Source organism: Neomonachus schauinslandi, chromosome 3, assembly GCF_002201575.2.
Source record: "Neomonachus schauinslandi chromosome 3, ASM220157v2, whole genome shotgun sequence".
In the NCBI taxonomy this organism is placed as follows: Eukaryota; Metazoa; Chordata; class Mammalia; order Carnivora; family Phocidae; genus Neomonachus; species Neomonachus schauinslandi.
The window spans coordinates 104,079,826-104,151,914 of record NC_058405.1 but is presented as its reverse complement, the minus strand read 5'-3'; positions in this window follow the sequence as shown (position 1 = coordinate 104,151,914).

Here is a 72,089-nt window from a genome sequence, read left to right as displayed (position 1 = left end):
ACCATGATCCTGCAAACAAGCTCAAGTTTGGTGAATAAATGCTAAGATACTCTGAGGAGAAAGAGAAAGGCCATATGAAGGAATATGATGAAACAGATGTCTGAGTGAAGACTTTTTAGGCTTTCTAGTCCAGCCAATGCCACCTGGAGTGAACTAACTGATCCCTGCTCAAATTCCTCAAGTATAGAAACATGAGAAAAATAAATAGGTGTTTTAAGCTGCCCTGTTTTGAGATGATTTGCTATGTAAAATATAGACCTATGTGAAAAATGATCATTTTAATATTTACTATTATGACTGTCAAAAGATTCCTTTATATAAATTTTATTCCATTAGATATCAATGAGGCTGAGCATCTTCTCATATCTATAGCTATTTATATTTCCACCTTTGGACTCTGCCAATCTTAGTGCTTTGACTATTTGTACTCTGTCAAATTTTGTTTCATATTCTTCATCTTGTCCTTAAGGATCACAATAAATCCCTGTAACTTTGTAGATTAAGGGTTAAATTTTATGTCACCAGTTTTGAAAAGAGCCCACATTGTTTCATTTTTTATTTTCCCTCAGTCATCGTGGTGTTTTGTGTGTGTGTGTATGTGTGTGTGTGTGTTTGGGGGGTGTATGATGTTTTGCCAACATCTTTATCAGTTGTTTCTTTTATGATTTCACATTTAAAAAGGTTATATATGATAAGAGTTTTAGAATATTCAACCAGTTTTATTCCATCCATGGTTTTGTTTTAAGTTTAAATTACAACGATGTGAAAAGCTAGTCAAATACCTCAATGTCATCAATTAAAAACCTGTGCTTTCTCCATGTTTAGTAGGTATCAATTGTACATGTAAATTGGGCTAATTCCTACCATGACACTTTTTAAAAACTTTAAACATAGAAATATTCTTTTTTTCTAGGCAAAGCAGAAAGTTACTAAATCAGAGAACTAAAAGTGGTAGATTATCTTATAATTGATGATAGATATTGCTACATTTTTTGCTAGAAATATTACAAGATCACAAAGAATTGCTTGAAGCCCCCATCCTTTGAATGCTTCCCAATTTAGTCGAGCTTATGTATAAATAGAAATATTCTAATCAGATTTTTATTTGAATTACATTGGATTCATAGATCAATGTAGGAGGATTCTTCTACATGTATTACTTTCAAATTTTTTTGTTTGATTAATAATGCCCATTTCAATGAGAAACATTTCTTTTTTTTAACCACTTTACTGAGGTATGGTTGACATACAAAAAACCGTACATATTTAATTTATACAAATTGATGAGTTCGGAAATAAGTAGATCATCCACATTTCTTTTAGTGTTTATTCCTAAAGAGTTTATGCTTGGTTTCTAATGTGACCAGAATATATATTTTGCTTTCTAAATAGTTGTTGGTTTCATATAGGGGAAATCAAGCACTAATCTTCAGGAGAATATAGGAAAAGGAAACCTTGGGAAGTCAGGTCATGTTTGGAAGGGCATTTCTCTAGGAGTTATTAATGAATGCTCTCAGAGGAAAAAGGAACAAAGATTTTAGCAAGGAGAAAGGCCAAGTTCAATAGGAAGGAAAGGTGAAGCCTGTGTGGAATTGAAGAACTACAACCAGGGTAAATATCAAGGTCCTGGGCTTTAGTGAACTTAAAGGAGCCACATGAGGGTGAGATGGAGTCAGGCAAATCATGAACCAAGTACATGAATTCTGATCTTGTGCCAGAATGATCTTTGATTCGAAGAGTCCCCATGTATCCTGCTAGACTGGGTGAATCTTGAAATATGGTGAACTGTGTTAGATACCACTTAGCTAACAAGTCATAGTCCTAAATTAAACTGAATAACCAAAAAGGTGACCCAAGTACTAGTCAAGTTGCCACCAACACATCCTTGATCATCGCTATGGATTACAACGGAGTTAACAGTCCACTCTGAAACAAAGACTCTAGATGATGATATAGTCCTTGACACTAACAGTGTGAAAAGAACACTGAATGTCAGCACTTTCATTAGAGTGTAAGCACACACACACAAAATGATCATTTCTTCCAGAGAAACTCAGATTTATAAGTTGTCTTAATATTTAAATTTACAGACGACCAAATTGAGGCTGCACAAGGAAAAGTTACCACATGCTGCTGTTATTTACAGTAACAAGGTATTCACGATATGCATTCCAGTCTTTTTGGAACAGGAAAGGATATAAAAAGGAATACCTTCATAATGAAGTGAAACAGTCAGTAACATCATGAAAACTATAGGTATGTGGATGAATGTGCGTGTTCATATGCATGTCTCCTGTGGAATTGCTGGAGGTTAACATGGAACAATGGTTTGATGGAAAAAAGCTTTCAAGAAGATAGTTCTTAGATTCTAAGTGTGTGTTTCAAAATCCTACCTAAACTAATAACCTCCTGGTAAGAAGACTAAAGGAGTGAGTGGAGAAAAAGGAAATATGATAAAAATCAATACATAGTGTGAGAAAATCAAAATAGTAAGAGAATGAAAGGCTCAAAAGACACGTGAGAGATCATGGGTGTGGTGTGCTCTGCCAGGCCAACCACCTGAGGACTTTTCACAGAGGTTTCTGTTATTTTTGAGACCCGACACGTGAGTTGCCAGAGTGGGATTTTTTTTTTTTTTAAAGATTTTATTTATTTATTTGACAGAGAGAGAGATCGCGAGAGAGGGAACACAAGCAGGGGGAGTGGGAGAGGGAGCAGGCCTCCCGTGGAGCAGGGAGCCCGATGCGGGGCTCGATCCCAGGACGCTGGGATCATGACCTGAGCCGAAGGCAGACACTTAATGACTGAGCCACCCAGGCGCCCCAAGAGTGGGATTTTTTTATCCACATATATTAAAAACATTAAAAAAAAAATAGACTAAAGTATTAGTGTTCCTCAAAAAGTTTGCAGCAGATGGGATGCTTGAGAAGACAAAGCCTCTCCAAATGAGGAAATCGAAATGAGCCTGATCTGAGGGGACTTGCATCCAGGTCATGGACGTGTTAAGGCCTCCAAATTCCATCCGTTTGGGATGACGCTTCAGTATGACTCCCAAACACCTCCAAGAAGAGAAATCTGCAAATTCCTCTAGGTGTCATCAACCCCTCTAAACAGAAAATTGATTTTAGCTATTTAACTGCATTTAGAAATCACAGGACCAGAGCCAGCAATAAGTCGGGGAAAATGACAATATGTTGCTAAGTAGAAACCCTAAATCAGGTGGTGAATGTGAAGTCTCAGAATGAGATGAACACAGAAAGTAATCAGGAAGTGCCAAAACAAATTAACCTTTTGGGGCTCTTGTTACTAATGGAAAGTTGAAGCCTACAGCACTGTGTACACTTGTCAGGTCAGACAGGTGCCCTTTCATAAGTCATACTCAACAACAGCCTGGGAGGAATTCTTTGACTCAGATGCTCTGAGCTGAGCAATATTCTTGGGAAATAAGCAGCGGTGTGCCCTCATTCTCACTTTCTCTCCCTCTCCAAAAAAAAAAAAAAAAAAATAGTAATAATAATTTAAAATACCCACTTTCTACTTTTCATGACTACCCTAGCTCAGAGCAAATAAACCAAGCAGGGTCGATTCCCCAAGTAGAACTTACAAATGTAGGTGAGCACTGATACCCTCTTCTCTCTCTAATGAGCAGGTTTTCCCAGCATTCAGTTGGCAATTATTCAGTGGCCCCCAGGACTATGCAACTACATCTCAGACTCCAATCTTGTTTCATCAGGAGCATAGGAAAAATTCACAGCAACTAGGAAGGGTACTCAATAAAAAGCAATCCTTGATATACACTGCATTGAGGTATCAGAATAGAAAATGTTTCATAATATTCAGTCCCCTGTCTATAAAACCAACACCATACATTTTCTACAATCTGCACTTTTCAACACCTTTATCTTCATAGAAAAAGTCTAACTGGAAGTTATTACAGTTAAAAAAAAAAACAGATTTAGAATCTGAACACCAGCGTTATAAGAAAAAAAAACTGTCACCCACTGATTGATTCATTCATTCATTCATTCAGCCGTCATGAACAAAGCATTGTGCCCAGAAATACAACCGCTTTAATACAACCTGGGTATTTTTTCTAAAGTCTAAATCATATCCATTTATGGGTTGTCTACAGGATGAAGAACACACTCTTAATATAGTTTATATTTTGCTACTAAAAGGGGGTGTATGGGAGTTTGTTATGATTATAGATTTTCAAGCTCGACCCAGGCCCCCTGAATCAGGTTATTGATTTCTACCCAGCTCCCAGGTTACGCTGATTATGCCAGTCTACTCATTATACTTGGAGAAGTTCTGGTTAGCAAGCCCTCTGTGACAAACTGCTCGCTTCTGCCATGTCATCTGCGCCACCCTTCCCGCTTCCCAGGTATGCTCCAAGCCCCAGCCATGCTAATTTATTTGAAGTCCGCCCAAAGCAGGGACCCACAGGACTTAACTTCTTTATATGAAAGGCTGATCCTACTTCCTTCCAGTGGCTCTGCCCTGTATGAGTTACCCTATTCATTCATTCCCTCTTATTTCAACTAGTAGTCTTCTTTCTGCTCCCACGTTAGATGACACTTCTTTCAAGAAGCTTTTCTCGATATCCCCAAATTGGATATGATCCCTCCCTTCCCTTACACTGCCATAACACTCTTTTCTTACCTCCATTGGAAAACTAACCCTATCTTTCTGTGTCTGCTCATTTATTTATTTATTTATTTTAATAACTACTGAAGTCTTTAGGTACTTTTGAACTCTTACTGTTTTTATCTTTATCATGAGGACTTGGTTCTATCGGCACTCGGCCGATAGAACATATTGAAGTGGCTTAATATTCAGTTGTTGAATGAATGCTTAAAAAGATTTCTCATTCATCTTTTCTAGGGTTATTTGCAGGTTAGGGATTTTTAAGTCTTAAAATCAAAATTTAAAAAATTAAAAAGCAGGAGAAGAAAGTGTATAGGGAGGGATGCATTCAGCAGGTCCTGTTCTGAGGAAAATTCTCAGGCATGCCCATGTTCCACTGATACTAATTTTGATGAATCACTACCCCAAGTCTCTGCAGCTGAGAGGTGCTTCATGGGATAAAACCACAACTACTTTAGAATACGCTGTATTTTACTTTTTGTACCAAACGGCAGGTTTTAAACTCACAGAGTTATTTTCCTCTTTCTGCTTTATGGCTGCTTGACCAAGGACTGCTTAAAACTGGCAGTTTGCTTTGGATAGAAAAGTCCCAGCAAGGGGGATATTCCAACAACAACATATTTTTTAGCTAATGATATAAAATGCATTGAGCTCACAATTCTGGAGGTATTTAGATAGATGTGCATGTTTGCCTTATTTCTCATGGAGAAGGTTAATGTAGTGTGTCTTATCTTTCTCAGACCACATGAACTTCTATTATATTCTTGTGTATCTTTATTGAATCATTTATATAGATTTCAGTGGCAACCCGGGTGCCCTCATATAGCTCCACAAAAATATATTTCAAGGTAATAAGAAAGTAGTTTCCTTTATTGTTTAGAAACTCAAAAAAAAAAAAAAAAAGCTGCGCCCAGAGAAGGAAAGCTATCTCTTTTGAGATCTGATACATATTTGTGAGCCTATTTATCTGGTATAAGTTTCCTTCAGAGCGACAGTGGTACGTTAGCAACATGGAACAAAAAGGCTTGGATAAGTTTGAGAGAGCAGAAAAATAAATGTATACATTTCCAAATAAAATAATTTCTCCATGTGAATTATAAGCAATATGCATCTCTTATTTTAACCTTTTTTTCTTTTGCCACAACCTATTGCACCATCAAATTTAAAAAGATCTCCTTCCTATTTATTAACTCCATATGAAAGTATTGACCTGATGTTATCATGGTTTCTGACTTGGTATTCTCATCAAATCTACTTTCTTTCTTATCTTGTCTTTTCTTCTTAAACCTTTATTGTTTGTAATCATCTCTAACGAAGGATTAAAATTAGTTTAGTGTACTTTCTTATTATACTATAGGATTATTCATCTCCACCCAAACCAAGTTTTAAAACTTCCTGTAAAAAAACTATGTAGTTAAGGAGATGGTTTTGAACTTCACTGACAACTTCAACACCACTGCAATTTATGGAGTTTTTACAAAGTCCTAAGCATTGGTCTAGTCGTTTTCGCATGTTTACTCTGACATATAATTCACAGAAATACTGACATTTTTCACCTGAAGAAACTGAAATATTAAGCAAGTTGCCCAATTTAAAAACTAAAACTAGCAAAGCCAAGATTTGAACTCGTGTTGCCTGATATCAAACTTGGTTCCTACCACAGTATTTTGATTAAATATTTCAGCGTATGTAAGGAGATCCTTGTGAACTATGTGTTTCGCTTACCATATCACAGTTATTTCCAATGAAGAAATAATGTGAGCCTATATTTTACATTCAGAGAAAATATTGCTTAAAAGCAAAACTTTGCCTAATTGCAGAAAGAGAAAAATTATCAATGATTTTTCCCTAAGACCCATAAAACAGCAGGTGATACAGAGATTTCCCATTTAGTGTAAATCTCATTAGCTCTGTAATTTGTTCAATAGCATAATAAAAAGAAAATCTCAAGGCATTAAAGCCTTCTCAATCTTCACTGCTACAAGTGCCTGATGAAATAAGTAAACGATTCATCTTGCTTGGAAAGCAATTTTTTTTTATTCAGAATCACAACTAATTTAACACATACAATGTCAGGACCACTAATTGTGTGTCTTTGCTTTGAAGAAAAAAGGAAATGGACCAAACATGAGTCAGTGTCTGAAGCACTAAGCATAAAGATACATCCGACGGGAAAGCACAGAACCTCATTGCCAAGGTGTGTGGCCAACTATTACTATGTAAGTTATAACAGACATGGAGGGAGATATACATTCTATATCCCAAAGGGGAATGACTAAGCATTTCCTTTCATTATGGCAGGTCCCCAGGGAGGCATTCTAAGATAGTGAAGAGAGCATACTCTGCATCTGTCTTCTAATATGACTTAGGGCAAGTGACCATCTTCCTAGAAGCACTTTCCACATCTACCAAATAATCTGTGAGCACACGTTCAGCTTCATGTTATTATGAAACAATGGTAGCATATCCTGAAACCTGCAGCTCATACTGCAATGGGTTTCGGTGGTTAGATAGACTTAGTGGGAATGAAAGAAGACAAAATAAGTCTTTAAGTCATTTAGATATTGTTTGACGGTATAATCTATAACACAGCACATTACTGTGTGATATGATTGTTTTCCACAATAACTGTCTATTTTATTCTTAAATTTATTATGTATGCATGTTGACATAAGCTCAGGGCATCAAACCAGCATACTGAGATGAGGTAATAAATTTTAGTTTATTATTGAATACGCTGTGTATTCTGAAGGTATTTGGTGTAATAACTTTCCTTGATTCTCATGCTGACAGCTCAATACTCCTCATGTCCAGGTCCCACTCACAGGTCCAAATTAGGAAACTCTGCTAGGTTGAGTTTTAGGGACTGAATTGGAGTGAATAAGATATTAACTTAGAGACGTGAAGACAGTTAACAAAGGGACTGAGCCACGGATAGTGTCAGAGAAGGGAACCCGACGTTATTACCAGAGGAAAATAATCAAATGCCATGTGTCTGTGGTGATGGTGAATCCTTCCTTGAACAAACCACTGGCTGCTCAGTTAGATATTCTGTCCCCACTGGCAAGTAAAACAAGTAAAATAAATGTGATTCCTGCCTGCATGAAGCTTAAAAGTCTAGTAGATATGGTCAAGGAAGTAAGCTAAACATCAGTCCCAAAAGATCAATCTACTGCACAAAATCCATAAAAAGGAAAATCGTCTGTGGCTTAGGAGCCTGAGAGGCCAGCAGGGGATCAGGAAGTGTTGCGTTAAATGAGAGTTACTGAAACAAATTGTTCAGCAGGGGCATGGGACTTAATGAAAGGAAAAGGTAAATTCTGACCCGTCAACAGCTATAGGAGAGTAGAGGCATCTGGCCGGGTCGCAGGGCTCCGCACTCCTGCTGCAGCTAATTCCACCCCAGCGTCTGCGGCTAAGAGTAGCAGCTAGCACTCAGTGCTATTTTGTATTGTGCCAGATGCTGCTGAGAACCGAGCATTTATGATTATGTCATTTGATTTTAAAAGCACTCTTTTGAAGTGGGTGCCAATATTATTCCCAGTTTACAGATGAGGAAACAAAAACAAAAAGAATAGGTTTAAAACTACTAACATGTCCAAAGTCACACAGATGATAAATCACAGAGTCCGGATTTGAATCTGACTCTCTGGTACCAGAATTTGCCTCTCAATTGCTATACTATTTTGTGTCCCAATGTCATTTTAATTAGGCTGCATTTTAAGGGTTTTTTTTTTTTTTAAGATTTTATTTATTTGACAGAAGAGACAGACAGCATGAGCAGGGGGGAGCGGCAGAGAGAGGGAGAAGCAGGCTTCCCGCCGAGCAGGGAGCCCGACGCGGGGCTCGATCCCAGGACCCTGGGATCATGACCTGAGCCGAAGGCAGATGCTTAACTGACTGAGCCACCCAGGCGCCCCAATTAGGCTGGATTTTAAAAAGCAAGTTCTACAGGGTGACTAAGCAAGAAGTAGAGGGTTTATGGTTACTATCCCTCTGCTTACATTCTGTTGCATCCAGCTTGATAATTTGGCATGTGCCTCGTGACTGGAACTAAATGCTCACTTTAAACTACAGTTCTGCTACTTGGAGCTCTGCCTCTTCTGCATTTGACCCACTGCCTCAAATCTCCTTGGCATCAAGTTGTCATAAAATCAAGACCTTGTCTCATTCTTACAGCCTTCCAGAATCACGTGTCCTGCCTCTGAATACAGAGTGGCCGGTGGGACTTGCAACAATCATTTGTTTATTTACACACTAAATATTTTGTAATTGTTTACCATTGAGACATTGCCTGCTTGCCTTGTTCTCCGCTCACTTATATTCCCACATTCTCTCTTATCAGGCTTGACCTTATTACTAGGATAGTTTAAACCTCTTTGATATCAACTATTCTGAATACTTAGGAATGGATGTCACCAAAATCTCAATTTACCAAATATGTCTGCTAGTCTGAGCCTCTGACTATTGCCCACAACTGGATCTGTCGCCTAGTGCATGGATGGTATGGGTAGAAATGTCGAGGGTCCAGATTATGTTGCTCTGCATTTTTCTTGCTTCCTGTTCACAATAAACTAATATACAGTTTGTGTCCTACACACAAGCAACTATCATTAAGAACAAGCACGGACAAGTGGGCAGAGCACATTCATTTTTCAAACTATGTGTCTCTGGAGCTGTTGTTTCCTGATGCGGAAGCTTTCTCTTCTTTGGATTACAGCATGAGGGTGTCTTTTTCAATTTCCTGTGAAAGTGCTGAGTAAGAATAAGCTATTTGAAGGCAGCTTGGGTAGCTCTGTGCATATCTCCACCAATATCTGGGACCATTGACCAAGACAAAGATGAAAGTTATTAGCTAGTGATTTAGAATGTAATTTGTAAAGACCAAACCCCCTTGGGAGGGGCCTTATATCAGCTCCATTTATATTGTTTATTGAAAATGTGTAGGTTGAGGATTTGCACCTGATTTATAGGGTTACACAGCTTGGATTGAGCTATGTTTACCAGTGCTTTGGCTCCCCTGGGATGAAAGTACCTTGCATGTTTCTTTCAGGTTCATGATCTGAAAATAAAGTATTTCCTGTGTTACTAAGAAAGGTCCCTGGAGCTGCGCCTGGGCGTCTTGGACCTTTCTGATATTTGCCTGTGCTTTTTTCTCCTGTTATACTGTATTCTTCATTTCTATTACAACCTCATATGGAGTCTCATGGGTCCTTTCAATTGTTTGACCTCATGTAATTGCCATAAGGTGCCATATGTGCAAGCTACCGAGCTGGATAGGACTATTTTGATAATTACAAGTTGTTATTCTAGTTCTGCTTCTTGATATACATTAAGAGTAATAATGTCTCCCATTTATTAACCAAATATTACTTGGTAAGCATTGAAATATTTGCTTTACAATTATTTGATTATTTAATTAATTATTTAAATATGTGCTGAACATATTTTATGTGCCAGATACTGTGGTAGATGTTTGGGAAGCAATAGTTAATAATAAAGTTTCCCTGGCATCTGCAGAGCTTCCAATCTCCCAATAAACATAAATGACATTACTTTCAGCCTCACTTTTTTTACGGTACAGAAATCACTCACAAATATCTTACTTTTAGAAAAAAGAGACTGTAATTAGTTTCACAAATGCTCTGTAGCAAATGTGTTTCCTCCACTACACAGTGTGAACGTCAATAAATTTACTTCAGTATTTTCAATGATGTCACTCTATGCCTCATATGGATGTATTTCTAATTACCCATCTAAAATACTTGTCATTGCGTATTTGAATGAGTTCCTGTTTTTTGTCTGGCTTTTGATTTCAGTGCATGGAGCACTGTTTGTGGTTGGAGGTGGGATGACACTTAGTGATAAGACCATTGATAATACCACCACAGCCTTAGGCAGAGATTATTAGGTCTAAGTCTTAATAAAGCCAGCAGAAAAAATAGACAAACTTGTTTTGGAGGTCACCCAAGAATGGTAGTTATTGCCATTCTATTGTCATCATCTCTTGAAATTTCCTGGTGGTTTGGCTCTGAAAATTACCAGATTTCAGTCATTAGATGATTTGCGGGGAGGAGCAAATAAGTTTCCCAGACATTACTTCTCAATCTGACAAAAAGCCCAAGAGGATTCTATTAACTTATTCCAGGCTTCCTGAGTTAAGTCTTAAATAATCCATGAAAACGGAGGCAACCAAGGCAAAGTATTGCACTCTTCAAAGTAATTAAAGAGAAAAGTATAGAGAGTAAGACTGATTCCCTACCCTAATTCTCTCTTCCCAGAGATCCTTCATCTTGAAGACAAGAAGCAATTCTGAAAAGTCTTCTTTTTGTGATATCCTTTTCTCTTTTCATATTTGTCACATATAAGCTCATGGACATATGAGTCTGTGAGTGTGGTCATACACACACACACACACACACACACAATCACCTTTCCAGTAATAAAATCCCAAACTTAAACATTGGAATGAGCTTTGTGATCCTGACATGACTCCTAACTTTGCCTAGAGGGGAAGAATTTGTTTAGATGATTAAAGAGATGAATAATTCCTATTTATGATGATCTGATCTCGGATCAGATCTAAGTAATTAGTCTAGAATTTGCTAAGTTGCCAAGTACAAATTCTAATGATATATTTAGCAAATGATGTAGTTCAACCGCAGAAGACCAATGAAGCCCAAGCTATAAAACCATCAGGGAATAGACTAGGCTCTGTGCCAGAAATAATATTTCAATTCAATCAGAACATCAGGTCTATGTATATGTCCCTAACAGAGATAGTGTTTTTTCTTCTCCATCAATCATAAATACCTTCAGACTTTTATAAGGTAATAATAAATCTATTTCCAAATAGTCTTGCAGACAAAACAGCCTTTAGATTTTACAGTTACATGACTGGCTTATTTTCCTTTGTGATGTTCACATTTTATCAAGTGCCTTGTAAACCTGATTTATTTCAACTAATATACAATAAAATCCTCATTACCTCAAATTATTGGCAGAATAAACAGTTCTGACTGTGTAACATTTGTAAAATAAGAAAATGCATGTGATTGACATCTTTGTGACATGTAACATCTTAAAAGAAATGAGTTGAAAACAATTCAATGTTTTCTTTTCAATGGATGCTCACCAGGCATAATTATATTTCCCCCATATGCAAATGATGTGGACCATAAGGCAGAATGACAACTTGCTATCATATTAAATTGAACATAGAGACAACTCTGCAAAAGTAACTGACATGTACCATTTGGTCCAACTTCAGTCTGGTACATTGATACCTTTGGAATCTGATGAAGCACAGGTGTCTAGTTAATGAAAAAGAAAGTGTGAGAAAAAATATAGATTAATAAATCCTTATATCTTTAAGGCTTTCAACGATTAAAAACAAAAAAAAACAGTAAAAAGATTGATCTTGAAATGAGCCTTTCTGAATTCATATCATGGCCATTCCACTCACTAGTTTGATAACTACTCACCCTAATAATTCAATTATCTGAATTGTAAATGAAGTAAACACTTTTCTAGCCTGCTCTTGATATTTTTAATTTCACAAATGGAACAGTAATATATCCTTTCTTTGAAAAATATGAACAGAAAAACATGAACATTGTTCATTAGCTTCCTCCTTATTGTTTTTCTATCCCCTCAGAAATTTCTAAAGTTAAGAATTCAATGTCTAGACATTCAGTCTTTTTTTCTAGGTATTTACATGAAAATATTATTTTCCTATAAATGCTATATGCATTTTTCTAGAACTTTATTTTCTTTGACTTAACCATGTATCTTAGCAAAATATTCATGTCAGCACAGGTAGGTTTAACTAATTATGAAGGTACCATAATTGTCTAAAGGAGTCAAATATTTTCCTATCGATGGATGTTTATGATATTTCTAAGTTTTAACTCTTACAAACAATGCTACAGTAGCATCTTCAAACAAACATACAAATATTTCATTGTGATAGAATCATGCGATTGAAACTCCTGTTCAAAAATTGAATGTTTTTAATTTTGGTACGTACTGGTAAATTGCTTCTAAAAGGCTTTACTAATTATGCACTCTATACAATGCTATTCTCTTTCTGTATCCTCAGGAACACTGGGCATTATCACATTTTTAAACATTTGACAATGAATTTAAAGCTTTTTTATTTTTTATTTTTTTAAAAATTTTATTTATTTATTTGACAGAGAGAGAAAGAGCAAAAGAGGAAACACAAGCACGGGGAGTGGGAGAGGGAGAAGCAGGCTTCCCTGCTGAGCAGGGAGCCCGATGCGGGGCTCGATCCCAGGACCCTGGGATCATGACCTGAGCTGAAGGCAGACGCTTAACGACTGAGCCACCCAGGCGCCGAATTTAAAGCTTTTTAAAAAGACATTTCCTTGATGACTGATTCTTCTGTACACCTATTAAAATGCTTACTAGCCATTTCGTCTGTATGTCTTTAGTGGTATATCTGTGTCCATCCTTCCTACATTGGGTTGTCTTTTAGAAATTCTCCCTCTCTGAAGGAAAGTATATGTTGTATCAGACGTTCTGCCCTTCTGTTAGCCATTAGCATAGTGTCTTAATCTTAAAATTTCTGGGAGAGTTGAATTGAAGTCTTCCTCAATGATTGTGATTTATCAAACATATTCATGTCTTACTATGTGTTTTAAATTAAATTTAAAACTATTAATATATCATACTATTTTTATTAGGTACTTCAGTATTTGTGACTAATGTGTTCCTATTGAATGATAACATTTGTTATTATTAAATGCCTCTTTTATCACCCCTTAAAATCCCATTTAAACATTAGTGTATTGAAGAATATTTTGTTGTGTTTTCTTAATTCCAACATTTTTCCTTTAATGGTTTAAAATGTATGTATAGAATTGTAAGGTGATGACTACTTTCTTATTTCTAGCATATTTATTAAACAGGGCCTAATACATGTCTATACTTTCTCTTTCCATCATAAGAAAACTAGAATGAAAACATATTTTCAAGGTTGTTGTTTGAGTATAACTTAGATTTTGGTACAAGATTGCTATCATTATTTTTCAACATAAAGCAAAATAATTGTTTAGAATTAAATTTAAGACTTACTAAATTATTTGCTCACATGTTGTTTTTGTAGCTCATGCTTTTCTTTCATGGATTGATTTTTTTATCTTTCTGTGGTATACAATTTTTTGGAAATATCTCAACTATCCTTCATATTAGAATGCTAGAATGACCAAATATCAAATTCTAGGTTCAATTCATTTGCTCTCACAAATTTGCTCCAATGTCAAGTAATCACCAACTGTAGGACACACTGATGGATGATCCAAGGATTAGTTTCATTGTGCACAAGCAGGCCTGGGTCCTCTGCCAGTTTCCCCAGTGGGGTGCGTACTTCAATCCAAGCCAATGGTATAGGACACCTGAAAAATAATAGTGATTCCTGGCCATCTATTTATCTGTAAGCTGGACTCTGAGTATTGTAAATACTTGTATTTCCTTTCAAAACCACTCATGGAGAGAACTCCAGTTTCATCGGATGTCAAGAACTGTCTCCATTGAGAACTCTCCAGACTACAGCCTTAACACTCCCAAACTTACATTGTCAAGGATTCTGAAAATGCTACTCAACCCACACTGCTGAAGTTATTCCCTCACCAAGAGTGCCAGACTCTGGCTTGCTCTCTCTCTTCTCCAGAGCAGAATATTAATTTAAATGTTATGCTCATTTTTATATTTAAGGAAAATGCAGTCTTTTTAAAGAAAGAATAACTTGTTTTCTCTTTTTTTTCTTTTTTTTTTATTCTTATGTTAATCCCCATACATTACATCATTAGTTTTAGATGAAGTGTTCCATGATTCATTGTTTGTGCATAACACCCAGTGCTCCATGCAGAACGTGCCTCCTCAATACCCATCACCAGGCTAACCCATCCTCCCACCCCCCTCCCCTCTAGAACCCTGTTTGTTTTTCAGAGTCCATCGTCTGAAGAATAACTTGTTTTAAGGCAGCGTCTCTTTATTTTATTTTTTATGTTATGTTAGTCACCATACAGTACTTCATTAGTTTTTAATGTAGTGTTCCATGATTCATTGTTTGCGTATAACACCCAGTGCTCCATGCAATACGTGCCCTCCTTAATACCCATCACAGGGCTCACCCATCCCCCATTTCCCTCCCTTCTAAAACCCTCAGTTTGTTTCCCGGAGTCTGTAGTTTCTCATGGTTCATCTCCCCCTCTGATTCCCCCCCTTCCTTTTTTCCTTCTTTCTCCTAATGTCCTCCATGCTATTCCTTATGCATCTCTTTAAATCAACCATTAGGGCGCCTGGGTGGCTCAGTTGGTTAAGCGACTGCCTTCGGCTCAGGTCATGATCCTAGAGTCCCGGGATCGAGTCCCACGTCGGGCTCCCTGCTCAGCAGGGAGTCTGCTTCTCCCTCTGACCCTCCTCCCTCTCATGCTCTCTGTATCTCATTCTCTCTGTCTCAAATAAATAAATAAAATCTTAAAAAAAAAATAAAAATAAATAAATAAATAAATCAACCATTAATGAACTTTATATTTGAACCAAAAGACATCCATGATCCATTGAAGTCCTATAGTTAGATTAGGATGACTCTGGTCCTTCTTGGTTTGTCTAATATACCTCTTTTTCTCTTTGAAATTCAGCTCAAGTATCACCTTCTCTGAGAATATCTACTTGCCACCCAGAGACACGTAGATAGGTAGGTAGGTAGATAGATAGATAGATGACAGATAGATAGATAGATAAATAGATAGATAGGTAGATAAATTCTATATAGAGGGGTGCCTGGGTGGTGCAGTCAGTTGAGCATTGGACTCTTGATTTCAGCTCAGGTAGTGATCTCAGGGTCATGAGATTGGGCCTTGTGTGGGGCTCAGCACTCAACACGGAATCCGCTTAAGACTCTCTCTATCTCTCCTTCTCTTCTCCTCTCCCCCACTCTCTCTCTCTCTCTCTCTCTAAAATAAGTAAATAAATCTTTAAAAAAAAAGAGTCTGTATAGAAAATGCGTATATGTATACACAAGATGCTCTATTCAGAGTTTTTTAAAAATCATAATTCTATTAAGTCTGAAAAACAAGATGAAAAGCAACAGTCTCCAGCCTGACTCTTTTCCGTTCTTCCTTCTATTCCTGAGAATCAATCTTTATTTATATTTTCAGTGCTTCTGAGTATTTCCTCCATATTTCAAAATAAGCAATAATCTCATTCAACATCCTCTATGTATCCCTTCTCTTTTTCCTAATGTTTGTTAGAGTAGTATGTTTAGTTATGCTCTTGTTTCCTTTGTAACTTAATATACTTTTTTTAAAAAATTTTATTATGTTATGCTAGTCACCATACAATACATCATAGGTTTTGATCCACAATCCATTGTTTTCATATAACACCCAGTGGTCCATGCAGTACGTGCCCTCCTTAATACCCATCACCGGGCTAACCAATCCCCCTTCCCCCCTCCCTTCTAAAACCCTGTTTGTTTCTCAGAGTCCATAGTCTCTCATGGTTCATCTCTCTCTCCAATTCCCACCCCCCCATTTTTCCCTTCCTTCTCCTAATGTCCTCCATGCTATTCCTTATGTTCCACAAATAAGTGAAACCATATGATAATTGACTTTCTCTGCTTGACTTATTTCACTTAGCATAATTTCCTCCAGTCCCATCCATGTTGATGTAAAAGTTCGGTATTCATCCTTTCTGATGGCTGAGTAGTATTCCATTGTATATATGGACCACATCTTCTTTATCCATTCATCTGTTGAAGGGCATCTCGGCTCTTTCCACAGTTTGGCTATGCGGACATTGCTGCTATGAACATTGGGGTGCATAGGGCCCTTCTTTTCACTACATCTGTGTCTTTGGGGTAAATACCCAGTAGTGCAATTGCTGGGTGGTAGGGCAGCTCTATTTTTAACTTTTTGAGGAACCTCCACACTGTTTTCCAAAGTGGCTGTACCAACTTGCATTCCCACCAACAGTGTAAGGGGGTTCCCCTTTCTCCACAACCTCTCCAACATTTGTTGTTTCTTTTCCTGTCCATTTTTGCCATTCTAACTGGTGTAAGGTGGTACCTCAATGTGGTTTTGATTTGGATTTCCCTGATGGCTAATGATGATGAACATTTTTTCATGTGTCTGTTTTACTTATTCCTTTGAGTCTAGTCAACATTTCGGTTCTGCTCTGTACAAAATGAGCCACTCTATTTCTTCCAATACTTTTTTATCCCCTACACTGTATTTCCCCCTTTGAAACAATTAAAATTTTTTAAGGGCTAAATTTTGGTCTGCCATGATGATCAAGTCTTTATTATTTACCCATAGATTGCCAATGAGGTGAGATAAAAAATAATGTTTATGTTATCCTACTTTTATAAATGTGATGCAGCCAAGACACTTTATGTTACAGAATTACACATCCTTTGCAAAGTGTACTGTGTTGTACTTCCTACTTCCCTTGTTGAGAATCCTAGAATTAATGGCATATGGATTCTCTTTTCTGATAGTCTATCAATTGTTAAAATCATGGCACATTTTAATTTCGTATTTGAACCATGATTTTGTTGTGCAAATTTTATTTAACATACCTGCCTTTCTTTTTATTATGCAACTTTGCATCCCCAGCGCATAATACATTTTCAGAATGAGAGAAGATTCTATAGAAGGGAATATAAAATTATCGAATCAATGGGTGGAAACTAAGGAAAGCATTTATATAAATGTTAGGTTTGTCACTGTTTCATAATGGACACAGCATTCTAGTCCTATTATTCCTCAGGAATTACCTGATGTCATTACTTTTCGTTTAAGGAAATCAAGGAATAGAAAAGTTAAAGCTCTGGGCCAAGATCAAACAGATGTTAGTGGCAGGTCTGGGACCTAAACCCAACTTACTTACTCCCAAATACCCTTTCTCAGTGTGCTTACATATGATCCTCACTTATTCCACAGACCTACATGCAGCCCTCAGAGTGGGAGGTCCCTGATGATGACAATGGAATGTTGGTCTTAAGAAAATAAATGGTATTCTAAAACTGAAGAAAAATTACCAGTCAAGATATGTTTTGCAAGAAACCAGTGTTAATTGAGCATCTCACGTTTGTTTTGATTATGGAGAGTTAATAGAGTACTATTTTTTATCTCAAATATTGATATACGGAGGTTTCCATAGATGTTGTCTTACTAGTCAATTAAGTCTAATTAAGAGTTTTTTCAAAATCTATTTAAATTACATCTCTGTTTAATAAAGTTTTGGGTGAATAGCCAATCAATTCTTGTTTTCTCTCATTTTTCTTTTAGCAAATCAATAAATACTTTGTGATGTCTTAATGGATATTAAATGAGTTGAAATTAGGTTGTTCTGCTTCATTATCCAGTTAAGATATTTTCAACATTTATATCACAAACTTCCACTTAGAATATAAAACTTACAGTTTGGGAATAAAAATTCTACATATGATTTTAAAACATTATAAAATTTGTTAAATTCTTGTTATCATTTCTGTTGGCACAATATTGCTACCACCCCCCTAAAAATAAGTCAAATTCCCATATCTGGTAAAATCCCATAATTTCTTATTATATGATGGCAAAGAAATTCCTTCAAAGGATGTGTTCATTTTAGGCCATAACCATTTCTTTTTCAGGCCAGAAAAGACTTTTAAAGCCCTTTTGACATGAAGGATCATGCCCATCTCTATCCAATCTCTAGAAACCATCTGTATTAAGAGTGAGTTTAAGGCAGGAGCAGAATTGGATTGGCTGAGGTCTAGATAGAACTGCAAGGGAAAAGGTAGTTGGACAAAGATATGTTCAAACTGGGGAGAACGTGAAACAGACGTCCTCATAGCCAAGACCCTAAGGCTTGGGGACTTGTAAAATGTCAGGGCCAGTGTGACTGAAAGTCTGGCTCTGATACTGTATATGTCTACTCAAAAAAAAATATTGCACCTTTTGTGGACAACAGGAGTTCAGAATTCAGTGAACATGAGGAATCATTTATTCAGTATATATATAAATATAAATATAGATATATAAATAATTAATATAAATATAAAACAAATAAGTTTATTTATATAAATATTATAAATATATAGAAACACTTAGCTAATAGGGACTCTGACAAAAGGGGACTCCCATGCTCTCAGGGGCTTAGGGCCAGTGGGAAGCTCCAGCATTAGATCAAAGAGGAAGAAAGAAAAAGAATGAAGTGAGAATATTTGTTATCTACCTCCTTTCAGAGTTGCCAAGGGTTCAGTACATCCTCTAAGACACAAAGGCAAATGATTTGATGTCGGGGAACCTTGTGCTATGGACTCAAGGTTTGAACTTCGCCAAAATCCATATGTTAAACCCCTAAAACCCAAAGTGATAATATTTGAAGGTGGGGCCTTTGGGAAACTAGGTACATTTAGATGAGTTCCTAAGCGTGTAGCCTCCATGATGGGATTAGGGACCTGATAAGAAGAGAACAGAGCCCTCCCTTTGTGTACCTCATAAGGACATAACAAGAAGGCAGCCATCTGTAAGACAGGAAGAGACCCCTTACTAGAAACTAAACACTGTTGAACATTAATATTGAACTTTCCAGCCTCCAGAATTGTAAGAAATTCAGTGTCTGCTCACTAAGCCACCCCATCCATGACACTTTACTATGGCAGCCTGAGCTAAGACATTTTGGCTCCACCCATGTGTTGTGCCTGGTCAGACAAAAGCTAGAAACCACAAGAATTTGGTTGTTATGTGGTAAGCTTTGGCAGCCTTTCTAGTTCCATGCTAGTAGATGAGTGGTGCAAGCTGTGGAAGATGAGCCCAGTAATAGCCCACTGGACCACCACTGGACTAGCCATATGGCAGAATTTTGAGGTTTCATCACTGGCAATAAATGCTCTGAGCGTGGATTTCTGGCATTTTTCGCAACTTTGGAACTTCCTTTGAATAAACCCAAATTTTGCTTAAATCAGCAAAAGGCAGTGTCTATTATTTTCAGCTAACTGTCCTGACATATTTCAGTAGCTATTTTTAAATATAGTTGTCATGATTGTGTAACTATTATAGATAGTGTGTATAAAGTAGGTTATTTTTATTCTAGCCAGAGAAAAATAGTTGAATGTATTGATAGACTCACTCCCTGCTTTTTTAATACATAGTGGCAAACCACCTCTACTTTTCTGAAAGAAGAAAGAAGGGAAGGGAAGGGAAGGGAAGGGAAGGAAAGAGAAGGAAAGAAAAGGAGAGGAAAGGAAAGGAAAGGAGAGGAGAGGAGAGGAGAGGAGAGGAGAGGAGAGGAAAGGAAAGGAAAAGAAAAAAGAAACCCTAATATCTACATCTAAATTATAATTAAGTCTGGTTGTGCATCCTTAGCTCTGAGAGGACTGGTCAGTTTGGCTAAACTGGTCAATTCAATCCAACCCCACAGATGCACCACAACATACAAAGCGTCTGCCTGCAGAGAACAAGGTTAATAAACGGTATCCCCTGTGTTTTATCTGCTAAAACAAGTTAAAGCATAAGTTGCTTGTTCTTAGAATAGGTTCACCTAAGGCCATAGTGTAGTTTGGCTCATCGTTTACCTGACTCGGCTAGAAAATCACTCAATTTAAATTACAATATACAGCAGCTCAGTGAAAGCTATTTTCTAAGCTTTATTATGTTAGGGAACCAAAGATGGCCTAATCAATTTCAAGCAGTTTTAAAAAATCTTCCAGAATTGAATAAAGGAAGATGCTGTATGAAAGCCATTTAGATAAGCTTATGTGATATTTAAGACATCCCTCATTATTCTTCAACAAGGCATAATGCAGATCATTTTTATGCTTTCATATGCAAAATAAGTCATTTTTATATATTTACAGATCAAAATATCATAATTATACTTTTATTCTAGTTAGTGCTTAAATTAAACTAAAATCTATTAAATCCTTTCTTTTTGTCCTCAGGGTGAAACTTAAGAATTTTCCACCAAATTCATTTTCTACTCTCTTTTGTTCATTTAAATCACCCAGTGTCCGTATGTTTCCTTCTATTTCTACCTCATTAATTCTATTTCCCATCTATGCCCACTTCCTAGCCACAAAGGAAGCCACACCTAGTCAATCTAGTAAATTTACCTTGTGATATGATGTTAAGATTTCATAGGTTTCCTGTGTATGTAGTAACGGGAACTTTCTGAAGACAACGCATAGTCCAAAGATGGGAGAAGGAACCCTTTTAGATGTCAGAGTTCCAACCGAAATTTGCTATTGACTGTGCATTTAACACATGAGTTTCCTTTTTTTTTTCTTCCTTCTTATTGTTAAAATGAGGGAATCAGGCAGAGATAAGTTTTATCTCTAAAATTCAGTGACTAAACTTTAGGTACTCTGGGAGGCTATTGTGAAAATTAATTTGAATGTAAGAAAAATCACACTGTGTTGATGGCCACCTACTGTAGCTTTTCATATGGGCAGAAACATATTTATATTTTGAGATTCCAAATCTGGCACAACACATCTGTGGTGATTTAAGGAGGCCACAATTTTTTTCACACTTTTCCCAAAGAGAGGTAGAGTCAATGATCCTTTTCCTTGGGCTCTGACTGTTCAACAATAAGACTATGGTGAATGTTGGCCTGTGCCAATTTCCAAGAATTTGGAAGCTTCCACCTCCTATCCATTGGAACACTCACTTTTTGAAGCTCTATGTTGAAAAAGTAAAGGCAGCACTATGGAGAAGCTCAGGTGGATAAAAATTAGCCCTTAGCCAATAGCCCTGATAGACCTCCCAACTGACCATCAGGGACAACTTACCAGCCTTGTGAGTGAGCCATTTTGGAAGTGGATCCTTCAGCCACGGTTAAGAAATCCCAGCTGAAGCCTTGTGGAGCTGAGATGAACATCTCCACAGAGACCTGTCCAAACTGGAGATTTGTAGCAAAACAAATGACAATTTTAAGCAAATAAGTTTTGGAATATTTTGTTATAGAATAGATTACTGGGATAATGCACAAGCACTATCCATAACTCTCATTCCTCTCAATTTCTATATTGTCTAATGCATGTGTTTATATGTATTTGAATACAGGAAATTAGCTTCATTAGTGAGAGGTCCAAAAAAGTACCGAAACTGTGGGGCAAACAAACAAAAGATGACAAGGAGATCCAGGGGCATTTAAACAGTAAAAGTATAATCTCAGGAAAAGGCATAGAGATACATTGTTAATTTTAATATCTTCTATTCCATATTTCTTACTTCTCATTCAACCAAAGTTGATAATGCATAATTGTACTTATGGAATATTCCATAATAGGTAAAACTGAAAAAGCAAAACCTGAGGAAAGTCAATGCTCCGATTTTAAATACATAACATTAGTTTTGAGGACAAATGGCTTTTTCTATCTAGGATTTAACCCAAATTATAAGAGCTATAGTCTTAAACTTCGTAAGCACTTTACTGTGCCCAACCTTCAGCAAAGCACAACGTTTTAAATGATTTATCTCTCAAAACAGGTTAATAGATGAAATGTTTAATATAGTTTTGGAAGTCAAATGCTCATAATCAAACAAGACAACTGTTTAATGTCAAATGCTTTATTGTTATTATTGTTTTAATTTTCACTGAACTCAGCCCAACAGTTTTGAGTCTGTTGGGGCAAAATCAAGCAAGAATACTCTAAGCCTATTGTCCCTTTGCCAGAAATATCTTTCAAGCAGTTAAGACAGACTGCCAATGGCACCTCCAAAGGGAGGAGCCCATCAGTTCACGCCTCCTCACTCTCATTTTTCCCTCCTCCCCCATCCTCAGAGGCTTCAGAACCCCTAAACTGGATCCTTCACAAAAACCAAGACCATTATTCATCACAAGAAGTTCAACAGTCCCCTGGATTGTGATATTTGCAAATGTAAGTCCATAACAATTTTATTGGCCATTATGAAGGCAAAATTCCAATCTCAAGGCTGCTGATTGGCTGTCAGTGGGTCAAGTTTCCATTCATATAGGACTACGCATTTCTTTTTTTTTTTTTTTGACTATGCACTTTTGATCTCACACATACAATAGTAGAATAATAGTAAAAATTGGATCAATTTTACTCCGTTGAATTTATTTTTCATTAAGAGAGTTAGAATTCAGAGTTTGGGGCTTTTTGTTGTTTGTTTTAAAATATATTTTTAGTTACTTTTTACTTTTAGTTTTTAGTTTATAGTTTTTAGTTACTCTTTTACTTACAATATATAATGCCATTGCTCAGGATATTAGAGTAACATGAAAAGAGGTGTTGATACACTCTTGCAAGACAGTAGTCACTGCTGATTTAGTGTCTGCTCACAGAATTATTTCTTCTAAGAACTCATTTATTTGTGCTCTTGTTATTGTATTCACATTTATTGTTATTATTTGGCAGTGGCCTTCACTTATTAATGACTGGAATTTAAACTGTTCAATCCTGTAAAAAACTCAACTGTTATTTATCACTCCAAGGTTGAGCTATACTTATTGCTTCTTCTATTCAGCACAGACCCAAAGAGATTTTTATAAAATGGCTTCCAAACTCATGGAAAGTCATCTTTTGTCTCTCAGAGATTCAGAGATTTGTGTCTAACAAAGTTTCAATTTTCTAAAAATTGTAATTTTTTTCCTCTTTTAGAGTTGGGAATTCTGTCTTTATCTTTCAAATAATTAAATATCTACATTTGAACCATAACTTTAAAAGGTAGTATTTAGAAACTACAGAAACAGTAGAGCCATTATCTAGAGTTGTTTTTTTCTTTATGTAATTTTTCAGAGAAATCTTATATCTTAAACAACTGCAAATGCTATTCATAAAACAACTGAATTTATCTCATTCTTTGTACTTTTTATTTATTCTGTTCTTGAGAAAATTAATTTAAGTGAAAATTATGCCATTATAGGCATAAAAATTATCTTTTTAATATATCTCTGGGAAAAAACAAATAACATTTGCAAAGAGATACAGGTCTCTTACCTACATCTAATCTAAGGCTTTCATTGTAAAATAACACAATTGAAGCATTATTTCCTTTAACTTACATACAAATTCCCTGGTATGTTTAAACATCATTTCTAATGGTTTTGGAATTTTTTTTCATAACTTTTCTGGAAAAGTAGGTAGATTTTTCACAGGACAACCTGGAGAGAAGGTAAAGCTCTCTTATCATTTCTACCATACAACATTATCAAAAGATGCTATTCTTACACACATGGGTTCTCATATACTAAGATCACCTACAAATATAGTTGTTGCTGTTGTTGCTGTTGTTTTGTAATTGGATAACTTATTAAGGATGAAGAAATTAGGAGATTTTTTTCCAACATAATTTTGATACTTACCAGGAAATTTGACTTCTGCAGATTTGAAGATCTATTGAACAAATTTAAAGCCACTTTTATGAATTACATATGATGCATCTCAGGTGGAATCACCATGATAAGTATATACTACATTTACCATAAATTACTGAGGACCTTGAATGTGGCATTACTTAGTATCTCTATACAAATTAATGTAGAGTCTAAGGAGAAAATATTTTATTTCCTGAAAAATGTGGCTTGTTTTCTCATTTTATTAGAAATGAGAAATAATCATAAAATTATTTGGTTTGCTTTCTCATTTCATTAGAAATGAGAAATAATCATGAAATCAATAACATTTTCTATTTTCTCTGGTTATCAAAAAGCAAAGAGTCAAATTATCTTGATCTTCATGATAGGTATAATTGTATTCTTTTTTTCTTAGATCACAGTTTTTAGCTTTCACATTATTGTTTTATTATTAATTATCAATGATCAGACAAATAAAAGCACTTTTGTATTATGCTGTTTCTGATTATTTTAAATTATGCACCGAAGAGTGCATTATACTCCACCCCTTTACTACATATAAATTTATTAAATTTATACTGAATTATAAATTAAATTATACAATTTAATACCCTTGCATTAAGCTGTACAATTTAACTTATGTAGGGTCCAAATTAGAGGCTAGAGGAGTGCCATGGAAAAGAAATTATGTTCTTAAAATATATGAAGTAAAATAATCTGCCTTAATATCTCCAGGTAGTTTTTGTTTTTTAATTGGCTTTTGATCTGAGACCCTCAAGGTTGGCACTTGTAAATAGCATATTTCTCTTCATTCTGTGGTATCAAATCTTTTTATCACTTTTCATGAGTTAATTTGGTTTGGGGATGCAGCTCACATATAAAACCAATAAGAAACAGTACTATCATTCTCTAAATCTTTATGCTTGATTGTATTGCAAAAAGAGTGTCAGAGTGAGAAATAATTTGGACAAAATCAAATGAGAAAAATGAATATACATTTATAATAAAGATATTCATTCAGAATTTGTTTCTGTGGGTATAAATCTGCTCTATTTCCTTTTCCCTATAATTCATTATATAAGGTTCTTGTCACTATAACAGAGAGACAAATTATTTCTTGAAATATTATCTTTATCTTAACATATTATATTAGTTTTTGTGTATAGTTATGTCAACTATTATTTTAGAAAAAGCAAACTGGTGGTCCTTCCAATATCTTCATGAACCCCCTTTGTACTCTTAAGATGCCACTGAATCATTGATCATTCTATTTTTTTACTTGGGATAAGAGAGATCACTCTGATTGGGAAGTAAAGTAGTAATTCTTCCTGTTCTACAAGTGACTTTTAGATGATAGAACAAAAGCTCATGAGAACTCCAATGGTCTGCCACTGTGAGCATAAGGGAAATATATGATTTGAAGATCACTGCCTATTGCCAGAGAAATCATAAGGTACTAACATTTCAGAAAGCTGGTAGCCATTTTTGATATTGTTGTATTTGAAAAAGAAAACCTTAAATTAGAATGTGGCCTCTAAGTAAGGACACTAGCAATGAAGAGTTTCCCATAGTGTCTGTCAGGAAGTTAATATCCATGCACAATTTGACATCACATAGTTTAGCAAGTCGTCACTCTAATTAGAATAATTTGAGTTTCCCCTTGAAATCTCTGTATTTCAGTGGTGTAAATTACCATACAGCTTTACTGTATTAAGGGTCTCCTTTGCTCCCGATGCTGCATAAACGTAGCAAGGCAATCAGCATCAGCACTCCTGATATTTGTCCTGGCTTGGTCTTCAATCTCACCCACAAATTGTCTTCTCTCCTGCTTGCCACTCTTTGTCTGAGACATGTTATCTACTTCATCTGGCTTTGACATCTTGACTGATCTACTGCTTGATTTTGTGTGGACCTGTTAGGTTACTTATTAGTGGCTCATCTCCTCTTATCTGAGATGCCTCTTGTTTGGGCTGCCTACATGTTGTCATTAACCTGAAATCTGACCTCAGCCACCTTCCTGGATTTTTCTCATCCATACAGCTTTTTTACTAGGTCCAAAAAACTACATCCCAAATAAAATCTTGTTGAACTTTTAAACAGAATCTCCTTTCTTATATCTTTTGTTTGTTGGCTTTTGAACATAACCCTTCCCTGGATGTCCTTATCAGAGCATCACACCCAGCCATACCTTACTGGCCCAGGGCCATATATTCAGAGCCTACCTTCCTTCTTTCTCAAAAATAGTTACAGTCTCAGTGGTGTGCAGGAGCCTCATGTCATCGGCTCTCAAGAGGTAATTGGTAAATATTCAGAAACTTTATGACATTATTGCTAATCCATTATTAGCTTGAAATGGGCCATGATAAAGAATTTACACCATAGAAATTGGCAAATGCTATAAATCAAGGCTTTTTCTGTCCAATCCCCTAACCCACCACCCACCCCTCCTTCAGCCACTTTGTCAGCATACCACTGGTCTTCTTCAAGGAGGGTCATCCTATGAGGCTGAAACAAATTAGAAAAACAAAACAAAACTTCAATCTAGGACATAAATGTATGATAATATCTTATCTCCTAGGGAGATCTGTATTTTATACGAATCCACTGAAGAATCACTTGAACTCAGTGTTTCCCAAACTAAGTGTCTCAGAATCACTTAAGAAATAGATAAAACTGCAGAAATCAACACTCTATCCCAGCTACTTGCAAACAGACTCTTCTGCATGTGGGCTTTGGGCATCTTTGTTGTTAAAAATCTTCTCTGGGGAATCAGGGACAGCAGAGTTTGAGAACCACTGAAAGAATAAATCTCAAATGGTGACAATTTCACTATCAAAATAAGTAAAAGGAGAGTCATTCAGAAAAGCACACTTCATCACTCACAATTAGGAGATGACCATTCATTCTATCCCAACCATACATAAGAGCCTACAAAGTAAACAATGATACTGAGCCTCTACTCAGCCAAATGATAGTCATGTTCTTTACTGATTTATCCCATGACAAATTCCTAAAGAATGACAAAAAAGATCAATGCTGTAATTTTTAAACTCCAAGAACCTCCTTACAGACTTTAATAGTTTTATTGAGTCTCTCTACAAAAGTGAGAAATTTCAATTGTTTTTTAAGTCTCACCTACCTGAATAACAATATTTTGCAAAAATGTTAACCGCAAAGAAAATGCTCCTTAGAATATAGATAGTTTCTACATTGCCTCAGTTACACCTGGACAAATAATAATTTTATTTTTTTCCTAAAACTTTGGGTTTAAATACTATTCTTTAAAAGGTGCTTGCCCATTCTCTCCCTCCTGTGACTCTCATTTAAAAGTGAATGAATAGAGAGAAAAATAGGGAAAAAATGGTTAACACAGAAGAGAGAAAATGGATGCAGTGATCCCTGAAGTTTAAGTAACAAGGCTTTTTAAGTCAGTGCAATTTTTTTGCCCTCTTTTGACACTTTAAATAAGATGTATATGCTGGTGGATGTCTCAAGTTTTAAATGATGAAGCAAGGAGTGTAATATATCAGAAGAGCGTTCCTCTACAGACATTTTTCTGAATGAGCAATGTGCCACCCAGAATGTGCTAGAAAATGTTAATGGCTTTGAGGCTATACAAATTTGAACTTTATTGAAATGTGCTAATAATGAGAAGGATTGTAAAATTATATACTGGCTTGTAGAACAGTGGTATTACGGCAATGTAAGCACAGGAACAATGCATCATCCTGCCATAGAGAAGGACCCCAGGCATTCAGCAATCAAGGGATGGGTACCACTAACCTTTCCCTTGCTGTGGCTTCTAACAAACTTTAGCAGCTAGGGAATTCAGCCTGACTGGAATAATTAGATTAATAGCTAAACCAAGAAGCAGGAATGGCCAAGGGGAGCAAGTAGTTTAAAAACTCATATTTTCTTGTGCTCTAAGTATATGGGTGAGTCACATTTAACCCCCATCCATGTCCTTCCCTTCAGCACGAATCAACAGAGTCACCACTGAAGAGCAGGCAGAGATAAAAGATTTTGTATTTCTCTCTATCAAAGTTTTGAAAGTCAATACCTGACATTTTATAGGAAACTAGAAAGAGCCTTCCTCTTTCTTGATGGCGTATGCATCTGAAGTGCTTTTCGTGATGCTTGCTTCTGACTTCCTACACAGAAACCAGGCATGGGAGTCTATGTTTTCTGAAGCTTAACTATATTTCCATCACATTATATTTTTTGTGGATTCCAACTTCTAGTTTCATCTGGAAAACATTCCTTTTAAGCTTTCATCCATAACTATATTCTTTAAAATTCAGTTTTAAATTTTACTCTTGAGCTGGATGTAACCTTCTGACAAAATATATTAGGAGTTTATATGACATGGTCTGCACTCCACAGAAATCATACTTAATAATCTTTCAGTTGATTCTCATATGGTTAGGTTTTGCTGAAAATAAGTTTAATGAATGGGGGTACCATTGAGATGACAATAATACCTAAAAGATAGGGGATATTATTTTAGACACATGGAGGAAACTTAATCCCAGTTCCCATTCTTCTTTTGTTAAGATATCGTCACTGCTTTTAGCTATCCATTATTCACCTGCACAAAAGTGTTAAGCTGCAAAATGAAGCCTGCCATTTATCTCCAATGCTCACTTAACAGAAATAAATGCAGCCACCACCTTCCAACTCTAAATTATATGAGTTGGAGTGTCTGAGTTACTGACTATAACCTTGACAAGGTGTCTCATCACTTGTCTGAGACACTCACTCAGTCAGCATCTAATCACACACTGGGATCAGAAATAAGTCTGGAACACTTTGAGTCCAGTATGGAGAATGGAGTTCAAATTTGGGGAACAATCTGATTTGTTGGCAACAGATCGAAGATTAACACGACAGAACTCTTGAGGACAGGAGGAAATTGCTGACTCCAAGTCCTGATCACCTGTTTCCATAAGGATAATCTAATTTTGCTGTTGACAGTCACAATCCTTGGCATCAAGGTGATTGCAATTTTGCTCAGGCTTCTTCCCCTCTTTTTGCCTGAACTCAAATATTTACAAGGGGGATATATGAAGTCAAACATCTTGGGGAATATGTAATGACTTCAAATTTCACTTGCCATATTTCACTTTAAATACACAAAAGACACCACGATTTCAATTTAAAAAAAAATACAGATATTGTGGGTCCATAGAAAAAGTAGCTTCAGACCAACATTGTGCAGCTGAATTAATCAGTCTTTTAAAATAGTATTTACTGGGGCGCCTGGGTGGCTCAGATGGTTAAGCGTCTGCCTTCGGCTCAGGTCATGATCTCAGGGTCCTGGGATCGAGTCCCGCATTGGGTTTCCTGCTCAGTGCAGAGCCTGCTTCTCCCTCTCCCTCTGCCACTCCCTCTGCTTGTGCTCTTCTGTCTATCTCTCTATCAAATAAATAAATAAAATCTTTAAAAAATAAATAAAAATAAATAAATAAAATAGTATTTACTAAATATCCAAAAGTATACCTCTGATTACCTCTATAAGATATGGAACAAATGTCTATTTGAATCACAAATCAAAGAATACCAGAAACGTATGTGACTAAGAAATCATCCTGTCTAATCCATTATTAGAGTTTAAGTCAGAAATACATTGTAATGGTATTTATTGAACAAACACTTCTACAGTGCTAATTATGTATAAGTCACTGCTCTAAGATATTTATAAATAGTAACTTACTTCATCTTCCCAACAACCAATGAAGAGAGTATTATTGTGTACATTGTACAGATGAGTAAACTAAGACATAAGAACATGAAGCAACTTGCCTAGTAAGCAACCCCCTGGTAAGTGAGAGATGTAGGATTCAAACTCAGGCAGTTTGGCCACAGAGGGCATCCTATTCTGCAACTCATGAATGAGAGTCTAGACAGAACTTTTCATGCTCAACAGATATATTGTTGGCTGACTTCAGAGGTTCGGTGACAGAAGTTCAATTTTCCTAGTTACCATTACCTGATCTTGCCCAGAGATAGTTGCTTCTATAAAGCACCTACCACAACGGCTCAAGGAGGATTTACATTTCATGTCACTTAATCTGTACAGCAACCTGCATAGGCAGCTTTATTTGCACTTTACAGTTATGAAACTAAGGATCAGAGAAGTCAGTTAACTTTCCCAAGGTCACAGCACAAACAAGTACACATTCCAGTCTGCCTGACTCCAAATTTTTCTCTCTACCTTATACCACATTTTCTGAAAAGTTTGTGTGTTGTGAGATGATCTGATCTGTGGGTTTCTTTAGGAAAGTAAATTAAACTTATACTTTTGTTTTTCTCTAAAGACCCTCCTTACTACCTTGCACTTCATATTTCCATACGGTCTCAAGTATTCAAGTACAGATTGACCACAGCTAGTCACCAAGAAGGAAAAAGCCTTTAGACAGGGCCTCAGGAGAAAGGTTAAGCTAATTATATATACCTAAATAATATATCCTCACGTGTGAATCCTTTAACCAGTTGAACAAATTAACATTTTATCTGTCCAAATAAACATATGTGAACTTACTAAAAATCACCAATAATTTGGATTAAAACAACAATATTTGCCTTTGACTGCCCTTACATTGAAACCCTGTTTTGAAGCTTTGCTGCCTCTATGCTCAGGCTAATTACCTCTCATTTTGCGAGGTCTAAGGGAACTGAACCTTCTGGAATGTAGAGCGAGGAAGGGAAGTTCAGGCACTCTATTGCCAAGCTGTCTGGTTGTAAATCCTGACTTGTCCACTTACTTAGGCAAGCTACACAAGCTCTCAGTGTCTCAGTTTCCTTACCTATGAATGAATATAATAAGAGTGCACCCTTACAGAGCTGTCACAAAGAGTAAATGAGTTATGGAATGAATAAAACTCAACACATGGTAATTGATACTATCCTAACTATGATGTTACAGTATTTTTACCTGGTTTCCTACCAGTTTTGCTCGCACTTAGATGGATGCAGTGGGAAACACTGTCTTTTGAATAGGGATTGAAGTATTTTTCTAACATTACCTGATACACCTAAACAAGTCAGTAAACAAGTAAAACCCAACTACCTGCACCCAACTACAATTGAGTATCTAGCTTTAACAGAGGTCATATGCACAAGTATTTATCAATCTAAAGTAAAAACACTTATTGAGATAATATACAGCTATCTACTTTTAATTTCAGTAAATAACTATCTTTAATGTTGGTTATCTTATGTTTGTTTGAAAGATTCTCTAAAAAGGAAAATTGTACATGAATGAAATCTCTATATGCCTTCAACCCACATTTGTTTCATGTTCCATAGTCCTTTGTCACATATGGACTAACTTTATTTAACATTGTTATTAATAAGAAAGACAAGTGTCTCTCACATTTTAGGATTTTTGACCACTTGGCCCAGTGCTAAATAACATTTCAATGTTGCTATTACAGAAAATTCTCAAAGATTAGCATTTATTGAGTTGTAAGGATGCCAAGACTATCACTGCAAGATCCTAAATAATGGGTAAAAAGGAAAGTAATCTCTGTGTCTTAGCTTTACCCAGCAGTATACCATTATAGCATTCACAGTATTTCATAATTCACTTTTCTAAGTGTCCATTAACAGGATTAGGTGGAGGTTTCACTTATGTGGCAGAGTAGTTTATCTATCTATCTATCTATCATCTATCTATCTATTATCTCTTTCTTCTATAACTTCTTTTGCTTCTCTACTCACCCATTTTCCCCAAATTAAAGTATTTAGACCTTTCTAGACTCTTTGCCCTAAGGGAGAGGATTTGACAGATTAAAAGCAGGGAAAAAGAATTATATTCTGAGAATTTTATCTCCACAAGCCTTGAGAAGACACCAGGCTTATAAATTAGGAAACGATAGGAAATTATAAATTGTTATGATTATAAATTAGCAAATCTATTATTGGTTAGGCTTCTATTATTTCTGGGACTATAACAACCTCAAAAGACCCAGTTCAATCAATTTCTATTTGTAGAAGTGGTCCACATAGAAGAGCCAGCCCCATGTTGGAGGAGAAAGGAGAGGAGGAAGAAAAATGAGATGCTTTAAGATCCTAGTGGGTCCTGCAGAGAAGGGACCTACACTGGGAAATCTTGGAAGAACCTTGGGAATGAGGAAGTCCTCCAGGAGGATTTCAGGATCCACTTACTGCCCGAAATGTAGATCTAAACTAATGAGGCTGAGACAACCTCACTGAAATGTCTGCCTGCCCAGGGGAGCAGAGCATAGCAAGATAATTCCCATGACCCCATGATCTAAGTCACAAATGTGTCACTTAGAACAAAAGACCTGGATGAAGAACAATAAGGAATGATTTGGCATTTACCTACATAGTCTGTTGGTCAATGACCAAACAGGATGATGGACATCTCACCTGAGTGAAGAAATGACAAGAGGATCTTCCTACCCTTTGGCCCTCTATAAGGCTCCTGCAACTTGGGTACCGATTTGTGGATTCAGAAGGTCTCTGAAAAATTTTTATTCAATTTCTTCTGTTCCACCTGAATGAAAATGTAAAAAAAAAAATCAAATTGAGCAATAGAAAAATGGAATTATACTTCTTAATATCCCTGAATTTTGTGATTTGTACCATCTATACTTATCATCAGAGAGCTTTGCTATCACCACCAGCTCTGCCATGGCGGGTTTTCTAAATGCTAGTTTTTCTCCTCCTTTACATTCATAAGCAGTTTTTTCTATTTATAACCAGTTTTTTTTTCTAAAACTGGGTCATAATGACACAGTTATTTCCTGTATATCACAGCTCTGTGTTTCTCAAGTATACACACTCAGGAAGAAGACTGGGAGAGGGCAGGGTGTGCGTGTGTGTGTGTGTGTGTGTCCTAAGTGGCCAGATGGCCCGACACAGTCTCACACCTTACCATGCCCCAATGCTCTCTCTGCTTGTAGGGCTTGATGTGCAGTTTTGCCCCATCTCCCAGACTTTCACTTCACTCGTGGCTATTTTCTTTCAGGGAGTCATGTTCTCTCCCTCCAGTTCCACCCCTTGAGCAAAACCTTGTCCACTTGCCCAGTTTATATATTTCTAATTCACAATATTAATTTCTAATTCTCTCCCATATGCATCTTTAGACACACACCAGGGGCAGAGCTGGGCACCTGTTTCAGAGTGGCAGGTCGGTTAGTTCAGGTTAGTTAATAAATATTCAGAGAAATATGGTAATGGATCTGCCTATGGAACAAAGAAGATCTCTTGGGGGTTATATGGCCTAACTCCAAAAACCAGCCTGGCTGACTCTTATAGCAGAACACCATCTCCTCTGTTTCATGAAACATTTTAATTCCTTCATTAAGGTGGCTTCTGTCTTTGAGCCCCACAAATAAGAAATAGATGGGGAATAACTTGAAGTTTTACCCTTATAGATATTTTTTATCTTACTGTGGAAAACTACTTCTTTCCTCAAACAATTAATTCAAAAACAAAATCACTGTAAATAGCTATTTTATAATAAAGGAAAAAATGTCCCTGTGTCAAGGTCATGGTCTAGGTTTGGAGATAAAGTGTCCTTCAAACACCTTCTGTCTTCTCCAGTTGTGTTTTGATCAGTGAGCTGACCTTGCTTGTGTGGTTAACCAGGCTTATTTCTTACATGCAGGACAGAAGATTCTCATTTATTAAGCTGGCAAAAGCTCCCCAATGAAACATAGTCTTTCTGAATATACAATTTAAATGGATTGTAACCCATTAACTTTCATTATTAAGTTCTTTATTCTCTTGTGTTTAAGCCCTTCAAGATGTGAATTTATTATCATAACCATGATTTAGTTAAGAAGGGTTTACAATGTTGTGAAGAATTTGAGTCTTTATCACTATGGAAGGGATAGATATTAATTCTCTAGTTGGTTGCTAAACATAGGCACACATGGATTAAACTAATGCACATTCATACAGATTTCAATATTACATTTTGCTCAAAATGGTACTATAAATGCTTACTTTGGAAGAATTCCATTTTACAAAGATCAGCTTAAAATGAAGCTAAGATACTTACATTTCCCTGTTTTTTTTCTGTGCCTTTACAGAGTTAGTTTGTAAAAAAAAATACTTTCTAACCCAAATTATTTTCATTCTTAACACGTGACAACGTAGTACTAAAAATGGTAGTTATTTTTCTTTACATTATGACTGACCAAGTCCCTTGAATAAATGACAAGATTATCTAAGTTCTGAAATTTCTTCCTAGTGGCTTTCTATTATGGTGTTCCTTACTCCTATAACCTATCAAAAAATAATCATAGTTGCTAAGACTCTCCAAAGAAAATCTGATTTTTATTTTTCTTCTCATAAAAGCTCATCAGAACTTCGTGATATTTTTGAAAACATAAAAACCGTAGGAACCCACATAATAAAGCCTTTCCCAGGGGTTGATTAGGCACACAATTCTTTAGGCTTTGAGGGTTTTTTTTCCTCAAGATAAAATGTCATATTTATTGTATTCTTTATGCATTTTTTGACCACTTAACATGTATAAAACCGTTAATATTTTAATTAGGTTCCTATCTTTTTAGGATTACTGAGTTTCTCAGTGCGGTGTCTCAACTTTCTTTTTCTCATCAACTCTGCTTTTTCTTTTTAAATTAAGCTTCCAATTTTGAAAGAATTGCAGATTGCAGTTGTAAGAAATAATACAGGCAGATCTGGAGTTCCCTCACCTTGTTTCCCCAAAGGTAACATCTTGGAAGACTACAGCATGATATCACAAGCAAGCTAATGACATTGATAAAGTTGCAGTACAGTTTGTTTTCACCACCGTCATTCCGTGTAGCCCTTTTAGAGCCATATCCACATCCTTCCCACTCCACCGCTTACTTAACCTCTAGCAACCACTAATCTGTTCACCATTTCTATCATTTTGCCATTTCAAATATGCTATATAAATGCAATCATACAACATGCAATCTTTTGAGAAAGTTTTTTTTTCACTCAGAGAAGAATCTGGAGATTCTTCCAGGTTGTCCTCTATGTCAGGAGTTGATTAATTTTTAGTGTTGGGCATTCCAGGGTAAAGATATACTACATTTGTTTAACCCTTCATCTGCTGAAGGACATCTAGGTTGTTTTTTCCTAGGATGAAGGGTTAATTATTAAAAGTTCAGTAATGTTTCTAGAGTCACTTAAATTTGCTTTTTTCTCTTAGTAACTTTGGGAAATTTTTAAATTAATACATTTTAATTAAGATAATATGATTTGGAATTAAGAGTATGTCCTGAAATTCCCTTATTCTCGTTCTTACTCTCATTTGCTCTCTTCATCTATATATACATTCATATGTATGTGAAATAATTTTTATTAGGTGAGTTATTTTCCTAACATTTTCTCCGTGTTTTGGAACATTAGTTAAATTATTTATGATTAATATAATTTTGTTTGAACAATGTAGTGATATTTTAAAAATAAACTAAACAGATGAACTTTTTCCCCCACAGATGAACTTTTTTTACCTAGGGTTTTAGTTTGAGATCAAAAATATATTTAATGGCTGGGCGCCTGGGTGGCTCAGTTGGTTAAGCGACTGCCTTCGGCTCAGGTCATGATCCTGGAGTCCCTGGATCGAGTCCCGCATCGGGGTCCCTGCTCGGCAGGGAGCCTGCTTCTGCCTCTGACCCTCCCCCCTCTTATGTGCTCTCTCTCTCTCTCATTCTCTCTGTCTCAAATAAATAAATAAAATCTTTAAAAAATATATATATATATATTTAATGGAAATATTTCAACATAAGTGGCCCAACAAGACAGAGACAAAGGAGAATCAGAATGTATCTGCTGGTCATTCAGATTTCCTACCTCAAAGAGCCCAGTAGATTGGGGAAAACATAGCAGATTTACAGTTTTTTGAGCTCACTTCTGATAATCAGTTATTATTAGACTTCTGAGTGAGTATTCATATTATATCCCCCATTTTATTATGAAAATTTCTGTGACTAACAAAACATACTTTTTCCTAATAAATGCTAGGAAAACCAGAGCCTGAATTTAAATTATCTGTGATTATAAAAGTTAATTAAGAATATGTTCCCTTTGAACAAATTAATAGAAATTTAGTGAATATATTACCTAAATCATCTCAATTTAATTTAATTTTCTCTAGCTTACATATCACCGTGGTATGAACCATTCTATTGCTGGTCAATGGTGCCATTGCAATATCCTTCCAACCAGTCTGTGGCCATTACTCCCAGTCATGCTTTAAGATGAAGATTTCACTCACATCATTTTACCTTAACATGTTTCTTCAGACCTGAAGGCTGAAATTTATGCCTCTCCCTCTGAATTTCTATACTTTCTTCTAGCAAAAACCTATGCATGCTTTTTTTGTAGCAGTTAGAGTGGTAGGATGGCTTTGTGATCTTCTTAAATGTCTCCTATCCAAAGACTGCAAGACCATTGAGGGTTGAATGTATGTGTTGTTCGCCTTTGCCTCTCTGCAGCTCCTAACACAATAACTAGAATGCATGTTTCAGTAATTATAAACAGATATGTAAATAAAGCAACTATGAGGTGAAAGGTTATAAAAAAAAACCCACAAAAAGTTCCATTTGGGGGGTAATTCGAAGACTTCCCTAAAAACTTAAACTGGAAAATTGAACCATTAATACATTCTTATTAACGTGAGCTAGAAGGCAGATGACTAAGAAAGTAAGTTATTCTCTTCAATATGGGTAATTTTAGAAATGATTAGATAATAGAAGGACAAGACAGCGTGTTAAGTTCAAACTTAACATGTGATAACCTAATGTTTGGAGACAGCCAAAAAGTCAAATTTTAAAATGTTATGTCTATGATGTCAAAAATTAGTAGCCAAACTATTTAATCCTATAATGACACTCAATTTGCCATGAAATTGAAGTTGGCATTTTATACACATTAAAAATAGATACATGGATTTTATTTTTCCTTTTCAGTGACTGACAAAAGCTCAGGCTTTAATCTATTTCTTTTTGAAAATTTGCCTGATCTTTTCTGTCATTCGCTGTGTCACAGTGATCTTCAGAAAGCAGTCAAGTTGATCCTGACGAGTAAACAATCGAGACACAACTCTACTTGTTATAGGAAGAATATTCTAGTACTTATGCTTACAATAAGCCCAAATAGAAAAAGAATCCTTTCTCTCTTCACTCTCCCTGGAATTTATATAGTGGGTCAGGCTGCCCTAGATGGCAAACTGACATCTGTTTAGTAGTTTACATTTTCACACAGTTCTAGTTAGAGAATAGATTAAATCTTAAAAGAAGGCAACTTCTTATCTCCAGAATTATTCCTAAGGGTCAGAGCAGAGTGGAGATGTGCCCAGTAAGCTCTGGGAGAGTGGCCTTTATACAAATGTGAAATCAGTAGAAAGGGACCCTAGGGCATACAAACTGCTCTTTCTCCTGTGACCCTCTTCAGCTACTTTTCTTTCTCCAAACCATCCCTTCTTTGGGAAATGAACACTCAAAGGGATCTAATACCACACATTCACTTTCACATAAATTGAAGGCAATATACACCCTCTTCCAAAGTATTTACCTTTCAAACTTCATCTCTGATAAAGAAGTAGATCATTCCTTTGTATTAGTGAAATACCAGGCACTGGTGTCCGGAAACTGCTGTGGAGAGACTGTATAAAAGGTTATATTTACAACACTACTACAGTATACCCTGGACTAATTTTATACACTCAGAATTTGGAAACACGAAAGAAAAACGATGTATGACATTAAAAAATAGCACAAGTTTGGTTTTCTCTTCCGTATTTTTGCTATTGCATAGTATTTTATTTTTTATTTATTTATTTATTTATTTATAAAGATTTTATTTATTTATTTGAGAGAGAGACTGAGATAGAGAGAGCATGAGAGGGGGAGGGTCAGAGGGAGGAGCAGACTCCCTGCTGAGCAGGGAGCCCGATTGCATAGTATTTTAAATAAGTTAAATGTATCAGTCAGGGAGTGGGTTTGTAACCCTCTACGGGGCTTTCCGGGTGTCATCTGAAACTGCCCCTATACTCAGAGAGCAGAGAGAGACTGAAGGAAGAGGCAGGCCACTCCAGGTTGCTGGTAGCAGTTGTAATAAGCAGAGGGAACTTAATGTACGAGGCTTGTCATAAGCAGCAGCAAGACAGAGGGGTCCCTGCACCCACCCACCAAATCTTGAAAATGTGGAAAGAGGCCTTAACTGGATTTAGTCATGTTTATTGTGTGGGTGTTCTCAACACCATATAACTATTTCAAGGCCATGTCCTTGGAGAAGCTTCTGACAGTGGGAAAGGCAAGCAGAACCCACATTCCCAAAACAGGGGAAGAAATGAAGGGCCTCCGAGTGCCCAAGTCCAACCCACAGGGTCAATCAGTGGTCATGTTTTTTGATGACATTCCTCAACATAGGGTTCTCTGGATTATAATATAATATAATACAATGTAATATAGTATAATGTAATATAACATAATAAATAGTATTGGTTCTGTTTCTGGAGAACCTTAATACATTTAACTTTTGTGTATACATATATGTGTGTGTGTATACATATATATATACACATGTACACACTATATATATTATATATATTATATATTATATATATTACATATTACGTGAATGGCATAATATAATATATGATATTTTATTATATTTATATATAACATATTATATATAAATATAATATTATATAATATATAATAGCACATATATATAAACAAATTTATTCTTAGGAATTGGCTCACGCAGTTACAGAAACTAAAAAATCCAGACCCAGTAGATCTGATGATATAGTTACAAAGTGAGTCTGACCTGAGAACCAGGTTATTTGATGGTATAAGTTTCGGTCTAAGTCTAAAGGCAGAAGACCAAATCCTACCACAAGGATACGCAGAAAGAAAGAATTCTTCCTTATTCAGTCTTTTTAGTCTATTCAGGCCTTCAGTGGATTGAATAAAGCCCACCCACATTGGAGAGTACATTCTGCTTTACTAATTGACTGATAAATATTAACTTCATCCAGAAACACCCTCACAGACAAACCAGAAATAATGTTTAACCAAATATCTGGGCATCCCATGGCCCAGTCAAGTTGGCACATAAAATTAAACATCACTTTAACAAAGATTATTTAAATCTTTATTGGTACCACCATGTTTATTAGTAAGTTTTTACTTCTCTGCATTATTGAGGAGGGGTGATACAGAGGAAGGAGTTCTTTTTCTATAAATCAATTTTCAAATTGATTTTTAATTTTCTTCTAAATCAATAAGTTACTACCTAATAAGTAAGGTGCTTAAACTTCGTTCTGATTCAAACTAAATTAGAAATTATTTTACATGAACCCATCTCTTGACAGTACCCTAGCAATTATAATTATAATAATAATCAAAGATTTTGCTTGCCATGTGCCACCTGTATGCACTCTTGGAAATAAGAAAAATAAAAAAATTTCCTATTTTATGAGTTTCCAAAATTTCTAGTGAAGAACATGAGCAGTAGAAATACCAACCTCTGGATAAATCAAAACATTAAAAACACTGGCTTTGTCAAAAATACATTATTTTCTATTTTGCCCTGCTTTTGTTAGTAAAGTTGGCATTGGACAAATCCCACCAACATAATATCTAGACACAGGAGAAAATCAATACCTCAACCTCAGAAACCAACATCATGAAAATGGATATATATGTACACAGACATATATATATATATGTTTTATAAATAAAATCTTTGCATTGTGCATAGTTCAGTCTCAAAGTAAGATTGTAGGCAAGATTCGATATAAGGGAAAATACTGAGTGGCTTCAAAATTTATTCAGCCTTCCAGGGATACCTTGGCAAAGCATTATTTAGCGTTACTTTGTATTCTGAGAGAAAGTCTTGAAAAAATGTCCCCCACATTCCTGTTCATGTCTAATCATCCAGATTAGATTGAATATCCAATCTAATAAACTCTTTACTAATGGAATTAAAAGCAAACTTTTTGTTTTGCTTTTGTTTCTTTTTTGTCTTTTGTACTCAGACATTGATTTCACTTCAGCACCGAATCTAACTTGTAATGTTTTCAGAAAGAAACACTTGGCTTAGGCATGGTGTTATGTGGACCACAGCCAATTACTCATTTAAAATGCTTATTGCCTTTTTGTAAACTCTTCCTGCTAATGAACAAACAAGGAATATGAAGTAGATAGAAAAAGCAAAATAAAATATATTTGCACTTTTATTTCTGCTGGCCCTTTTGATTTTCTATATGGGCTTCCTTCAAAGGAAAACAGATGGGAAACTTTGAAGGAAGTCACAAGATGGTAGAGAATTTACAAATAAAATCTATGTGGGAAGGTTAAGAGAACTGTGTGTGCTCTGCCTGGAGGCTATAGGAAGACAGAGTGGAAACATCAGAGCTGTCAACATGTATATAAAAGGATATCAGAGCTACGTGTTGTTGCCATTGACCAGGATCAGGAGGAATTGAGTTAAATGTGATGGCAGGGAAGAATCTGGAGAAAGGCAAGCCTCACTCCCTCCCCAGCCTCAACCCATCCTAAATGAATGCTGCCAAATTCTCAGGTAAAGGAATGAGAAGAATCTAGCCATTATTCACATTCAGTAAGTCCTGAAATACTTCAAGTCCAACCATGACAACTAAATGAAAATAAATTAGCCAATCCAAGAACTTGTTCTAAATGCCTGGCATCCATCTCTACATACAGGTAATCACTCAGTCAAAAGTTGGATTTAAAAGATGCTTGCTACAAAGGAGTGGAGAGGCCAGGACTTTTCTAAGTCTATTATCATGCTAACGAGTCTGGAGTCACCAGGAAATTCTGCACAGAGGCCCCCAGAAAAGACAACTGGCAATCGAGAGGACTGAGTTCTGGTTCTGATACAGAGTTAAACTGAGTGTCCCATCAAGAAGTGAGGGAATCATTAAGGTTCCTTCCAGCTCTGTTGTCCAGAGCAGGAGGTGTTTGGAGAAGATCCTCTATAATCTCTTCTATTTTACTCTTTTCTTATTAGAGCAGTTGTGCGTTGCTGTTTAACTATAGAACCTATTTTTACAACACTTTGAATTCTATAAACTGTCCCCTTCCTATACGTGATTTTAGTGATTCTTCACATCTTTCTGAAAAACACATTATTATCCCTAGTTCAAATGCTCAGAGAGTTTCATAATAGAATATTGTCAGTAAGTTCAGATCCAGGTAGGATCATAGAGTGAAGTCTTGTGTGGACATGTTAAACATGAGGGCATAGAAATCCAGGGGGAATGAAAAAAAGAGAAGGAGCAACAGATTTACAAGAAAGGTGTGGGCAACTGAGTTGGTGCAATAACACACTTACATTATCGAATTTAATCTAATTTTATATTCTCACAACCATATTAGCTACTTTATAAAGATATCAACACAGTCACCCTGTCCTTTAAGATCTCCTATAATCACTTCAAACCCCATCCTATTCACATGGAAGGTCCAGTGCCTTCTCTAACATTTCTAATTCTTGCAGCCTTGAATTCCCCTTAAAATCCAGTTTTCACTCGATTCCGTGACCTCCTCCCCCTCAGATTGCCATTCATAGGAGATAATGAGTTTTCTATAGACTTATACACAGAAGAGATTCAAGGCCTAATGGAGACAAGCACTTCATTGCAAGACTATATAGCAGATGATTTAAAATAAAACATTATATTTCCTTGCTGTACAAATAAGCTTCCCTGGCAATTTTTGCCAACTTACCAGAGTGTATGGACTGGCACTTTCCTTGTCTCTTACAAACTCATGTACTTAAAGGTTCACTATCTCTACCCCAATTAGAGTCTGTTGCTAAATAAAGACATTCGTTCTTTAGGAGAAATCTTGGTGTCAAGCAGGGAGAAATAGTTTTAACTAATCTTATTTCACAGATGAAGAATTTCACAGTAGGAGTGGTTAATTAACATGTTTGAGGTGTTCTCACTTACAAAGTACTAGAATCAACATGTGAACTCAAGTCTTTCCAAATTTTCATATTGCCAAGGGAAACATATTTCACCTTATGCATTGCTTACCCTAAACAGGCTTGACTCAGATTTGAGAAACATGTTGTAGCAGAATCTTTCTTATATTTCTCTTCTGTGGAATACACTATGCATATGAAAAGTCTTCTAATTCTTTTCCAACTATCCTGGCCTCGGCCCAATGACTCACTAATTCCACAAGGCTGACATGCGGATCTCTACTCAGTGCACATATATTTATGATTCCTTCTTGTTTGCTTGGAAGACTCTTTGGAGATACCATATCTTAGACAAACTGCATCTATGTGCATTTATAGGAAAGATAGTAGTCTGACTTCCTGAAAACATCCTTAACTCCATGGCTGGACCATAGCATCTGAGCTTCAAGGCTGTCATTTCTTCAAGGGCTTAACTAGATTTTTAGGAGAACCTTCCCACTATTTTTTTTTTTCTAGTGTTGGTGAGCAATATTTGCATTCAGATTGAAGCAAAGGACTTTGGAACGTATCAACCATGTCCCAGAGTTCTGATAGAGTACCCTGGAGCATCCTGTCTTTGCCTGTACCCATAAGTCCTTTTCCTATGGAACTGCTTTCGCTCTTTTGTTTTTTTTTTTTTTCCACTCTTGAGATATATTCACATAATATGAGGGAGAAAGTAGGGGTGCCTTGGTGGCTCAGTCGTTAAGCGTCTACCTTAGGCTCAGGTCATGATCCCGGGGTCCTGGGATCAAGCCTCACATCAGGCTCTCTGCTCAGCAGGAAGCCTGCTTCTCCCTCTTCCGTTCCCCGGGCTTGTGGTCCTTCTCTTGCTGTCTCTCTGTCAAAATAAATAAATAAAATCTTTAAAAAAATATGAGGGAGAAAGTAGACACCAGATCAAAACTATCTTGGCAATTGCCAGGATGCCCTCATGTTTCTTAAGGCCCCTTCAACTCTAACCTCCTGAAGCAGTAAGTAAATGATCTTTAAGAACCTTGACCTCACCTCTTTTTCTTATAACTTAACTAACAACTCCAATTAGGCTACCCAATAAGAAGGAACATGTGCTAAATATCCTTTTAAAAAGGAAGGGCAGAAGCAGGGCCCAGTAGAGAAGGGCTTATTATCAGAAATGAGGGTGAATTAAGCAGGCTTTAACTTATTTCCCTTTTCTAATTTCTCTTTAAATTATAATGAAAATTATTCATTAGATTTCCAACGGAAAAAAAATGCCTATTTTAAGACATTTACTAGATATCCTCTACATCATTATACAGTGGAGAGAATCTTGAAATATGCCATGCACAGTCACTAAAATCTTTCTTAGAATATTTTTATAGCATCTCTAGAGTCTTTCAGGATGATGACATTCTGTAAAATGATTATGAACTGGAATAACAATCCTGAAAAACAGCTCTGATAATAAAGTATCTTTGAGCCTAATTTCCTCCCCCAGAGCTCACTTCTACTTTGTTGAGGTCAAATAGGACTTTGTAAATGATGGGAGTGGAACAAAGTTGTTGTTTGCTTTGCCTAGGACTTGTCCTTTTACAGAAAGCCTCTACCCTTCTTCGTGACATTTGGAGGCCCACTGCACAACGAGGACCCCAAAAACCTGCAGCTGTCCGAGAAGACCTCACATTAAGGAGTATCTAATATTCCCACCCAGACCGCAGGGAAGGATATCTGCACTGCTCTACAGTATGCGTATGCCCCTTCCATCGTCTTAAAAATGCAAGGTAATTCAAAGGCCCTCTTGAGAGATAAAAAGGTGACCACTGCCATGTCAAAGAATAATACATAATTCATATTTTCCTTTCAAGAATTTTGAGTTTAAAATAGAATCCTGAAATATGCTGCTCACAGTCACTAAAAACTCTCTTTGAGTATTTTAATAACATCTCTAGAGTTTTTCTACATGACAGTCTTCTGTAGAATGATTAGAAACTGGAATACAAGTCTGTAAAGCCACTCTGATTGTAAGATACCTTTGAGTCTATTCTCTCTATTATAGTATTCAGTTTCACTGAGTTAAGGTTGGTCAGAACCCTTAGAGTATCTTCCTGTCGGCTGATGAGTTAACTTAAAAGGGATTGAAATTGCTGTAACATGGTGGAAAAAAAGGAAAGATAATAAATATTAAGGTGGAAAAATGTAAAATAAGGTCTTTCTCCCCAGGAAGTTGCAACCTTCCTGGCAGAGTTGAGAATATAAACCAAAAGTGCTCAAGTCTAAATATTTTACCTTTCTAAAACTGGGACATCAAGGAAGCCCTGAACTATTTTTTTTAATCACTCCTCTCAACCCTTCCTCATCTTGCATTTTTTGTATTCCTTTTTGAATATTTTATATTTGTAAAGGAGTCTGGCTAGTTTTACATTCATATGTATCTCTCATTAGTAAATTCATGAGTAAATTAAGCTCTCATTAGTGAATTCAAACTTTTTAGGACTTTAATTTGCAGACTTCCACCTGTTTCAAAACTGTCCGTAATGTGAAGTTCCAAATATCAAAACAAAAGCTTTAGAAATTCTAATATAGTTTGCCACCAATGGTCAAAGACTACATGAAGTCATCCAAGGGTTAAATAACATTTAACTGTATATGGGAAATCCTCCACTTTTCCTAACACAAATGCTAGAAATAGGGATCCTGCCAAGTAACTGTTGGAAATTATCAATTATGAAAATGTACTGCTGAGCTGACAGCCCTGAAGAGAAGGAATTGATGACTCTTTGGTGAATTTTGTATGACCTTCTCCCTCTAAGATGGGAGAAAAGCCATATGCTGTCTCCACCAATTGTAATCACACCCCAATGGCCTTACTCTGATGGCAAGAAAAATTAGTCCCAGAATTGATTTAACATGTGCCATGTGCAATTTATTAGGCCAATGATATTGGCCAGCAAGACCTTACTTTGAAAAAACATCCAACTATGAATATATCCCTATAAACAACAACCATTCAGGATCATATTTTCATCAATAATAGGTACCTTCAGCTTTTGTAATGAAGGAAAAGGGTCAATGCATCCATCAATACTCTCAATAAAGTCTTGTTTCCCAACATCTCACTCTTGATGTGCACAGAATGTGATACGCATATGCCATGCTGCAACAGAGGAGAGTGCTTGTGGCCAGAGGCCCTTTGCCCCGAGTTCACCACACTAAGGACTGAGGGTTTATCCTGAGCATCCCTGCTGCAGTGCACCACTTACCTGAGACAATATACTTAGTCCTAAAGAAGAAATGGGCTTACACAGAATTAATGGCTATATTTACAGGCTCCATCACTTTACGATCATTTTTTATAATTAACAAAGCAGTTTACAAAGTAAGACATTCATTTTCCCATTCTTTTAGAAAGAACACACGGGATATAAAAGCTTCTTTCCTGACGAGACTTCTTAATGGCACAAATCTCTTATTTTTATAAATCCTCCAGGGCTTTAGAAATAGTAGATTCCCCATACATTTGAGTAGAGTCAATAGAAAGCAATTCCTGTAATATACTGTGATATAACAATAGCGCTGCATGGACATTCAGTGTGAACCAAGGCTTTCTCTCTTCCATCATGGCCGCTTCTGCTTTCATGTCCTTCTCCGTCTACATCTGATTCTTCTTACTCCAGCGCCACTTCTCTTCAGCTCCCTTTGGCCTAATCTGCTGCTTCTCTTCTCTTCAAGTTTTCTCTTGTTCATTTTTATTCGTCCTCAATTTTGCTTTTTCCTATTTCCAGTAATTTCTTATGAAATATACAGATGATAAGTGATAGATGGATAGACAGAATGAAAGACAGATAGATGATAAATATGATATTAATATCCTCCAGGCACTGTAAACTCCTTTTTTATCTGGTTCCTTAAAAAGCCTGCTCCCCTGAAATCACTAATGGGCTTAGTGGTACAACAAGAAATAAATCTACAGTTAACATTTTTATATGCTTATAGCATGCCAGGTGCCCAGCTAGTGTTTCTCATGAATTAACTCATTTAATCTTCCCAATAAATCTATAGAGGAGGTAATTTTATTATCTCATTTTACAGATTAGGCAAATGAAGTACAGCGAGTCTATATAACTTACCCAAGTTTATGCAGTTAGTTAGTTAGTGGCAGTCAGGATTCAAAATGTAGAAATGTACAACTGTGATTAAGCCAGAATTTTATCTTATATAAGTTAGACTCTTGAGTGCCAAAATGTTCCTCCCCACTTTAAGGCCCTGGTATAGAGTATTTATAATGGTGAACCCATTAGTTTTAGACCAGACAGTTTTCTCTATCTTAATGGGCTTCCGAGGCTCCTCACTTTGGGACAATAAGGAACAAGGGAGGCACTGGGGATCTCTTGTTCCTCTCTGCACCATGTGTCTGAGATTTCATGCATGCCTTTCATTGTTTATATGCTAAATCCACAGGAAATGAAAGTAATCTCAGCCAAGATCAACTCATCACTCTCAATTCACAAATCAGGCTTTGTGTTCTACCCTAACTTTAAAAAAAAAAATAACTATGATTTGGATTTTTTATTTTTTAATTTTTTTCAACCATGATTTGGATTTTTTAGATTAATTTATGATTTGCTACATTTTGAGACCTTTGACCTATGAGTTTTTAGAAGACTGGATTTTTCAGTTATATAAGTGACGTAAGTACGTAGACATTACTTAGCACATAATCTTTATCTTTAATCTTTACATATATATCTAGCTATCGAGCTAGTTAAAAAGTGCAATAAGAGTTAATATTAATATTCCTTACCCTTAGGGAAAATGCTAGCAGTGAAATGAACTTGGAATCTTTTCCCTGTTCAGTAATCAAATCAACTATTTAGTTGGAGAGGGTATCTTCTGTCTTGATTAAAAATCATTACTGGCCAGGGGTAAACAAGACTATTTCAATTTTAGAGCAAATATCCTGTCTATGCAAGGCGCAAAGTCTTACTGAAGTTAAAAAGCAAGTATCCTTCATATTAGACATGTAAGCTAATATACGATTCAGGAAACTGATGATTGTTCTTCCTGCAGACATTCCAGATGGCTTTAGCTGTGATGTAAATTGCAATCATGTCTCTAATGTGGGGTCTTTCTTCACCTAGTCCACAGTCATTGCTTTGTGCAGACCTTCGCAATTTCTCAACAGGATCCTTGCAATCCCACTTAATGTCATTCTTTCTCTACTATTACACTAATTTTCTACATTTATTCTTTTTCTGTTGCCAGAGCCACCTTCTCTTTTCTGCAATCGGATCCTCTAACTCTCCCCCCTAAAATTCTGCAATGGTTCCTCAACATCTATACAGCAAAACTTCTTATCCCTCTACTGGATAGTCCCTATTTTCATCTAGATCTCTTCTCCACCCTTCCTCTCTCTGCTCTGTGGGCCCTGGAGGCCTGATCTATGCCTGCATCAAGGATTGGTTATCTTGCCATCTGGCCTCTGATTGGGTTTGGTAATGAGAGATAATGGCAAGATATTGCAGGTGAAAGAAAAATGAGTTTAGGGTATTAATTTTCCCAAGTGGTGAGTTGGTTGTATTTCTCTACTGAAAAGGAGTCCTCTGCTAGAGCTGCAACTACTCTCTGTGGTATTGTAATCACTTTCTCCCCTTTTCCTTTCAGGTCTATGAGTGACAACAGCTCACTGAGGTTGATGGCTCAGAAATGCTTCATCATATCTTGTTGGTTCCCCTTAATCCTGTTCACACCTATGTAGAGAGCCCCTGCATTAATGTACTCTTGAGTATATCATGTAAGTGTCCATCTGTTCCCTGCTAAGACCTTGGACATGGCATCCAAGGTACCTCATACTCTGGTTCCCTTCCATTCCCTTCCAGCATGACTGTTTCTTTCAAGTGCTATCTATTTAATACTAAATTGTTGTGGTTTCAGTGCCTCAAATAAATCATCGTTTTTAAGTCACTGTATCTATTTGCTTGTGTTTTTCATTATGCCTAGAAATCTCTTTCCTTCCTTGTCCATCTGGATAACCACAACTCATCCTTCAGGTCACTATTCGAAGTGCCTTTTCTGTCAAGCCTTCTCTAGATTTCACAGTAAGACTTGAAGAACACCTAACTATTTGTTCATACCTTTATTATATTACCATTTGCAATTGTTCATTCACCCACTCATTCATTCATTATTCATAGACACAAATTTGGAATCAGGATGGTCTCAACTTTGAATAACAGATCTGCTACTTATTGTGTTACTGCCTTGAACAAGTTTTTCAACTTTCTCACTTACTTTTGAAAAAGATTAATAATTCCTAACTTATAGTGTTATTTTAAGATTATTGAAAAATGTATGAAAATATCTTGATACCGAATAAATGTTCAGTTGGTTGTAGCTATTGAAATAAAATCTCCCAAGTACCCAGTGAAACAAACAGCACAAAAAAAAATTGTCAATAAATGTTTATTTAACGTTTTGATGTTAAGTCAAAAGCAAAAAGCATAGTCCCAGCTCCACAGAATAAGTAAAATAACTGAAGAGAAACTGAGTAGGCCCATAGTCTTCATTTGTATGATCTGTTTTGATCTCTGCAAATATTAATTTCTCTCCTCAAATCCCACTGATTAATTAACGAAATGACTATATGTTAACTTTGACAACACCCAATAATTCCCATGTCTGTATTCTTCCTTCATGTTTTAAGGTTTTTCCAGCTACACACACATACACACACACACACACACATATACACACACACAATTTTTACTTGAAAAGCACAAAGTTCCAATAAATGCCATGATAAATAGTAAATATTTTAAATTAATTTGCTTAAATTTGAATGTCAGCTGAATGCCAACATTTTCTGTCTATTATTATTATTATTATTATTGGAATATATTAGAATCTTATTTGTATTCTCAAAGGCATACTGTCCAGATGGGTGGTTGGATACCCAGTTCTGGAGTTCTTTAGATAAAGATGTTTTGCCCATCCTACCAGGACCTCTGGACAGAGATTTGGCCTGGGCCAGTGAGCCTGCTGGCTCTCATTTGATGGATCTTTTCTAGCTGCTGAAGCTCTGGGTAAAGTGAGAGGGGGTCAGTAGAAAAATAATTTACAATAATTGCATAGAACACTTTCCAATGAGGCATGTTCTAATTTATTCTTTTGTTCTTGAAATTATGGTAAAATTTTGAATTGAGGCTTCTGCATGACTGAGATTGTTGTAGAGATGCCCATCAAAATGAGGGAAAGTGCACTGTTCCATTTTGTCATAGTCATCATGGCCAGTGTGTCTTCTCTTGCAGAGTTGCAAAATTAAAAAGATTTTTCTTCAGTGACATTTGCCTACCTGTTTATTACCCTCAAACCATTTTCCCAGTCCCCTGAGGCTACTTCTGATTGCTCAACTGCTATTTTTCACTTGGTATAAAACAGGACTCCCAACACCAGCTGACAAACAGTGAGACCACCTTCATTAATGGACAACAATTTGGCAAGATATAGTAAATCTGAATATGAGCTAACTCTACCACCAACAATTCTATTTTGGGTTTCAAAACTCTCACATAAGAGAAAGGGAACCATACACATATATCTTTGTAACATTTGCTGTAAAAATATAAAAATAGAAGCAATCAAATATCCATCAGTAGTGAAACGTATAAAAGGGTGTGGTGTACTCTACACAATTTATACAGCGACTACATATATCAATGGGTATGACTTTTTAAAACATCATATTAAGTAAGAAAATCAAAATGCAAAGTGATACAAATAATATCCTGTCATTACTGGGGAATTGTAAACCCATATTGTAAACTATTATTACTGTAATATAGGAATTCAAATGGAAAGGACACAATCACCTTGAACTTGGTACTTAACCTCTAAAAAAGAGAGGAAGGAAACAGAATACAAATACAAATTACTCGAATTACTCAGTAACAATTTGTTTTTTACAATAGGCACTCATTATATTACTCTCTATGCTAGTCTTTATATTTAAAACAGCTATAATAACTCAATCCATGAAGAAAGAATACAATTGATTTAAAAAAAAAACCCACAATTGCACACCAAAATTAATGAACTATTGAACACAAATGCTATGAAATTGGTAGTCTTAAAAACTATTCTGTCTGACCAGGGGAGTCTGTGGCTTTGACTCCTGGTTCCTGATTCAACCCCCGCCCCCCCAATATTTGTGAACTAATATGTCAGAATTGGCTATTCATAGCTTCAAAAGTGTGAAAAGGAATGAATATTCCCTAATTCAGTTGATACATATTTTGTATTTGACTTCCCAGACCAGCAGGTAAACTCATCGTGAATGATCACATTTGGGAATGTGCCACAGGAATAAATATAACTACCACTACACACACACACACACACACACACACACAGTCCTCCAAGAAAGTGTGATTCTCTAGCAGATTAGCACTCAGTGAGGTAGCAGGTCATGTTCACAGGATTTGATCAAGGATGTTGGTCTATCTAAAGGGAGTGATGACTAAGTCTCAAATCTCAGGAGCCATCTTCATGTGCTTATTGTCTCACATCTTTCACCTACATTTGCATTCTTCTGTCAATCACTGTCCTTTTTGTGACAGCTGGACAAATGTAAAAACTCATAAGTAAAATATTTGCAAACAAAATCTGGCATTATAGATTTTAAATGCATTAAAAGAATAAAATGCTATAACCAGCAAAGACTCAACTCTGTGAAGTCCTTTGATGTTATTCGCTGCATAAAAGTTTAAGAGTAAAGAAAAACACTTTTATCTCAATAGATATGCCACAACAGGTTTTAATAAAATTTATCATATATTCCTCTTAAAAATCTGATAGTATTAAAATGGAAGGGATCTATAAGACATTAAACATGTTTCTTATGGACAAATATTGACTGAGTGAGCAATGGGAACCAATGACATTTTATCCAAAATATGAAAACCAGGTATTTCTATTAATATCAAACAGAAAAAATACAAGTACCTTGGCTATGTGAGTATGATATGTACACACACACAGACACACACACACACACACACATCCAGGGATATCTGGAAGGGATGTGCACAGGGAAGGATAGCACTTGAAAAGGCTAGAGATTAAGTCAGAGTTGGTTAGGGTGCCTGGTTTTCTACTTCATGCATCATTTTGCAAAATCCTCTGAGCCTTACTTTTCTAACACATAAAATGGGGGATACCAGTATTGATCTCATAGATTAAACATGAAGGTTAAATGAGATAGCAAATGTAAGTACCTTAGCCTTGTGTAACATACAGTAAGTGTCCAATAAATGGAGTTTCAATTCTGTAAATTCCACATACATGCAGATGAATGTACATAATGGGACAAATGGACTCCATTCATTCCAAGTCCATTTTCTCTCTTCTCTAGAATTTATAATTAATGACATTTTATAATATCCTTTTACTGCTCACCAAATCCATGTAAATTTGCATATATTTTCCCAAATAGATCCTGTAAAAGGAAATGTCCCAGAAAAGTGGCTTTAAGTGTGATGGTTTAATTAACCCTTTTCTTTCTGGGTATATAAAAATATCTGCTTAATTTTGCCTGAGGAATTTTTTTATTTTAGCTACAATTTCTATTCAACAAAAATTCAAATGATCTTTTAAAGAATGAGTGACAGTTCCTAGGCAATATAGAACTAGAGTACAATAATATACTTCTCTTCACTCTTTAACATTAATATCCTCTGATTATTTGGAGAATGAGCATGCGCGAATGGGCATAATTTCTTGAGAGGAATATAATCATGAAAATATTACCTTCACAACTTCACTCTGCCTGTGATGCCTGTGCATTTCTTATTTAGAAACATAGGAGTTCTTTTTTCCTGAAAAAGATGTGTCAATATCCATAATATGTCTTTGGGAAGGCAACATAGCTCAAAAAAGTAAGGGAACAGAGCGACGGAAAATTTTAATTTATGGCTCTACCATTAATCTCTGTGCAATCTTGGGCATGTTGCTTAATCAGGCCCAGTGTCAGAATCCATTACAATGCACGTAAGTGTTTTGGAGAAATAAGTACCAGAGATCAAGCTCAATAGACCAAAGGGAATCAGGGCAGGAATGATTAGAAACTTGAGTTTTTTAAAAGATCTGTCCCGGTACTTGCCTTTGCCCTTAAAAAAGAACAAAGATAAAAAAAAAATGAATAAAGATAGACAGAAGTTGGAACTAATGATGGAAGTTTGAGAAATGTCAAGATGATTCTTCAAATGTAATCACACATAACCTTGGGCAGATTATGTAACTTCTTTAAAACTTGGTTGCTTTATTTATAAAATGCTGGCAATAATGCTTCCTTCATAACAATTCCTGTAACAATTAAACAAATTAATTCATTCAGGGAATGTCTCTCAACAGATATTTTCATTTTTATCACTAATAACAATTCAGAACCATATGGACTACACAAAAGATTTTGCCCAAACTTAACACTGCCATTTTGTTTTCTAGAAGAAAATAGCCAGAATCCTGAAATAGTCTATTCTTGACTAATTAACTTACCTACATTTAGTTACTGATATAAATACGCACTTGTATATTATGAACATATATGTGTATTTTTATATATATTCACCTATATATTGATATAAATATAGATAGATATAAATTCATAAATATATCCTCTATTTTGTTCTAAGGCATCTTGGACCCAAATTGGTTTTTGGTGTCCTATCTTGATAAGCATAGCAAGGCTGTAAGTGACCTATAACGACTTTTGTCATTTGTTTACTGTGTAGGCTGGAAAGAGACCAGGAGTTTTGTCTCCTCATTTTTTCCTTGTAAGTCTTTCACATTTTACATTCAATTTGCTAGGGGAGAAAATCAAAAAGTAGAATTCCTTTTCTTTTTCTTTTTTTTAAGATTTCATTTATTTATTTGTCAGAGAAAGAGAGAGCACAAGAAGGAGGTGCAACAGGCAGAGGGAGAAGCAGGCTCCCTGCTGAGCAAGGAGTCCGATGTGGGACTCGATCTCAGGACCCTGGGATCATGACCTGAGCTGAAGGCAGACGTTTAACCAACTGAGCCACCCAGGCATCCCTAGAATTCCTTTTCTTAAGGCCTACAACAGAACTGTCTTAATTTGGCCTTCTTATCTGGGTATAGAGTTCCCCCACACAATAACTTTACATTTTATCTGAAAAATCATTTAGAAGAACACATTGTCAGAAGAGTGAACAAAACATCATATATAGCTAAGAATAATAGAAAAAGAGTATGTGCATATCAGTGCACAAATTCTGTAATATTTTTAACTATGTATAGATAATTAGTGTATTAGGGTTCTCCAGAAACAGAACCAATAGAGTGTGTGTGTGTGTGTGTGTGTGTGTGTGTGTGTGTAGAGAGAGAGAGAGAGAAGAGAATAGAGATTCATTTTAAGGAATTTTCAGTTGTAAAGGATGAAAATTCCAAAACCTGAAAGTTGAGGCTGGAGATACAAAGAATAGTTGCAGCTCAAGTCCAAAAGCAGTCTGCTGGTAGAATCCGTCTTTTAGGGGAGGTCAGAATTTTCTTAAGGCCTTCAACTGATTGGATGAAGCCCACCATATGATGCAGCACAATCTTTATTATTCAAAGTCTAGTGATTTAAATGTACATCCTAGGGCACCTGGTGGCTTAGTCAGTTAAGTGTCCAACTCTTGATTTTGGCTCAGATCATGATCTCAGGGTCATGAGATTGAGCCCCATGTGGGGGCTCTGTACTCAGTGGGGCGTCTACTTGAGATTCGCTCTCTCTCTCTCTCTCTCTCTCCCTCTGCCCCTCCCTCCACTCACATATGCACATGTGCTCTCTCTCTCACTCTCTCAAATAAGTAAATAAATCTTTTAAAAAAATGTAAATGTAAATCCCATCCAAAAAAAAAAAGCTTCATAGAAACATCTAGAATAGTGTTTGACCAAATATCTGGGTACTATTACCTACCCAAGTCGACACATAAAATTAACCATTGCAATTTGTTTAATGAAGACATGCAGATCAAAATATTAAAACCCAAATTCAGCCCCAATAAAGAAATAAACTATAGGAAAAATATTAGTTCCCTTTGACTAATGCCTATTTCAAGGATGATAATATGGTAGACTACATAGAAAAGGGGCCCTATAATATATCCCCCAGGCAAGGGATCCTATGAAGCTATAGAGAGCAACAGGATTGCAAAACCTCAAATACAATCTCAGTTGTTTTAGGAGAAAGACCAAATGGCCTGGTATGACTCTAAAACTTCGCTTCATGGCATTCAGAAGACTGGCTTCATCAGCCCATCGAACTTTGGAGACAAGGTTAGGTAAGAGAATTGGTGAGCCATCTCAGACCTGATATATTTCATAGCCCAGAAAAAGTTCTTAAAACTAAAACTACCTACTTGATTAATTATTAATTATTGTGTGTATAGTTTGTGTACTCTGCTGTAGTATAGTGGTAGAAATTATTTCAGTGATCCTTATTGCAAGTTTGAGATGGTGTTTACATGCACAACAAACCAAAGTGTAGCAGACCACGGCATTGACGTAAGTGTGTTGAAAGGACTGAGCTTATTGCCAACTAAAATTAACCGGCAATTTAGAACAGTCTCCACTAAGATACTTCATAGAGTAAGTGTACCCCCAAGCAGGTGCAAAAGTAAGGTAGCTTAGATAAAATTAGCACCTAGGCTAAGGTCTAAATTGGTCTTAAGATTTTCTTGCATATTGCAAATCAAAGGTTTTTCTTTCTCTTGTATTTCAAACTATGATTCCATATTTCCGTGATCATCTGGAAAGAAAGACAAATCTTTACTACCATTGCCAAGCTACAGGAAATAGATATGGTTAAGCAGATAATGATGGCCAAATGAACCCGTTAACTGAGGCTATATCTACATGTCATCTTTGGAGTTTAGAAAAAAAAAAAAAAAGAAGGAAATGACAACAGCAGTAGCATATTTGTGAATGTCTCCCAATCCCCACAATAAAGCAGACTTCACTAATAGTGAATGAATGAATGAATGAAATCTCTAGAGAGTAACTACCACAAAAAAATATTTTCACAAACCACAATATTCAAACAGGTGAGATGAATCCAGCAACAGCCACAAGACCCACCTGGCAGTAGTATCTGTGAGGGAGAGAGCAGGGAGAAGCAAGAGGGCAAATGATGCACCTGAGAGCAGAAGAATCCTAAAATCATGAACAGGCAGTTTCAGGGAATCATACTGGGCCAACTTGAAAACGACACTTGAACCTAGGAGAAGTTTTACCCAGTCTTCCATCCAGTGAGTTCAAAGGTCCTAAAGCCTTAAAGAGAGTGAGAAGTCTAGATCCTATGACTCATTGAAACTGACCAGCCAAAGCTCTCTTCCAGAACAAGGATCTACACTGAGGAAAAACTGGCGGTGTGAAATCAAAATAGAGCAGGAAAGAGACAGTGAGAGATGGAACAAATGTGCAGATAAAAGTGGATGCACAGAGAGAGGCGGCAGAGAAGAGAACCAGGAGTCTGAGAAAGCAAGGCTTCGTAATTTTTGAACACCACACAAAACAACAGAGAAAGAGCTCTGTGAAGTGATCAAAGCTACCCCGAATCATCTTTTCCTCTAAAATTTGGGGAAAACTGAGTTCACATAAAAATGAGCAACAGAAAAGTATCAAAATCAAATCTGAACAGCACGGTTATAGCAAAGAGAGAACAAGGAGCAGAATAAAATTCTTACACACCATAATAGCATATAACATGCCAGAAAGACATATCCAAGGAACAGAACAAAACTAAAACCTTTATAACCTATGTTTAATTGAGCTAAAAATATAAATAAATGAATAAATAATACTATAAAAATTAATAAAATGATACAATACATTAAAGAACAATAGAAATCAACACTAGAAAAATCCAGAAACAATATGATTTAAATGAAAAGAAAAAATAATTTTTAACATAAGTACCAAATTAGGGGGAAAACAGAAGAATACATACAGAATATGATGCCTTAAGACAAATACAAAATGAGAGGGTTTTTTTAAATCAAAAAGATGAAAAAACAGATATAAAAGATCTGATACAGTGACATTTACAATAGGCAAAATCTAACATAAAATTGGAGTCTCTAAAGAAAACTTAAGCAAAGGAACAGAACAAAAGCTAAAATTATTAAAGAATTCCTGAAATTAAAAAAAATTGAAACTCCATATTAGAAAATCACATGACATACCCGATATATATTCTATTAAAATCTTGAAATTTTCTTAAAAGGAAAGAAAAATTCTTTTCTCTGGCAAAAACAGTGAATGACTTATAACGGAAAGAAAATTAGATTATCTTTAGGCTATTCATCTGTAATACTTTGTTCGAATAAAAGTTACAAAACTAAAATATTCAAAAAGAAAATATGAGTCATTGATTTTAAATTCAACAACACTTGGACTTTCAATATAATGAACACGAATTTATATCAACATGCAAAGACTCACAGTATATTGTTTCTATGAGTCTTTCTTGAGGATTCTTACAGAGATCAAATTCCATACAACTAAAATAGCAAGAGAATAGATGGTGATATTGTTACTTGTAGAAGCAAGACTAGCTGAGGGGTCAAAAGAAAAGATTCTAATATGACATGGCTATATGCTCAGACAGAGTGACTCTGGGAAAACTATAAAAAAATGAGGAAAGAATAGAGAATATATATGTAAGAATGTTATATTGCTGGGGATGATATTAGAATAGCTATTCTAAGGCTAATGTGTGAAGTAGAGTAAAAGAATAATTATGGGATAGTCTAATTCTGCCACCCCCTGTGTTCTTTTGTTTTTTTTTTTAAAGATTTTATTTATTTATTTGAGAGAGAGAGTGAGAGAGAGAGAGAGAGCACAAGAGGGGGCAGCGGGAGAGGGAGAAGCGGACTTCCCTGCTGGGCAGGTAGCCCGATGTGGGACTCGATCCCGGGACTCCAGGATCATGACCTGAGCCGAAGGCAGTTGCTTAAACAACTGAGCCACCCAGGCGCCCCATCCCGTGTTCTTGAAAAACAATTTTCTTAGCATGAAAGAAAGGAGATATAAAAGTAATACAGAAGAGATTAAACAAAAATACTTCATAATTCTAAGTCTGATGTATAACTAGTAGTTTGAACTCAAGAGAGTTTAACGTAGACACCTATAGATATGCACACATATTATACATGTATGGATGGATGGATAAATTTGGATATATTTTCTAGCTGTAGCCACTGAAATGCATACAAACAATGACCAAATGCAATATTAAATGCACATTTAGGTAATAAAGAACCAAGAAGCAATTGCTGTAAGTCAGGATAATGGTTACTTCTTGGTGAGAGAAAAGAGATTGACCATGGGACAAGCACAGGGAGGGAATGACGCACAACATTCTATTTTCAACCCCGGTACTGGGTATAAAGGTGTTTGCTCCGTAAAAACTCATTAAAATATGTATTTCTTGGGACGCCTGGGTGGCTCAGTCAGTTAAGCATCTGCCTTCAGCTCTGGTCAGGATCCCAGGGTCCTGGGATTGAGTTCCACACTGGGCTCTTTGCTCAGCTGGAAGCCTACTTCTCTCTCTGCCTGCAGCTTCCCCTGCTCATGCTCTCTCTCTCTTTGACAAGTAAATAAATAAAGTCTTTAAAATATATATATATATTTCTTTTGTGTAACTTTCTATGTTCATTTTTTTATTTTACCAAAAAAGGGTTAAAGTTTTTACAATAAAATCTGTGCTCTGTTTTACCATAAAAAGTTGTTTTAATCAACAAAACTTAATTGTTCTACTGAATAAATCCACAGTTTCAGATTGTGACTATCAAACACCTTATTCAATTCACTTATAAGATTTTTAATTATGCTAATTAAATATGTATTAAAAATTAGAAAACATTTATAAGCAAAACAAAAAATTCAAAAAATTTTCTTAAATGATTTTATTTAATACCTTATGATGTTTGTATCATTATTATACCCATTTGACAGATGGGAAATTTAAATTTTAGTAAGTAAACAGAAGTAGGATTTATACCTAGGCTATTTGACTCCAGAGTTAGTTCTTTTTTTATTTTATTTTATTTATTTATTTGACAGAGAGAGAGAGACACAGCGAGAGAGGTAACACAAGCACGGGGAGTGGGAGAGGGAGAAGCAGGCTTCCCGCGGAGCAGGGAGCCCGATGCAGGACTCGATCCCAGGACTCTGGGATCATGACCTGAGCCGAAGGTAGACGCCTAACGACTGAGCTACCCAGGCACCCCTCTCCAGAGTTAGTTCTTAACCAATACTTCCTTTATAAAATAAAACTGGATCTGCTTATAGCTTATTTTCATGTAGGTCAGTGAGATTTACCCTATCTTTTAAAGATATACTAAATTTAAAGCTGTCTAAAGCAAAGGGGGGAAACTGGTTAAATTCAGGAAAGATACTTCTTTTGAAAATAATTGCCACTAGTTTGGTTTAACTTTTCATTCTACGTAATTACATACTCTGATGAAACTTAATTGCAGTTGAGGTAGACTTAAATCTTTGTTTCTTTTCCTGTCAGTTCAGATGTAAGGAGAGCAAATATTAACAGGAGAGAAAAAAATAAAATAAAATAAAGGACATGGGAAAAGTAAAGTATTGTCCTAGTATCTTCTCTGGGATTCTGATTATAGCTGGATATTCAGGAAAATGTATAATCATTTCTCACAAGAATCAATGTTTCTTATTGGAAGAGAAATTCAACATAAAACACTTTTTTTGTGAAATATTTCTGATATATTTATATTTATGTCCCACAGAATTACATCCTACATGGGAATTCAGGTTTCAAGTCAATACAGAAGGAAAAAAAAAAATTCATGGTCAAAATTAACTGTCAGACCTTGTTGTGTGTTGAATTGTGAATCACCCCTCCCCCCAAAATATGTTGAAGTACCTGTCACACCAGTACCCTGGTACGTGTGAATGTGATATTATTTGGAAATAGGGTCTTTGCGGAGGTAATCATGTTAAGATGAAGCCCCTAATCCGATATGACCATTTCTTCAAAAATAGAGGCGACAAGACACAGACACACAGACACAGAGAGAACACCATGACGATGGAAGTAGAGAGCGGAGATTGGAGTGATGCATCTAAAAGCCAGAGATAGTCCAAAATGGCCAGTGACACCAGAAGATAGGAGAAAGGCACAGAGCTGATTCTTTCCTAGAGTCTTCGGAAAGAGTATGGCCCTGCCAACACTTTGATTTCAGATTCTAGCCTCGAGACTGACTGTGAGAGAACACATTTCTATTGTTCAAGGACACGAAGTGTGTGGTACTTTGGTATAACTAACATAGACCCCTTAGAGAAGCACTGTGTTCGAGGGGTAAGTGCTACCCCACAATGACACACATCCCACACAAGCAATTGTTTTCCCTCCAGATTTGGGATAGATCACTGTTTTTTCATTGAGCATTGGATCTAGTTGGCTTGTGTTTCAGAGTCAAGGTGGATGAACGATAGGGAGGTATCTGTAAGCACTAAAATCTCTCTTAGTACAGTGAGCTGTACACACTCTAAGAGGAATCAGGGAACACAGACCAGCTGGAGAAGGGCATTGACTGATGTTTCTTCTCATGCTTGCTCCTGGTGACTAAAGAAAGGATAGGCTGAATGGCCTGTACTCAGAATGTTCATGTCCTCTCTCTCTCCCTCTCTCTCTCTCCCTTCTAGGTTGTGTATAGGAATTTGAATAGTTGAGATCCACTATTCTGAAATTTGCACATTATTTTGTACTTTAGATTTCCTTTATTTTAGTTGTTTCCGAAAAATGTGATTTATCACAATGGTTTCAGTTTTCAGAGTTTCAAATATATGCATCTTATTGCCCTTTAATCTGCCAAAAATTAATTTTAAATATACTGTATTCAATATGTAAATATTATAGACAATAATTTTTTTTGCTCATTAAACTGTCATACTTGGTTCACTGAGTATAGACATGTGGTACATTTGAAAAAATAATAAATACGAATTTAACTTACTCTTAAATCTGTTTAAACTCAGTTATAAATGGAGCTATGAACCGTGTAACTTTAAGGAACTTGCCATATTTGTATCTCATATGGGAAAAGGCAAAACTTGGAGCAAACACTACCTTCAACATAAAAAGAATGATTTTAAAAACAGCTTGTTGAACCAAAAGCCTCTGTTATGTCAAGCCTTTATGGAAATTGCTCTTTTTACAAAAGGAAGTAAGAGTCCAGGAAATATTTTTAAAAGAAACTATTCCTTAACTGCTAGAGGAACAAGTGAATGTTACTGCTGGCGTCCCTTCCAGCATCAGTCTTTGGAGATCTAGTTTATAGAACAGAAACACCAGCGCCAAACTCTAGAGCCAAAGTTCACACATAGAAGCCTAGAAACAAGGAGGTCCCTTGCTTCTTCATTTCCTTGTGAAGCAGGCAGGTCCCCGCAGAAGCAAAACTGCGTGTCCCGCCGTGTACCCGCCCACTGACACGGCTCTTGTCCTCTTTGCTCAGGACCTCTTCGGGCAGGTTCTGGGACAGTCTCTACATTAAAACTCCATATTCGGGGCGCCTGGGTGGCTCAGTTGGTTAAGCGACTGCCTTCGGCTCAGGTCATGATCCTGGAGTCCCTGGATCGAGTCCCGCATCGGGCTCCCTGCTCGGCAGGGAGTCTGCTTCTCCCTCTGACCCTCCCAACCCTCCCCCCTCTCATGTGCTCTCTCTCTCAGTCTCTCTCTCTCTCAAATAAATAAATAAAATCTTTAAAAAAAAAAAAAAAACTCCATATTCGTGCTCTTAGAGATAAAGTCCATTTAAACTGGAAGCGATAAAGGAATATCTTGTGTAAAAATGTATTCACCTTTCCAAACACAAGCTTAAACTAATAAACTCTATTAGTTCTCAAGCAAAAAAAGGGAGGAATTGTTACTTTGTTTAATCGTTCATTTCCTTTCTTAAAGCCCCGTTGCTGATCGAGTGTTGCTGCCCTGAGGCTCGGACTTTCACAGCAAAGCCCTGAACGGTTATTTTATGATCCTTTCCGGCGTGCCTCTCTTCCCTTCCTTGACAAAGTAGATAGGAAAAGCTAAAGAAATATGGGGGGTGATTTTACTATTCAGTTACATCTTCCATACTTTTACTTGCAAATTGAGTCAACCACATGCAACTTTCCAACAAGGTGGAATTTAATTTACCACTTTGTTTATTTTGTTCTAAAGACCCTTCTGATGCAGCTAATTATTAACAGATTAATTTCAGATGTCCCCACTTTCCCAGCCTCTGAATTACACTTAATTTAATTGTTTAATAATCTGTGCATTCATGCGTGGGAAGTTAATACTCAACTGCATTAGGAGAATTCATATGTGTGCTTTATAGTGCAGCTTATTTACAGAGGAAAGCTGTTCGAAATTTCTCACCATTAAATGCCTTTATTTTACCATCTGACCATCCTTGTTGCCATATAAATATTGCCTATATATTTTACCCCATTTTAACATGACTCCTAGATGCATATATCCAAAGGGATTTATTAGGGAGTGGGTAGCTATGGTACATATATAATCACCTCATCCCTTCAAGCTTTAATGAATTTCTGCAGAAATTAATTTTTAATGGACTATTGCTTAGTGGAGTATTCTCCCCTTTTCCAGGCACTCCTGGAAATCCATAAAATATAGAGCAAGTTCTCTTCCGCACTGTTACACTAAGAAGTTTAATTAACAGAAAATACTACAGAACATATATACCAGTATTAAGTGTCCAGGTCTTTATTACCTCTCTTCTGGAAGACTGTAAAAACCTCCTAATGTTCCCTCCGCCTCTGGCGACTGTTTTCTCCATGCCCTGACGCAGCAATCACATTCATCTTTTTAAAGCACAAGCCTTTCAATGCCTTCCCATTGTTGAGGAGATTAAATAAAACTCTAATTAAGTGCTTGGAGATTGAGAAATCCTGTGAAAAATTTACTCCACAAAAATCCATTTCTCTCACCACCTGGAGGCTTTTCTTCTGTTATTTGCTTTTTCATTTTCATTTTTTGTCTTCTTTTCTTCTTCTTTTTTTTTTTCCCCCTCCTATTGTAGAACTCCGCCAGAGAAGCCACCCTCATTTTTCTCCAAGGCCCAAACCGGATGCATCTACATTTAAAAAAAAAAAAAAAAAAAAGCTCTTTTACTCTTTACTTCAAACACCAAGGTCACTGAGCCCTGGAGGGAAGCAGAAAGCCTGGCCTACCTCCTGCCACCTGTCGCAAGAATGCAAGTTGTAATCAGCCACAGTGACTGCAGTCTCCAGCGCCCGGGTCAGGCCACCGTGCAGACTCTGAGTCCCACAGATTCTGCCTTCCCTGTGAAGCCCATACCCACGTGTCAATGCTACAAGGATTCCAGGGTGGATGTTTTCCTGGAAGTTGCCACGCATCTCTCCTTTCCCAGTTATGATCTTGGGTTATACAGGGAGGACCTTCCATCCCTCACTGCTTACGTTTTTAACTTGCAGAGACGCTTCTGTCCGCCCAGTTTCTAGCCTCACTCCTCCTTCCTGTGTATCCTTGCGTAGATATGTATGCTGAGAGTGCGATGGGCAGAAAAAGCACACACAAAATACATATAAATACAGCAGCAGGAAACAAGTCTTATTTTAACACCAGAACTTAATTCATTAGCACATTGACACAAAAATGTAAAGTAGGCAGAGATTGTTTTCTTTGCATCTCTCGTGTTCTTCTCTTTATAGCAAGGAACCTCTGTTAGAGTTTACATCCTCTGCACCTCCTCGGACTCACAAAGAGGCAGCTCATGCAGGTCTGTTTCCTACTAGCATCTCCTGTCATCCTTCACCTTAATTCAACTAAGCAGCCCTTTACAGAGATTCCATCTTGAAAGACATGCGGGTGTCTCTAAAAGGAGAATAACAAGCATAGCACTCCTGTGAGGGAGAACTTTCTTGTAGAAGGGAATTTTAAGTCAAGGCATGCCTGACAAAAATTTGATTAGTAAACAATCAACACAACTTCATGTCAACACAAGAGTGGGCTGGGCACAGGATATACAAATGATCAGAAGACAAAACAGGCGGTGTCTTCTTTATTTAAGGAGGAAAAAACTGTTGAGACTAAATCAATGATTTTGTGGCTATCCAGAGACTCAAATAATAGTTTAAATAAGAACTACTCAAACAGTTGCCTAAAGTAAACTCTACTATAAAGGGTTGATGTTGTAGTCTTGGATTTAAGTCTCAGCTTCACTACTCTTAGGATGCATTGTTTTCAGCAAGCTGCTTAACTCAGTGAGATTTAATTTCCTCTTTTATAAAAAAAAAGTATACCTCATTTATAAAGTGTGTTTATGCTGGATTAATGAAAGTATGGCATTGGTTTTCAGACTAGGTTCTACTGAACTCTTGGGTATAACATAAATGTATTAGGGATTCCACAAAAATCAGATTCATGTTTTGTTTTATAATATATTTCACAGTAGAATAATAACAGCAATAATAATGATGATGATGATGGTAATTCAAATCCCATGTATGTAAAATGCTGACATTAGAACCTAAGCCATAAGAATAATGAGATACTACTTTCTCAATTAAAACAACCAACTAAATAAACTGAACAGAAATTTAGAAATGGTGTCAAATTAATGTATTTTTATTTCTTACTATGCTCATAAAACAGGCTTGTGTTGGTTTTGGGGGAGCAGGATACAAAATCTTTTGGAGGCCTCCCTTTTTCCTCTCCTAACTTTTCTCAATGAATCAACCATCAGTTATGAACAATCTGCGCTAAACATTTCCTGGAGCTCCTCCTTCCATTCATCCTGAAATAATACTTTCATTTTCTGGTTATGGTCGCACACTTTCATCAAAAGATTTTCTATCACTGCAGTCTTGTGGCTTCTTCCTTTTCTCGACTCCTCGACCCTTTGTCTTTCCTTTAAGTCAATTGCTCAGTCTTCACTTCATACCTTGAATCTTCCCATCTCTTAGAATGATCCACTCCAAAATCTTCATTTTTGAAATGATCATCATTGACCACACTTCTATCATTTATACTGAACCTCCTCTTTAAAGCCCCTCACTATGTCCTCTTCCGCCTCAGTAACTTCATGCCCTTACCTACCTTACTTGCATCTTTACATGACCATTTTTCCATCCTTAATAATTTCAGTAATGTTCTGTGACACTTCTTTGAATTTATTCCCTCCTTAAGATTATTTTGACAATCTGAAACTCTGAGACCTCACCATTTCCTTTGTTTCTTTTTTCTTCCAAGTTTTTATTTAAATTCCAGTTAGTTAACACACAGTGTAATATTGGTTTCAGGTATAGGATTTAGTGATTCATCACTTACATGTACCGCACAGTGCATAGCACAAGTGCCCTCCTTAATACCTATCATGCATTTAGTCCTTCCTCTGTCCACCTCTCCTCCATCAACCCTCAGTTTTTTCCCTATAATTAAGTCTCTTATGGTTTGCTTCCCTCTCTTTTTTTTTCCCCTTCCCTTATGTTCACCTGTTTTGTTTCTTAAATTCCACATATGAGTGAAACCATATGGTATTTGTCTTTCTCAGGCTGACTTATTTCACTTAGCACAATGCACTCTAGATCCATCCACATCATTGTAAATGGCAAGATTTCATTCTTTTTGATAGCTGAGTCATATTCTATGGTATGTGTGTGTGTGTGTGTGTGTGTAGATACAAATATATACATACATAACACATCTTTATCCATTCATCTGGCTATTGTGGATAATGCTGCTATAAACATCAGGGTGTCTGTGCCCTTCAAATCAGTCTTTTTGTATCCTTTGGGTAAATACCTAGTAGTGCAATTACTGGATCATAGGGTACATGTATTTTTAACTTTTTGAGAAACCTCCATACTGGTTTCCGGAGTGGCTGCACCAGTTTGCATTCCTACCAATGGAGTAAGAGCGTTCCCCTTTCTCCACATCCTCGCCAATATTTGTTGTTTCCTGTGTTGTTAATTTTAGCCATTCTGAATGGTGTGAAGTGGTATCTCATAGTAGTTTTGATTTGCATTTCCCTGACTATGAGTGATGTTGAGCATCTTTTCATGTGTCTGTTAGCCATCCGGATGTCTTCTTTGGAAAAGTATCTATTCATGTCTTTGCCCATCTCTTAACTGGGTTATTTCTTTTTTGGGTGTTGAGTTTGATAAGTTCTTTATAGATTTTGCATACCACCCCTTTATCAGGTATGTCATTTACAAATATCTCCTCCCATTCTGTAGGCTGTCTTTTAGTTTTGTTGACTATTTCCTTCACTATGCCAAAGATTTTAATCTTGTTGAAGTCCCAATAGTTCATTTCTTTGTGTTTGTTTCCCTTGCCTGTGGTGATTTATCTAGTAAGAAGTTGCTATGACCGAGGTCGAAGAAGTTTCTGCCTATGTTCTCCTCTAGAATTGTGATGGTTTCCTATCTCACATTAAGGTCTTTCATCCATTTTGAATTTATTTTTGTGTATGGTGTAAGATAGTGGTCCAGTTTCATTCTTCTGCATGTTGAAAAGACTGCATTTTTTCCATTGGATATTCTTTGCTGCTTTGTTGAAGATTAGTTGACCATATAGTTGTGGGTCCATTTCTGGGTTTTCTATTCTGTTCCACCAGTCTATGTGTCTGTTTTTGCGCCAGTACCATACGTCTGGATGACTATAGCTTTGTAATACACCTTAAAGTCTGGAATTGTTAGGCCCCCAGCTTTGTTTTTCTTTTTCAAGATTGCTTTGGCTATTTGGAGTCTTTTGTGGTTCCATACAAATTTGAGGATTGTTTGTTCTGGTTCTGTGAAAAATGGTGGTGGTATTTGGTAGGGATTGCATTAAATGTGTAGATTGCTTTGGGCAGTATAGACATTTTAACAGTATTTGTTCTTCCAATCCGTGAACATGGAATGTTTTTCCATTTCTTTGTGTCTTCCTCAATTTCATTCATAAGTGTTCTATAGTTTTCAGAGTACAGATCTTTTACCTCTTTGGTTAAGCTTATTCCTAGGTATCTTAATGGTTTTGTTGCAATTATAAATGGGATCGATTCCTTGATTTCTCTTTCTGCTGCTTCATTATTGGTGTATAGAAATGCAACAGATTTCTGTATGTTGATTTTGTATCCTGCAATTTTAATGAATTTGTGTATCAGTTCTAGCAATTTTTGGGGGGAGTCTTTTAGGTTTTTTACAGAGTATCATATCATCTGCAAATAGTGAAAGTTTGACTTGTCCCTTGACGATTTGAATGCCTTTCTTTCTTTTTGTTTTCTCATTGCTGAGGAAGGATTTCCAGCACTACCAGAGAGGAAAAGCTCTCAGTTGTTCCCCATTGAGGATGATATTGGTGCGGGTCTTTCATATATGGCCTTTATGATTTTGAGGTATGTTCCTTCTACCACTACTTTGATGAGGGTTTTTATCAAGAACGGATGCTGTATTTTGTCAAATGCTTTTTTCTGCATCTATTGAGTGGATCATATGGTTCTTGCCCTTTCTTTCATTAATGTGGTGTATCACATTGATTGATTTGTGAATATTGAACCACCCTTAAAACCCAGGAGCAAATCCCACTTGATAGTGGTGAATGATTCTTTTAATGTAGTGTTGGATTCGATTTGCTACTATCTTGATGAGAATTGTTGCATCCATTTTCATTGGGGATATTGGCCTCTAATTCTCTTGTTTGGTGGGGTCTTTGGTTTTGGAATCAAGCTAATGCTGGCCTCATAGAATGAGTTTGGAAGTTTTCCTTCCATTTATATTTTTTGGAACAGTTAGAGAAGAATAGGTATCAACTCTTCTTTAAATGTTTGGTAGAATTCCTCTAGGATGCCATCTGGCTCTGGACTTTTGTTGGGAGATTTTTGATTGCTGATTCAGTTTCTTTGCTGGTTATCGGTCTGTTCAAGTTTTCTCTTTCTTTCGGTTTCAATTTTGGTAGTTTACATTTTCCTAGGGATTTATCCATTTCTTCCAGATTGCCCAATTTGTTGGCATATAATCTTTTCATAATATTCTCTTATAATTGTATTTCTGTGATGTTGGTTGTGATCTCTCCTGTCTCATTCAGAATGGATTAAAAAAACAAAACCCATCTATATACTGCCTATAAGAGACTCATTTTAGACCTAAGGACACCTGTAGATTGAACGTGAGGGGATGCAGAATCATTTATCATGCAAATGGACATCAAAAGAAAGCCAGAGTAGCAATACTTTTATCAGACAAACTAGATTTTAAACCAAAGACTGTAACAAGAGATGAAGAAGGGCACTATATCACAATAAAGGGGTCCATCCAACAAGTAGATCTAACAATTTAAATACTTATGCCCCTAACTTGGGAACACCCAAATATATAAGACAATTAATAACAAACATAAAAAAGTTCATTGATAATAATGCAATAATAATAGGGGACTTTAAAACCCCACTTACAGCAATGGACAGATCATCTAAGCAGAAAAGCAACAAGGAAACAATGGCTTTGAATGATACACTGAACCAGACGGATTTAACAGATACATTCAGAACCTTTCATCCTAAAGCAGCAGAATGTACATTCTTTTCAAGTGCACATGGGACATTCTCCAGAATAGATCACATACTGGGTCACAATTAGGCCTTAACAAGTACAAAAAGATTGAGATCATACCATGCATGTTTTTAGACCACAATGCAATAAAACTTGAAGTCAACCACCAGAAAAAAATGGAAAAACCCCAGATACGTGGAGGTTAAAGAAAATCCTACTGAAGAATGAATGGGTCAACCAGGAAATTAAAGAAGAAATAAAAAATAATACACGGAAACAAATGAACATGAAAACATGATGGTCCAAAACCTTTGAGATATAGCAAAAGTGGCCATAAAAGGGAAATATATAACAATGCAAGCCTACCTCAAGAAGCAAGAAAAGTCTCAAATACACAACCTAAAAGAGTGAAAAAAAGCACAGCAAATGAAGCCTATATCCAGCAGAAGAAAGGAAATAATAAAGATTAGAGCAGAAATAAATGATATAGAAACAAACAAAAAACCCAATAGAACAGATCAATGAAATCGGGAGCTGGTTTGTGTCTTCCTCAAATTAATAAAAATTGACAAAAAATTAATAAAATTGACAAACCTCTAGCCAAACTTATCAAAAAGAAAAGAGGTAGGACCCAGATAAATAAAATCACAAATGAGAGAGGAGAGATGTTTCTTTCTTTCTATTCTTGGTCAGCCAAGTACACCAGGAGAAAATGGCAAAATAGCTAATCTATTGCTATTAAAAAATTACGATACAAAATAGGAGTTGTACATTAAGGGCCTACATTGTTGAGAAGGTAACATAAGTAAAGATTTTTACTTAACACAACATTATGAAAACAAAAATAAAGCCTGATGATAAGTGAAAATGGGTTATCTGTCTAAGTGTAAACAGAGTCATACTTCACTGTGAAGATAGAAACTATTTCCTTCATTTCTGCATTTCTACCACAAAAGTTCTGTATATTATCCTTTGTTCTAGGGGTATGGGAAAGAACACTCCTACTACGCTTCAATTCTATCACTTACATTGATATCTCAATTCTAATTTTAGAATATTGTTACATTAATTATACCTTCTCACTATTTTGTAATCATTTATTCTTATCTGATATAGTCTTTCTCTCTGCCTACGAACTCATTCCTAAAAGATTCATCTTTATCTCACAACACATCCCTTTTGTTGATTTTGCATTGAGAAATGGTGAAGGAATAGTTCTCATTCATGGGTTAAAGACACCATATCTGGTACTGAATACAAAACCTGCTTAAGTTTATGGTAGTCAGTTGATATGTACCATGATCTATCTTCCTTTTGCCAAATATGTACAGATGTATTAAATGGGAGATATGATGGGAATTGTCAGCCTGAGTCTTTTAGTATTTAAGAATAGCACTAATCTCTGCATTTCTGCCCAGGACTGTAGTATTGATTATGATTTACTATCTTGACTTGAAGTGTGGGCAGTTTTTAGAATTTTCCACTTTGCTCTTCCTAACATATCAGTTCTTACTCCACAGGTCAAGAAATCAAAGTAAGTATTTTGCCAACTGCTAAATGTATCCATCTCCATAATGCATTCGAAAGTCTGAGGGAAGTCACCATGAAGTGGGGCTGTGTGATCATTGGAATCACCGTGAAATGTATTTGTCCTAAAGCCTGTATATTTGTGGGATTTCATGAGGCCTATGAGTTATGATGGAATTTTGAAACTTCTGGTTTTACTGTCAGCTGGGACTTTGTATTCAAGAGCACTTGAAAAATCTAGATATTCCTCTTTCTTCGGTGTACAATGACTTTGGTAAATGACCACAGATCCCTTTGAGAAATGAGTAAGTATTATTTTTGTATACATTAATGTGGTAAAGCAGAGTCTCTCCTTCAGGAGACCTAGATTCCCCTTAAATTGATGAGCTCTGTCTCAGAACTAGCATTGATCAGAAAATTACACAAGGGACCACAATTTTGTATTAATAGACTGACATCAGCTTTCAACTTAATAAATCTAAATTTTGGCATATACAAAACAAGCTGTATCCTAATTGACTGTCTATCCCATGCCTAGGAATACCGGCATTTGTTGTCCTTTGTATGGATACCTATAATTTAAGTAGTCTGGTAGCCACTCAAGCCTAGGGCTCATTATGGTGAGCACATCCATCTTGCCCCTGATGGTTGAGTGTTGCCACCGGCCCTGCTAATTTGATATCCTGTACTATAAACTTCACCAACACTAGGAAGTACAGGTCTATAGCAGTATCTCTGAAGTTAACTCTGGCCAGTAGAGAACAATCACTACTATTATTTCCAGTAATATTGGTACCCCTTCATGAGTTCATTCTTTATTGACTCAGTTAAGGGAATTGGGCCCTCCTGGGAAGAGTCAATGATAGGTTCTTCGATCTCACATAACAAATCCATTCTAACATGACCACCTGTTGGTTTTCTGACCCCTTGCTCAATACCCAGCCAAGGTAGTTCTGATATCTCCAACACTCTGTAAGTTATCATTGTGTCCACACTTCAGGAATTCATCCTAGCCCTATATAAGGAACAGTTTCAGGTCCTCATATAAGTAAGTAACTTACTCACCAGAATGTTAAATCCTGTTTTATGGGAGAACACTATTAATGAAATATGTCATATCCAGCATTATATTTCACCGTCATTTATGTATCACCATTTATACAAGCATTCCCCTGGTTTCTGCAGGTATGTTTTAGCTGGGAAGTGGAGTGTGGTATTTCTTTCTATATGAGAGGCAGCATTTTCCTACAGTGAGAACTGAGGCAGTGAAGGTAGGCAGGAGTGATCATGAGAAGGATAAGCAGTATATTGAGAGGCATCCATATCAGATGATATCTTTTATTATCTCCAGGCCAAGGAAGGCTGATCTCACCTAGTGAGTGGAGGGAGGAGATCTATGTCTTTAAGTTTGGAAAGTTCATCAGTTTCTGAGAGTTCAAGGTTCTCAGGGGCACCAATTCATATGCCCCCATCCCAGGTCATAAGGGCATACTTTTTTCTTTTTTTTTTTCTTTTTTTTTTTTTTTTTAAGATTCTATTCATTCATTCATGACAGACAGAGAGAGAGAGAGAGAGGCAGAGGGAGAAGCAGGCTCCCAAGGAGCAGGGAGCCCGATGCGGGACTCGATCCCAGGACCCTGAGACCATGACCTGAGCCGTAGGCAGACGCCCAACCATCTGAGCCACCCAGGCGCCCAGGGCATACTTTTTTCTTACTAGGGATCCTGACTTTGGTAGAGTGGGGCCTGTCAAATGTGACTGTTCAATCTCTTTTGTAAGCTCTACCACCCTTATGATTAAATTCTAGACCTCATTTTAGCAGTCTGCAATCCAGTGGTAGAAGACATGGATAGCTCTGAATATTGCCATGAGACTGTCACAGTGTGCCCTGAGTAAATATTTGGCTGAACCAAATTTGTCATTGTTTTTCTTCAAGACGCTATTGCAGTTAACAAAAGCCAGGCAACTTGTAATTATCTTTGTAATTATTCTTGTGATTATCTTTGCACCCATAGATGTCAAAAGCTAAAGCTTTGGCCTATGCCAGTTCTTCTTCAGGTAAATGGGTAAAGAAAATGTGAGATGCACACCCACACATATGCACACACACACACACACACTCACACACGAGGATATTATTCAGCCGTAAAATAAAAGAAGGAAGTCCTGCCATTTGTAACACAGATAAAACTAGAGGACATCATGCTAAGTGAAATAAGCCAGACACAGAAAGACAAATACTGTATCATCTCACTTATATGTGAAATTTTAAAAAGTCGAATTTATAGAACCGGAGAGTAGAACTATGTTTGCCGGGTGCCTGGGTGGCTCAGTTGGTTAAGTGACTGCCTTCGGCTCAGGTCATGATCCTGGAGTCCTGGGATCGAGTCCCGCATCGGGCTCCCTGCTCGGCGGGGAGTCTGCTTCTCCCTCTGACCCTCCTCCCTCTCATGCTCTCTGTCTCTCATTCTCTCTCTCTCAAATAAATAAATAAAATATTAAAAAAAAAAAAGAACTATGTTTGCCAGCGGGGTTGGGGGTGAAGGAAATGGGGAGATTTAATCAAAGAGTAGAAACATTCAATTATAGCATGAATACATTTGGGGGGGCTAATGTATAACATTGTAACTATAGTTAATAATACTGCCTTATATACTTGAAAATTGCTAAGAAAGTCAATCATCAGTGTTCTCAGCACACACATATAAAAGTGGTAACTATGTGAGGTGATGTATGTGTTAATTACCTTGATTGTGGTAATCATTTTACAATGTGCAGATGTATCAAATTACCACGTTTGTGCACCTTAAATATACATAATTTTATGCGTCAATTATTTTTCAATAAAGCTGGAAAAAATAAAATAAAAACAGTGGCTTTAGGTTCCCTCTTATCCCTTTCTCCTGTAAGTTCACTTTCCCTCCAACCTGCTAGATACATTTTTTCATGTATAAGTTCCCTCAATCTTATTATGTTATGTCTCTAACCTCTCTTCCTTGTTATTCTCAAACTTCAACTATCACCTGTTAATCTATATTTCAATGCTCTGGCCTCGAGTCCTTCAT